General features: G+C 40.5%; 1 protein-coding gene across 3 annotated transcripts; it reads right to left on the bottom strand.

The window, feature by feature from the left end:
- Positions 1-2969: 2969 nt before the first annotated feature.
- HLF (HLF transcription factor, PAR bZIP family member) lies at positions 2970-45986 on the bottom strand. 3 transcript variants are annotated; one of them, XM_043497338.1, is made up of 5 exons: positions 45438-45972; positions 43332-43667; positions 9951-10171; positions 5749-5862; positions 5333-5467 (listed from the first exon to the last, which is right to left on the bottom strand). In XM_043497338.1, exons 1-4 carry the CDS (start codon positions 45541-45543, stop codon positions 5788-5790), a joined length of 738 nt encoding a protein of 245 aa, XP_043353273.1. In that variant the 5' UTR covers positions 45544-45972; the 3' UTR covers positions 5333-5467; positions 5749-5787. The 3 variants fall into 3 exon arrangements, with proteins under 3 accessions (XP_038227966.1, XP_038227967.1, XP_043353273.1); XM_038372038.2 differs by lacking the exon at positions 5749-5862 and having other exon boundaries at positions 2970-5470; positions 45438-45986; XM_038372039.2 differs by lacking the exon at positions 5749-5862 and having other exon boundaries at positions 2970-5467; positions 45438-45961.
- Between the last annotated feature and the right edge of the window lie 7282 nt (positions 45987-53268).

Genomic DNA, 53268 nt, shown 5'->3' on the forward strand with positions numbered 1-53268 from the left:
ATGCTAAGAGTCTCACGTCACCACCATGCAACTGTGGACTCAAAGGTTATGAGGTAAGGGTTTTTTTCCCCCGCCCAAAAAAGTGACCAGTGACTTAGGGGGCACAATTTTCAAACCACACTGCCTGCTGAAAATCAAGCCCTTTTACAGTTGCCAATTTGGAACCCCAAATCCTTACTATCTTTTCAAAATATTGGCTGATAATCTTTTCTTCCTGTGCATTTGCACAGACTTGAAGGGCCTCGTGGTATCTTCACCCGTAATTTTACCCCAGTGTGATGCTGACGGTGTCAGTGGAGATACTCAGCATTTACACCAGCATGACAGGGTGAAAGCAATGCATTTAAACTAGTCTGAAAACCAGTGCAGGTCCCATGTATCTACTGCCAGCTAAAGCGAACCAGCGCTGATGTGACTATGCCATGTTGTCAATAGACAGTAAGTTGCATATCAAGCCCTCTATTGTAAAGGATCAGCACGTGGGTGTGTTAAGTTCTGACCCTAAGCCTCGTGTCTGTTGCTCAATCCATAAGTTACTTGTCATCTGAGAAGCTGTCTCCTTAGGCCCCTATGCCTGCAAGTCTGGGTAATTTGATCACTATTGTAAGAAAGAGCAGAGATACTAAGATAAGGAAGAAAACTAGGTTCCCTTAGCTTTTTCTCAGTCTGTCATGGCAAGAGGGACATTTTTTTATTTGTTGGTTGTAGTATTACTGGAACAGTGGAAAGTATAAACAGTTTGCAGTCTACCACGGCTGCTTGTTTTTCACCGGGGCAGAAGGAAGCAGAAGTTAGGAGCCTACTGAAGAACGCAAAGAGCTTAGGATGTGTAGCTACTTCATTAAAGCGCCCAAGAACTGATAGCTTTATTTAAGTAACTTTCAGTCCCCTGTAAAAATTGGGTGTTTCAGAAAGTAGCTTCATGAGCAAAGGTAGTCTGGCATTACATAGCTGCAGTGGCAAGTGTTTTATGGACAGGGGGCGTATTTTCACATATGATTTAATTGGGGTATGGACCTGAGACTAACTGAAGAGGGACCTTCAAAGATGTGCCATATTATAGGTTGTTTCTTCAGGACCAATGATAACTAATAATAGACCTTCAAGTGTATAGGCTGAAAAAAGACCATCCGACTCTCTGACACACTATGCAGCTGAGAGCAGAAAAATTTAAAAGTTTATTAAACATTAAGAACGACAGACAAAAAAATTTGGGCTGAACAGCATACAGGATGCAATCCAATGCATGACATACATTTAATTTGATCTTATATGTTAAACTTGTATTTAAACAGATGCTGTCTTGTGGTGTTGCCCAAAATACAATGGTTGATCACTTGTAATTTTTAAATATTTTTTCCAAGTTTTACAAAACAAAAAATAAACCACACTTCTCTCACCAATAAACCACACACAGAAATCATTTTTAGAGTGACATTAATGATTGACAAACCCACAAAGGCAAGATGATAATTCAGTCCTCATCCCATTTTGCAGCGGCTTCGATCCAGTGCTTGTGATGTTATGTAGCATATTGACACTGCAATAGATAGGCACAGCAGAATGAGTTAAGTGTGAAATGTCAGCCCAGAATGTTTTCCTTTATCTTTGAATTCCTTGCTTTTGTGGATTTAAATCAGCACTTTCATTCCATGATGCTGATTATTTTAGTGCCAACAGCATCAGAAGACCCCCTAATTCCTAAGGCAATAAAACCTATATAACTAGAATTGAAATTGAAAATGATTTATTTTTTAAACAGTGGGGTTTTTTTAAAAAAAAAAGTTGAAATAATTGACTTAAGGGCTAGCATAATGCAAACATTTCACCAATGCTTATTGTTTACTTATTAGATTTCAGTGGATTATCATGTAAATACATTGTCAGATCCTTTTTAAATGCCATATAATTTGGCAGACCTAAGAACTCCTTTAGAGTCAATAAGGCCCATCAGAATCTTGAGTATACCTGATACAGTGCCCTTATAAGTTGAATACAAGGTAATAAAAATGTTTTAAAAATTGTTATTCTTTTGGGAAAGTGTCCTAGGCTGAGAATTTATATTTCAAGGTTTATCCCAGATGTTTTTTTTTTTTCTTAAAGAGTTAGGTACCCAAATCCCGCTGTAAGAGTGGAGTCCCTATGCCTTTAGGTGCTTCAGACAATCCTAGCCTAAATGCCCTAGTTATAAACCCCTAAAAATGATGCTGAGCTGTAGCTCACGAAAGCTTATGCTTTAATAAATTTGTTAGTCTCCAAGGTGCCACAAGTACTCCTTTTCTTTTTTCTAAAAATGATGGTGTCAATGGTGGCTTTTATGGAAATGTTGACACAACTCTAGATAGCAGCACTCCTGGGTGTTACTTTATTAATTAATTATTATTATTATTAGCTACTGGACTTCCACAGCCCTTCCTAATTATTCTGAGTCTCTCCAAGTCAAACAACATGGTTTCGTTTTGTTGTGCAGGATGCATTTGTCAAATGTTCATACCATGAAAACAGTAGGCATGACCTATAGATATAAGGCACCTGAATAGACTCAGAAGTGTTTGTGATGGTGGATGAGGTAGCTGCGAGAAACCTCTGCTGGCACATGGTGGAAAGCCTACCTTGTTCCTCCTCCCCAACTCACCCCCAATAAATAAGTCTGTGACAGCCAACCTACAAAAACAAATGTGTCTACCCACCCCTTTGCCCCACTAAAAAAAGGACAGAAGTGCTCATTTATAAATGTTCTCAGCTGCCTGTGTATGTTTGGATGAACAATTGTGACAACAATGCAAACTACCAATAATTCCTAGCTGATTTCAGCACCACCATTTCTGCTCTTTCAAACTTCAGTTGCAGTATGTCACAAAAGATGGCATTCCAACAGTGTTGCAAATTTGCCACTTTGCTGCTGTGTGTCCACGTTACTGGCATCTTCTGGAACCCTGCCACTACCAAAGAACTTTTTTTTTAAAAAAAAATCAGTTTGTTTTCTGGTCAGTGGCTATATTAACTTGTATCCAACACTTTCAGGCCAAATACATATTCCACACAGCCCATCTGGTTTAGACTGGACAATAATTGACTTTCTATGCTCTGACCCTTCCTGAAGCTCACAGACATGCAATCCACAGAATTAACTATCCACAGGAAACTACCGAGTATTAAGGGACCCTGTGGATTTTGGGGGAAAAAAATGGAAAAATCTCATTGATGAAAAGATGTGTTTAATGTAGAATAAAATGTTTAGTCCTTTGTAACAACTTCCTTAAGCAAAAATATGATTTACTGGAATGAATACCCTTTTTATTTAAAAAAAAAAGTGACAAAACCCTAGAAAACTGTGAGAGCCAGATATGTAGCACCGTATTTTACTCACATGTAAATAAATGTATGCAATACATATACGTGTATAAATGACCAAGGCTATTTATTAAGAATTTCAGATGGAAACAAATTCTAGCAGCAGCAGATTTGAAATGAGCGTGAGATTTTTTTTGTAGTCTACATTATTTTTCTGCCTTTACAAAATATTGCATTGTCTAATACATATTTGACTAAACTTCATATTGTGCTTTGTCTGTGTCAAACAGATTCTTTATATGTTTTGGATGGAAAATTATAAAGCCTCTTAATATTTTAGTAATATGAAGCACCCTGTCAAGCCACATTACCTTCAGAAAATTTTAATTTAATGCACATCACATGCTGATGTGTCAGTGGTAGGTTTAAAATATTAAAGATCTCAAAAAACCTAAAGCACTTCCTCTCTGTACAATATTGGTGAATATATATCTTTGCTATATATTTTAAACATGGCATAACTTTTTCTTTTTCTTTGCTATATATAATATGTCTTTCAAAATACACTGTCAGTATTTGTATTTGAAAAATACTGTACAAAACACCCCATACTATAATTATTCTCTATAAACTTTATACATTTTATAATATCTATTCTTTTGGTCTATAGTAAACATATAAATTGATTGGATTAACCACAGTATATGACAACACCATTGCCTTCTGAAATTCACCAGTGTTTCTTACATTTGTTTTCAGAAGTCCACTTTGTAACAGAACATATGTTCAAAAGCAGATAGAGAGAAAACAGAATAAAGTTCAGATCAGTTCAAGACATGCTCAAAATAACATCACTAGGAAAAGTGGGGTTTGCAAAACAGTGACTTCTAACTGAATAAAAATTATTTTAAAACAGCAAGATATAATCCTCAGAAAATATATTACAAAAAGTGGAAAAATGAATAGTTAGTTAAATCACAAAATGGGACGCCGAGCAATGCAAAATTAAATGAAAACTAAAACAAAAACTCCTCTAATTTCAACATCAAATCTGATACTTTTTAATTTTGTTCTTATATCAACTAATTGTCCTCTCTCTTTCATACACACATTCTGTTCCAGGGATGCTTTCAGCATGCTTATATCAATAGGTCTTTTATTTATAAGACATTATTAGGTAGGGAAGTCATCCTACGTCCACTAGGAACACCCAGGCAGCATGTGCTAGTGTACAATAGGATTATTGATTTAGGTACAGACAGTGCAAAATACACACTCTGTATTCTATTAATAGTACTCCTGTTTATCTGGCGTTTGTGGAAATAAAAGGAAACTTAGTAGATATAGGTAAGTCATATTGGGATCTATACCAAACAGAGCTAACTCAGTCTAACAGCACTTTAAATCTGAAGACAGCGATCACCAAAACTTAAAATACAACAAAAGCAATCTATAAATTAATATTTCTGTAGTGTGGTACTGAATTATTGTTTGTGCACTTCATTAGCACGTTAACTTTTCAGATTAGACAAAATTAAACAATAGCTTGTTACTCTTGAAAACTGAGATCTACCTTTTTTATTGTTATGGTTTATTTTTACTGGGATCTTTGCAAGTAAATTGTGAGGATGAAACTGTTTAGAACAACATAAAAATCCTAATCAGAAGCAGCATTGACCAAAAAAATGTAAAAGCTTACTATGGCAGTTCTTAATAGTCCAGGTAAAAATGTGTCACCGTTTGAAGAGGGTTTCATTAAAAAGGGAAGTGCTGAAATGTGCACACACACGCATACACAAATGAAAAATAATGTAAGTCAGTTTTGTTTCTGCTTCTGGTAAAGTGCGGATGACAGACAGGTTGGTTTGGGTGTGGTACTATCAAAAAGGAAACACATTGTCCAGCTATTAAAATGCCAACCCACAACAAAAAAGAAGGGGGGGGGGGAAATAGCCATTTACAGAGGCCCGTGCCGAGCTTCATACTTCGCCAGCACGTTCTTGCATTTGCCCAGCTCTTTCCGTAAGTCAGCCACCTCTTGGCGGAGGGCTGAGTTCTCTTTCTCCAGGAAAGAGGCGCGGATGGCAATCTGGTTTTCCTTCAGCCTCCGGGCGTCTCTCGATCGCTTGGCAGCCATATTGTTCTTTCTACGTCTTGCCCAGTATTTGTCATCCTGCTCATTAAGTACATAAAGAAAGAGACAATATATTAGATTTCAGTAAACTAAGAACTCCTTAAGGCACAAGGTTTCACTGTTAACCACACTGCAGTCTCTCAGCTCCAAAGTGACTTTAACTTTGATATTTCACTGGCCATTGCTGCTTTCATTTGCACATCCCACTGAACAATTGCAATATCAGTAATTCTTGGGGCAAATACTAAATCTATGTGTAATAGTCTCTCAAATGGGCATACATGCCTGACTATTTAGCTAAGTGTCTGCACTAAGCTAACCCTCATGGTATCTTGGTTCTGATGACCTCCAAAGAATAATTAACAAGCAGCTGGAGCCTCGCTGGCAGCAGAATACCACTCATCCTGATTACCCCAGTGAGGAGCACAAACAATCTGAAATGGGGATGGTGTATAGGAGTCATTGTCAAATCAAGGGATTAAGGGCCCCAACTCACTTCCACTGAAGTAACTGGGGATTCCACTGGAGCTGAAACAGACCCCTAAGGAACAAAACCTGATCCAATGAATGCAAAGACCAAATCTCCATTGACTTCAATGGAGGAAGATCAGGTCCTAAAGCATATATAAATGTGTGAAGCACATGCCCTGGCCTGGAATGCCCCATCATGGCTGAGCATGCTCTCCCCTGTGATGATTGGCTGCCTGAGCCACAGTCACTTCTACTCAGCCTGACTTCACTTGCTCTCCACCCTTCCCTCCCCAACCTTGCCACTTCTTCCTTCCTTTGCCTTTTGTTTAGCTTATTACCCCCTCCTTTAAAAAAAAAAAAGTAGTCCTGGAACCTTGGCACTCAAATGCGGTTTGCCATCACATTGTTCGCTCTGATGGTATGGTGCATCTCCTTCCCCTACCTTTTGTCTGCCTTGTCTATTCAGACTGTAAGCTCTATAGGGCAGTGACTATCTTTTACTCTGTATATACAGTGCCGAGCACAATGAGACCTGATTATCCATCACTGGCTTCTAAGGCACTATTAAAATTCAAGTAATAATAATAGTCCCCTGGAACGGATGTCCTTGGAGAAGCCACTGTGCTGGGTTTGAGACGGGGGGGGAAATAGGGGTGGACTGCTTTTGCCTCACAGCTGCACATACGCTTTCAGTCAAGTGCCTATGTGGCATGCCCGCCGAGGTTTGTCCCAAAGTGCCCCAGTATGTTTCCTAGGTTAGCGTATGAAAAGTATTAGTCATAAAACTCATGTTGCCTTCCGGAGTTCAGCCTTGTTGGTCACCAAAGGAGACAAATGACTCATTCATTGTACCTGATTTTGCCCCTCACTTAAGAATTAAACAGACTTCAGTGAAATAAGCATTCAGTAGTTTCAGTGTTACTTTGATCTTCCCAAATTGGAAGCACATCTCTGGGTGACTGGCCACATGCTGACAGGGTGGTGCACGTTCCAAAAAGTGAACTTCATCCATTTGCAGCACAAGGCCTGTACGCTAATTAAGCCCCCCTCAGAATACCTCCTGGCAAGAACAGTTTAGTTCAAAATTCTCCTCTCAGATTCATACAGCCCATCTCAGCTCCCATGTTCAGCCTCCCTTCCAAGGGTGGATTCCCCATTGCACACAAATTGGGAGCAGAATAGTGTATCAGTCCTGAGATTTACACGGAGAGGAGAATTCTGTCCTTAGGCTGCATTGAACTTTTCAGGTACCCCTTATGAAATATTTTCTCCCAAATGCCCATGGTTGGAAATAGAGAAGGCAAATATTTTAAACACTGCAACTGCCCTCAGCCATCAGTCAGCACACTAGGCCCACTGTACTGCTGTTCTGCCTTGCGTCACATTTACAATAGAGCAAAGCAAGAGGAAAACACTTCCCGTTTTGGTTTGGTAACATTTTCTTACCCCCATTACATTCAATTTGCACTGGTGCAAGTGACTATACCCAGTGCAGGGCAAGGATGAGTTGGGCCCAGTGTATCAAAATCGCCGTTCACTTGTTCTTAGATGGGACCTCCAAAAAGCCCCTTAAAAAAAAAGCAAAAAGCCATGACCCTAAATCTTGGTTTACAATTTCCCATCTCATTCCTCTCCACAAAAAATCAGCGTTAAGCAATTTATTATTGTGCCATCTAGACCTCATGCATCTTTATTTTAACAAACGGCAATGGCAAATCCCTTAATCCAGCCTGAGAGAGGCCAGACTTGCATTTCAGAATCACATGCAATCCAGAGACAGTTGATTGGACAAATCTGTTTACCCTTCCCTTCCCGACAGCCAATCCTCACACCAGGACAGAGAGTGCTTGGGTCAAGCACGCAGTTAACGGCCAAGAGCAACCAAATGTGATTATCTTAGACGGGAACCAGGACCCTGATTTCCCATTCAATCACACACTGAAAACACAAAGCCTCCATGCATGAAGGATACTATGTTTTCAGTTGTCGATATGAAATACTCCAAGAGCATCTTGGCTGACAATTTTCCTTTCTTCCTCCATATACTGTAAATATAACCTGGCATATAACGATTCTATGGAGAGAACACAATAATTGACACTCTGGGTCAAATTCCCACTTTCCTTACACCTGGTAACCCTTCTGATTTTGAGCACCTTTTATCTCAGCCCAAACATGAGTGATCTCATGGAGCTTTAAGGGTGTCACCACAAGCAGAATCTGGCAGAGTAATCATATGCTATCAGTACATATGTACAAAGGAAGGCTGGGGATAATATGGAGAAAGACAGCAACAAATCATTTGGTTACCACTTGACGTGATTTATTTATTTATTTACCCTTTAACTATGATAACGCCTGCTCCTGATAACACTTTCCTGAGGGATAAAAATAGCAAATGTTGACAGACTTGTTCTCCGCTGCCATCAGCCTATTGTAAACACACACCAGTTCTCTCTCTACATGATCCAAAGCCCACTGCAGTCATTGGAAAGATTCCCATTAATGTCAATTGGCTAAGGATCTGTCTTGTGGGAAACAGCAGCAGCTCAATGCCATGCAATACTGCACGGCGCTATGTTCTCACAGAAGCTGCATTATACAAATAGCGTTTTCCATTATTTAAAAGACAATGTGCCCAGGTCTTCAGTAAAGCATGTCACCTCATTATGCTACTGGGGTCCCTTCTTTCTGGTAATGTGTTTGTGGCTCAGAGATGGGAGGAAGGTGGTAGTGTATGTTTTTTTTCCAGTGTTATCTTTCCCTACATAGAACTACATTTAAAATTCACACTTTTGAAACACTGACAATACGGTTAGTTAATGTGATTATTCTCACCACAGATACTCAATCAGGTTGCATTGCACCATTCCAATCACACACACACGAGACTGTTTTCTGTTTTTAAGAGGGCTGTTGTCAAGTCCTTTTTAAAGTTAGTTTTTAATTTGCTCTGTGATAGTCTTAAACACTTGAAAACACTTCTTTCCCTGCTGATTTTGGCCTCTGACTTATAGCAACCTTCACAAAAAAGAAATGAAATTATCATGTCTAGTCTGTGTGCTTGTGTCATCATCACACCAGACAATAAGTACATAAATATTATGTTAGTGTAGGTCCTACCAAAATAGCCAATTCTAAATAAAAAACCTCAAGCCCATGAAGAGTATTATATATTTCAAACTATTTATTTAAATGTGTGTGTGTGTGTATGTATATATAAAAATCTATATAGCAGCAACAGTGTCCTTAGGCACATTACAGACAACTTCAAGGAGGTCAAATTATGGGCCTGAACTATTTGATTTAGAATCATTGTACTACATTTTACTAGACTTAGTTTAGCTCCTTTCACCTACATTTGTTTGTCCTTTGACTGGCATAGACAGAATTAAGGTAGCCTCAAGACTGGTGCACAGCAGAGAGAGCTTCACTCATCATTTATCAGCCCCAGCTGCTCAGTATTGATTCATTTTGGGTGAATTTCATCCAGGGGCAGGTAGCTTTATGCCCCGCTTAAGGCATTAGTGGGGAATATGTTGTGCCTCTGTCCTGGGATCAATTCCCCCTTATGGGAATAAAGAATAAAGGAGATCCCAATTGAGATCAGGGACCTCACTGGACTAGACACTGTACGGACTTATAGTAAGCAATGGTTTGTGCCTCAAAGAGTTTACAATCTAAGTAGACAAGACAGACAGAGGGAGGGAGAAAGGAAATATCATTAGCTCATTTTATACATGGGAAAATGAGGCTCGGAGAGTGAAAGTGATTTGTCCAAGGCCACATAGGAAGTTTCTGGCAGATCTGGGGAAAGGTATCCTGATCTCCTAAATTTCAGCCTGGGGCCATAACCATAAAGACATCCTTCCCCTCAGACTTGATAGGATCCCAATCTCACACCAATTTTTTCATTTGCATATTTCCACTGGCTTCAGAGGAGTCATTCCTGATTTACATCAGTGTATGAGAATAGATTTAGACTCCAAATCTTGAGAAAATAGCTTCTATGTTTTGCTCCCTAACCGCCTGGTCACCAGTTCCAATTTACCTTCAGATCTTCCGGAATGAAGACTTTACGGGCTTTCTTAATCATCGGCTGTGGTTTGAGCTCTTCCTCAGAGAACTTGCATTTACGAGGGTCGAACATCTCCTGGCCAGGAATGCTGGAGAGAGCAAGATCTGCGGGGTCAGGTTCATAACCCACGGGAACTTGGATTGTCTCAGGGTCAATGGGACTTGGAGTGTTACGATTTGTTGGCAAGATATGACCTATAGCAATAGAAGACGGGTTCAAGATGTGTTATAAAATAAAAAGCAAATAGGTTCTTTGCATTTGGATTTTAGAGGGTCTCAAAATACATTACAAGTAATAATTCATTAAGCATCCAAACATACCTGAGAGGAACTCTGTTTATTAAGCATAAGAATATCCATTTTATAAAGTGTTTATTGCCACAGAGAGGCATCTCAAGTTGGGGACATAAAATGTCTGGACATTGAATATGTTGGCCTATATTACTTAGCCAAGGTCATAGAATTAGGAATAGAACCATAGGTTCTGACTCCCAGTCCTGTGCTCTATGCACTTGACTAAACAGTCTTCCCCACTCTTCTCATAAACACATTTGTTTACATGGAATCAAATCAGCGTATCATGTTTCCAGCAGCACATACAATGACTGATGTAAAAGCTATTGAGCTTTGTTAAAATATCTCATCCATGAGCATGAAATATGGCTGTACAAATTCTACTTCCATCTTGAAATTCTATTAATGATATTCTGAAAGGCACTGCAAGTAACTAGAACTATGGCAACCACTTAAAAATAACCGGCAAAGGAAAAGAACATGGGTGTATGCCCTTTTTTACTGTTTTATAATGTATGAAAAGGGCCTGTACCCAAAAGAGATTTTAACTTTTTGTTTTTATCTTAGTAATAGTGACTCTCATCTTCCCTGTTTTTGATGGCTTCTGTGAGAACCAGATAACTGCTTCTTTGCAGAGGTGGGGGGAATGCCTGAATCTTTAACAGAAAGAGGGTTTTCCTTCCAAGTGTTTTTATGGCGTTTAATAGGTATAAAAAACAAAGAGTTTTAAACAATCTGACTGAAAAACCTTTTCCCATTTCCACTACTCAGGTTTCATTCTCTTCAGTCCTATTTACATTAGGGAAATTTGCACCAATGTAGCCACACCAATGGAACTATACAGGTGTAAACTGCTAATGTGATGCATTTTCATAGAATCATAGGTCTGGAAGGGACCTCGAGAGGTCATCTATCCAGTCCCCTGAACTCGTGGCAGGACTACATATTATCTAGACCATTCCTGACAGCTGTTTGTCTAACCTGTTCTTAAAAATCTCCAATGATGGAGATTCCACAACCTCCCTAGGCAATTTATTCCAGTGCTTAACTACCCTGACAGTTAGGAATTTTTTCCTAATGTCCAACCTAAACCGCCCTTGCTGCAATTTAAACCCATTGCTTCTTGTCCTATCCTCAGAGGTTAACGAGAACAATTTTTCTCCCTCCTCCTTGTAACAATCTTTTATGTACTTGAAAGCTGTTATACCCCTCTCAGTCTTCTCTTCTCCAGACTAAACAAACACAATTTTTTAATCTTCTCTAATAGGTCATGTTTCCTAGACCTTTAATCATTTTTGTTGCTCTTCTCTGGACTTTCTCCAATTTATCCACATCTTTTACTAATATGAAAACTATTACACATGCAAAAATAAATGTTATGGACTTCCGTTCATCCTGGGCCAATCTTAAAGTCACCATCTGGGCACTATTCCTGTTGAAATCTATTTTAATAACATAAGCCAATGTTTCCAAAAATATTTAGGTGCTTAAGGGCAAGATTTTTCACAAGCATCTCAATGACTTAGGAATGCAAGTCGTATTGACTTCAGAATTAGTGGCCTAACTTAAGGGGCTTCTATTTTTGAAAATGTTGGCCAGCATTATTACACTTACTATGTCAGTAAGGTCATTACGACTTTAGTGATAGATGGCTTTCATAATAACTTTACTAACATACTGTTACTTTTCATAACATCTTCATATTTCTATCCACAACTGTAATATTTATTGTGCAAATTAATACCTAAAATCATCACTATATTAAAGGTCATTTGTAACAGCAACTCCAGGGAATTATCTGCAGCATCTTTTTTTATTATTCTATATAAGGAACAACAACATTGCGGGAAAACTGCGTAAGACAAGGTTTTGGTCTCAGAAATCATGGTTTCAGTAATAGCCATTTTAAAATAGCACCAATAACATTAGATTCTAGGAAAGGCTGGGAGGGACACAGGCGAAGAAAAAGGTGGATCAAAGTAATTTTTCCCCCAGAAAATGAAAGCTGAGACAATTCAGTTACTCGTGTTGTACCAACAATGGAGTGTTCTTTCTCTCTCTCTAAGGATGTGGCACACTGCTGCCAAGATCCCATTGTTAAAAACTGGATATTTCCTGTTGTGGTTCATTAACAAAACCAGAAAAAAAATTATTCTAGCACATAATCACATGGTGACAGCAACCCCGCTGACAAATCTACCGGTAATAACTGTAGTTACAGTGTGAAAATCATGAGAGGGTGCACAGAGCATGCATGCTGCTATGGAGAAGTTACCTATTTTGTGTCAAAGCAAAGTAGTTGACTTTCCACTGTGATGCATGATTAGTAGATCTCTTTATTCTTTACATAGCAATGAAAACTCAAGTCAGATATATTTTAGCAAGTGAAGCAAAATGAAGTTGAAAGCTTAATGGAAGAAACATGGCACACTAGTTTTTTGTCTGTTTGAAAGAATTTCATGAAAAAAGATGTTCCGTTCCACACAGGACGTAGTTTGAAACATCTTTGATTAAATCATTTTTTGCCTAACACATTTTGTGTGTTTTTTTAAGGTGGGGGGAAAAAAACCCAGCTTATTAACTCCGTAAACCAAAGGCACTTGTTTATAGCTTTATTGTAAATGGATGGCTAATCTCATTTCAGATATACGGGGTGGGGGCAGAAACAGGCCTATTTAAATGATTAAATGCAGGCACCTTCCTTTGATGTTAGTACATTTGTATCTATCAGAACAGATCAGCCAGATCTTGCAAATTTTATATTAAGGGTAGAAACGAACCAAAACCATAGCTGTGAATACTTTACATATTTATTTTTCGTGGGGAAGAGGGGTGTTCAAAGAACAGAGTGGATTTTGAAAATGGCCTCTCACTTTCTAATGGATCTGAACCAAAAACCTGGTTCTAAATAATTCTGAACTCTGAAATGATCAATATCTGGATTAAAGATTGATATCTATCTATGGTGCTTGTATGGACTCCATTACCATAGCATCTAAGCATCTCCCAGTCTTAAACTCACAGCACTCCAATGCTATTTGTCCCCATTTTACAGATATGGAACCGAGGCACAGAGATTAAATTACTTGACCAAGGTCACACAGGAATCTGTGGCAAAGCAGAGAACTGAAGCTGAATATCCAGAGTCCCAGCATCTGAATCACTGGACCTTCCTTAAACAAATCCCTCAGATACAAAGTGTGTTTCTCTATGTTTATAATGCATATATTTTAAAATAACACACAATTCTAGCAGAGATTTGGAAATGTGTAAATAAAAAAATTAAATTATTTAGGAGTTATTCTAACACACAAGTAATTTTTCCCATCAAAATTGTTTTTCAGCATAAATTTGGGGTTTTGACAACATAAAATATTTTGCAAAAAAAGTCTGGGTTTCACATAAAAATTAGCTTTTTCATCAAAATATTGTGACCAAAAAGTTTGGTTTTCATTCAACGTTTTCAGGTGAAAACTTCATGGGATAAAAAACTTTTGGACCACCTTGAATTAAGCTACTTCCTCTCTGCCCACACACACAATCACTTAAATTGATCCATAGGATCCAAACACCAAGGCCCTGATCCTGCAACTCCACACATGTGTTGATGCACAGCTCATTCATAAAGCTGTCAGATGCCCTGAGATGTGCATAAACCATCTAAGAGCCCACGGGTCACTTGCTTTAGAGCTGTTTACCGCTACATAGGGCCCTGTTCTGCACTCCCTTACCTTTGGTGTAAATTAGTAATTCCACTGAAGTCAATGAAATTCACAGGAACGTGCAAGAGGGAGGAAAATCTATTCTTCTATGTCCAATATTAGGCAACTCCTGGCACTCTGCATCTTTGTATTTATTCTATCTGCTTTTGCCAATAACATTAGTCAGAAAACTGTATTTGTTAGTTGCCGGGCTAATGGCCACTGCATCTACGCAGTGCTGGAACTTGTTGTAACTGAACACGATCGCGTGGGCTGCTTTGGATCCAGTGTAGATCTTACTGTAAAATGTACAGTATGTGGGCTCATATTACCTTCTTTTCTCTGTTTGTACGGCACTTGGGCCTCAGCTCCTTCTGCAGAGTTTGTGCAGGGTGTTATTTTTATGCACTAAATTCCCCCCAATCAGGGGCAGGTCAATAGAGAACAGCAATTGAAAAGTCATGTGCATAGCCACCAACTAATCCCCACATCAGCGAGCTCTGCAGCTGTCACAACATCCAGTGAAAGAGTTGGCCAACAGACCAGAGAGAGGCTGTGGTGCACAAAGGAAGCCCAGGGTACCAGTTGCAAAGGCCAGGCAAACATAAGGCATCTCATTGCTGGACATGAGGAGCCAGAGTCTTTTTTTAAGCACTCAGCACTGGCAATGGGGGCCAAATTTCCAAAAGAACACCAGCTTCCGTTTCGGCATCTCAGTGAAGAAGCCAAGTTCTCAGACATGCTTAGCCTTTGTTGTCAGTGGGAGCTAATAGATGGGGGTGAGGGAGGCTGAGTGTTTTGGAAAATCAAGCAGCTTCACTTAGATGTCTAAATGGGAGCTGATGAGCACTGAATTCTTGGAAATCCAGCCCTAAAGGACTGGGGCTATGACGGAAGCAAGCTGGGTACAGTGGTTAAAGGAAGCCCTTATGCAGCCCAAGCGACGTGCCTCAACCCTGACTGAAAAGGAAAAGAATTATGTCAACTTTCTTCAGAAAGCTTTCCCACTCGTACAGAGCCACACTGAACATGCTAGTGTAGACAGGTCTCTGGCTCCTTGCATTTTAACCATGGCATCTTGCTCTCAAGCAAGTCCACACATGACACGTACCTATAGTGGTCACCAATCCCTTGTCTTCATTAATGCTTCGGATGTTGCCACTCCGGTCGTTAGCAATGGTAGGACATTTTTCAGGGTAGTAGGCTTAGGAGCAGGTGAACAGATCAGCATTGATGAGCTGGTTGGCCCTTAGCCTCTCTGCTATGGTTGCCAGTGGGAAAGCAAATGTGGTGGCAATGCGGATACTTGTACACTGAGAACTGGACTGAGGCCAGCAACTTATGTCACCTAGGTCACTAAACAGGTATTAGAAAGCAACAACTTTTGTACTGCCAACATTAATTAAGCTTCACAAACCCGTCAGAGAGGAGAGTATTTTTATACCCACAGTTTAGAGAGTGGGAAAATGAGGCCCAAAATGATCATGTGCAATGCTCATGGTCATAATGTGACTCAGTAACAAGTGTCCTGAAACCCAGGCCCCTTGTCTAACCACTAGGAAACACTTACTACCGACATTATACACAAGAGGTATAAGTGAAAAGAACCTTTTCAGAGGTGTCTCTTGGTGATGGGTTGGTTTTTTTTTTAATTATTTGTATTGGAATAGAGCCCCAAGGTCCCAATCAGGACCAAGATGCTGAATTATGTTGGTACAGCTGGTCAGAAAATTTTATATCAAATATAAATCCACTCGGTTTCCTAGAAATTCTCTCTCCCCAGCCCCATTTTTCACCCCGGTCTAAAGTTGATTGGAAAATGTATACAAATATGACAGGGAGGGGAGAGGAGAACATTGTCTTGAAATTTTTGTTGTGGTCGATGATCTAGTAGTTTTTGCACATTTGTACATGGGGTTGGATGCAATTGTTAGGAGCCCAGTAGAAACAGATTACGTACTTTCAGTTCATGGACTTTCTTATGCAAACTAAAATATATTTTGGGTTTGTCAATTATAACACAGTCTGTCAGTTAAACTGACATACAATCTTCTCCCAGAGTTGCCCTAGAGAACAACACTGCAGTGTCAATAAGTTTTCCAAGTCTTTCCCTTTGGCAGCTGTCTAGCCATTGGGGGTAGTTCTCTGACCCCGAAACACAGACAGTCCCAGCCTAATCTGTGATCTACTTTTACATTAACTCTTTCATCCCATAGGTAAGCACATCTGCACACAGATCTACAGGACAGCAGTCAGGACAGAGTTTGTAGACTGGCAGAATGTAGGGGGGAGAGTGAAAGGAGCACTTAGGAGATTGGTAATTATTTTAGGGCAATCTCCCACTAACGAATATAACTGCTAGCTAGAAACATGATTATGTTAACAGAAACTAAACTTTATCTTCACATTTACATTATTAGCACTAATAGTGCTTTACTGAAATAGAGACAATTATATGGAGAATAAGAACATAACCTATGCTTACTAAATAGAATAAAAATACACAGTATATAAGATATCAACCTTTATACTTCAGGACAATACCAACCACTAGCTGCCTGGGGTTAGGAAGAAACTTCACCCTAGGGTGTGTTATTGTAAATGATGATGATCGGGATTTTATAGTTTCCTCTGGAGTATCTGATACTAGCAACTGTCATTGACAGGAGACCAGTGTAGCAGGGGAGGGATAGCTCAGTGGTTTAAGCATTGGCCTACTAAACCCAGGGTTGTGAGCTCAATCCTTGAGGGGGCCATTTAGGGATCTGGGGCAAAAATTGGGGATTGATCCTGCTTTGAGCAGGGGGTTGGACTAGATGACCTCGTGAGGTCCCTTCCAACCCTCATATTCTATGATTCTGTGTATCCGGACCATTAGCCTGATTCCATGTTGCTGTTCCTATGTCCCAGTCCTATACAAACTGAATTCTATAATATGCATTTGTGGGCTGATCAGTAAAATTTTCTGAAGGAAGAATATCTTTGAATGACCAATGCAATCACTCTGGCAGACTAACGGCTCCTAAAACATTATGATAAAAGACTGGTGAGTTTAAAAAAAAAAAACAACCACCAAAAACCCCCTTTAAGACAAAAGTGTTGTTTATAAATTGCATTTGAGTTCTAAAAGAATCACCATATAGTATGTTTCATCTCTAGGCATTGTGTGTATTCCTGCTTGGGACCTGTATGAAAATATTGTACAATAATGGACAAGCGCAAGGTTTTGGGGGACTGAATTAAGGCTGCACAGTGTAACCTTCATTTGTGTGTTACCAATTAATAGTTGAAGTATAAGGAATAGACAAATTGAATTCTTTAAGGGTTGAGCCTCCAGAGCACTTACAGATCATGTAATTCATGGGAGGACTGTAAATGACATGCATGATAGAATTAAAGACTATTTAAAATAAAACATAAAATATTAGTTAAAAACAAACAGGCATTATGCCACACACTGCATTTATACTCACATTCCCAGATGAAATGGTGTATTCAGGGGTGATCAGTGCCTGGATGAGAAGAATGGGTATATAATCCTTTCTCTAATGGTACCTTGATGGTGAGTGACACGCTAACCTAAAATTGGCATACTACCCTTTTTATAATCACTTATAATAATACCCTTAATTACTTAAATTTACCTTTTTCCATATCTGTTTTTCTGCTACCATATTTAATCTTCTGGACCCCAAAACCCAAATATCTTTTAATGGCTATTAATGTCAAACATCATTCTAATTATCATTTGCATCAATACAAATTCTGTGATTTTCCAATATTCCAAAACATCCAAAAGTTCCCCTACAATACCTGCTAACACCAGTGAAAACCCAAACATCTTTAACATGTGACCCCAGATGATGCTTTGCTTCACTTCTATTAATACCTCATTCATTCATGCTAACAAACTTAGCTTTAGCTAATACAGAGCTTAAACTTTAGGCCTAAAGGCCTACTCCCTACTTGCAGTTCAGCACATTTTCAATTAGCATAAGCAAACATTACTCTACAGGCTACAACAGGCAACTTAACTTTTGAGTGCTTGACTTTGTAACCTTAATAGTGTTATTTTAACAGTTTGTGTGTAATAGATATACTGTGCCTATACTATACTCCACTGCTTTGCAAAAGAAAATCCCAGGCATATGCACAAGGCATCATTTCATATAGACTATAAGCTTTTGGGGACCGAGACTAGCTAAAATTCTTGAAAATGCCGAGGTGACTTAGCAGCTAAGCCCCACTGGCTTTCTCTTAGACCTAGACTTCTAAATTGCTTTTGAAAAAGGGGATTAGGCACTTTTGAAAATCTTTCATTGTCTTTTTTATTATGTGCATATACAGTACTTGTCTGAATGAGGCCCTGTTCATTGATTGAGGCCTCAAAGTGTATGTTTACACTGCAAAGAAAAACCTGCAGTGCTGAGTTTCAAGGTATGTCTAAACTGCAGTTAGACACCCGTGGCTGCCCTGTGCTTGATTCGAGCTCGCGGGACCTGAGCTGCAGCCAGGGCTGTTTAATTGCGGTGTAAATCTTCCAGCTTGGGCTGCAGCCCCAGCTCTGGGACCCTCCAACCTCGCAGGGTTCTAGAACCCGTACTCCAGCCCGAGCCTGAATGTCTACATGGCAATTAAACAGCCCCACAGCCCGAGCCCCAGGGGCCCAGGTCAGCTGGCACAAACCAGCCACGGGTTTTTAATTGCAGTGCAGTCATAGCCTCAGAGCCTGGGTCAACTGACATGGACTCAGAGATTTGGTGCCAAGAGTTTTTCTTTGCAGTACGTACCCTTAGTGCTACCATAATAAATAATAATATGTTCTAAGGACCCAATCAGAAAATATGCCAAACTTCTCTCTTCCAAAATAAGTGACTGGGACCAAAAACGCAGCAAGATGCCTAAGCTTCTCTGTTCCATCTCCTGTGTCTCCCCTGGTCTTTCACATGAACTAGCTGACTTATGCTGTGTCATCTGAAGAAACTGTGGGGGTTTCACTGCTGTCTGGTGGACACTGTCCAGGATTCTGCTCTTCTTTTAAAATTAGACTTAAACATTGTAACTCCCAGGTTTTTCCCCTGCTGCTTTTTTGGAGTAAAATGATTTCTCCACAGGTATCTGGGATCCACGCAGATTCTCCATGCAGCATCTGAACAGTGTTGGTCTGCTTAAGCCTCCTTGAGTCAATGACAATGCCAGCTTTCTTATTGCTTCCTTCAACTCACTCTATCATGAGCCTTGCTTGAGTTATCCTTAATCAGGAAATCTCCCACCATTGCACCATTTCACCATGGTGAAAAAAAACTACCTATGCTCTGCCTGCACAAGTTGCTCCCTCTAGTGGTACTGCAATGGTTGGAGATTCCACAGAAAAGCCCTGTGTAGACACAGCTTGAGTGTGATCACACCCGATTTACGACTCAATAGGTCATGGAGGCTCATGGGCCAGTGCGTTACAAACAAAGCATGTGGGAGCTGATGGAATATTTAGCTACATGCCAGATGAGCCAACAGTGATGTTCAGTGGAGGATAGGGCAGAAATGGGGAGAGGATATATGGATGATTTTGCATATAATTATTTCATTTTGGTTTACATTTGACTTGGGTGTTTCCCTTTGAGTTGTGGGATGTTCTCTGACCACTTGAACGCTGTACAGTTTGTTGTTGTTGTTGCAAATACTAGTATGCTAGGCAACCTTCAAGTGCAAAGGGGGCAATTTTTCCTTCTTCCCCTTAAGGGAAAGGGCTGGGGCAGCATACGTAGTTTCACTTTGGGGCATCAGAAAGGGTTAAATCCACTCTAAGGAAGTCCTGAAGTCTGCTTTCCATTCCTTCAGAAGCTCTCTCTCCAACTTTAATCAACATAACCCACAAACAACTGACTTTACCTGATCCTTTCTCCTACGATAACAACCTCATACGGTATTCATAAGAATCCCTTAACAGGTACTATGAAATTGAAATCAAAGATACCACCAGGACTCGTGTGGCATTCATGTTACTGACAAAGTGTCCTGTGCTTAGAGCCCAGAGTTCTCTGAGACTCCAGCCTCTGTTCACGTTCCCCTAGTATTGTTCCTTTTATTTAGTCTACTCATGAACACCAGCGTCTGGCATTAACATCCAGGACAGGTGTCTCGCACTGAGCAACACATCTCATGCAAAGCCAGCATAAGCTGCCCCTGCCTCATGTATCTATTCCCTAATTATGATACCCAAGCCCATCTTGTCATCTCACTGGCTGTGTGTTCTCAAAAGTCTGCAGAGTAAGATGTCCAGTGGCATGGAAAAACCCTGCACTGTCACTAGGGTAAACCCAACAAAATGAGTGCATTTTCCACCCTCTTCCCAGAGCCAGTAGTTAATGGTAATTCTTTAAATCACTGAGAGTTGCTAAGAGATGCTGTACAGGCGAGCCCTTTAAGCAAGGGGGAACCACTGTAGAGAGAGTTACAGATCTCTGCAGACCTTTTCCTTCCCTTTTTTGATCTGCACATCTAACGATTAGTAACTCTTCTGGCTTTAGTTTAAGGATTGTTATTCATTAAAACATAGCGCGTTTGTTACATTGCCAAAAACAAATAGATACTTTACACAGGATTATTTGTAAGAAATTATCATCAAATTACAAAAAGGAGTAAATAGTGGTGTTCACATATCTTCCAAATAATGAATAATTTGTGGCTCAGTACATTTCGTTTCCTCCTATTTAAATTAAGGGCTGCTCATGCATAGACAAAAAAAATTATATCTGTAATTGGCCGAATTCTGCCACCAATTACATCCCACAGGATACCTGGAGAGGCAGAATTTGTCCCTATATTCTTATTTTGCACTTTGTAAGCAAAGCATGAGAGAATGTATGTATCTAGTGTCTCTTTTTTTGCCCACAATTTACATAAGCGCATTGATAGCTCAGTAGGCTGAGAGGGGTTTGAGATTAGCTAGAACAATTTATAATGATGTTTAGGGCAAATTCCAAAAGAACAGACTGTTCCAGAAAGAAATTATTCTGCACATGGCTCGCCAATTACCCATCGGATGACGCTGCTTAACGTGGACCTTGATGGTACATCAAATGCAGAAGAAAATGGGCAGCCATACACAGGAAGTCTAAGCAAGAGGAACTACTATGTCACTGAATATAGGACAAGACATTTCCTTTTTCTCCTACTGAGAGAGCCATCTAGCATCAAAAGTGTGAAGAAATACCATGTTTTGGATTAATGGCTTTCAAGAACAGTAACAAGGGCCAATGATTTCTGCTGCACTTAAAAATCATGTTTAGCAGAGCAACACAAATTCTAATTAAAATTTATAATGCAGATAAAGGCACTCGTGATGAAATGTTGTGTTCGTCTCAATTTGAGGCGTCATCTTTAAAAACGCAGAAAAATCCACATGCTTGTGGAGTTATTTCTTGAGAAAATCCCACTATTCATGTTCATTCTCAACCTTTTCCACATTGCGACCTCATAATATACCAGAAGAAAGTTGTGGGACCCTCTTTGTGTCTAACTGAAGAAAAGGAAGATAGTTCCAATCCTCTGAAACCTGTTCACGACCCTATGTTGAGAACCCATGTGTTAGTACATCCATGTTATATAACATACATTATTGAAAGTTGAGATTAAGAAGTCTACTCAGTGGGTAACTCCCCTTCTGTCTATTAGTAAAAGTTGGTTTATCATGATGCCCTCAAGAAGTGTCTCAGTGGATGGGAATTGCTTATGATTATCATTAAACCTTGATTTCTTTAAAAAGTTTTTAAAGAAACTGAAAGGTTTGCAACTCTGAACGAAAGGTTATGATTGTTCTTTCAAAAGTTTACAACTGAGCATTGACTTAATACAGCTTTGAAACTTTACTATGCAGAAGAAGAATGCTGCTTTCCCTTTATTTTTTTTTTAGTTTAAGTTTAAACACAATACTGTACTGTGTTAGCTTTTTTTGGGGTCTCTGCTGCTGCCTGATTGCATACTTCCGGTTCCAAATGAGGTGTGTGGTTGACTGGTTAGTTTGTAACTCTGGTGTTCCTAACTCTGAGGTTCTACTGTACCATAATGATTATCAGGCCAGCTGTAATTAGCAAATGTCTATATCCATTCATTGAGCTTAGGCACTTTAAAACACACATGCCTGCATCGTACAGACGTACACACACACACGTTTGACTTTGTTCGCTGAGAAATAAGGACAATGTTGGTCACCAGCTGGAGGTGTACTTTAAAGTTAAAGTACTTTAAAGTTACTTTTCTCCAAACAATCCGAGCTGGGGATCTCAAAATTAATCACCCAGCCAGATGTTTGAAATGATTTTCAAACAATGACTTGCTCCTGAAACAGCGTGCTAACAGACACCCACATCGAACATATAACATGCATCACCTTTCGGAACACAGTTCAATATATCTACCATACCAATTTTAAACGATTAAAATGTTCTGTGTGGCATATTTTACTCTTTACTTTCCAACATCCAAAACAAGCTAAATGTTGCTCAGATTAGAAAACAATATATTTCCCTAGCCTTGTTAACAGTACAGTTGATCATTGCTATGCAACACCACTGCTTTGGGATCATTAATGAGGCCGAAAAGTGACAATGTATTTTTCATTAACAATTTTATCAATTTCTACAATACAATGATCACCCTCAAACATTTGATCACCCTCAAGCTCATATTTTCTTAGTATGAGCCAGCTCCAAAATCAATGGGAATCTTTCAGTTGACTGTATTGGGCCCTAGTTGCACCTGTCCTTATATATTCTGTAGGGGACACTGTAAATACAGAGATAATGGTATTTAGCTACCTAAGGCAACTGACAAGTTTTTAAGGATGACTACAGCAAATTAAGGCTCTTTGCCTCCTTGTGCACCTGGCTACTGTTCATCTTGGGTTGAACAGGTTCAGCCCCTTTCAGTGCAGGAATTGTGTATGCTTCTAATCAGATATTTGATCCTATAAGTATGGACTCTTATAGACAGGCTTTCCCAGAGTGAAGATTCCATATCTGACCCTGAGGAAACAGGTAAGTGCACTCCCCAAACAGGAGAGGAAACATCTGATGGTTTGGAAAGCCCTGCAGTTGAGGGCAGTGAAAATTCATGTGCTTGGAAAATTATGTGAGTTTTACCTTTTACACTCCTAATCACTGCAATTTTCATGAAGTAGGTGGTGTTGCCACAGCAACTGTCATATCAGATCACTTCTGCAGTCTGACATTAAAGATAATTTTTTTTTGTAAATTCAGGCACATAGATTTTCATGTTTTTAATGTCCTCTGCATTTTGGATAGAAGAAAATATGTGGGAAACGAAGAGGCTTAATTTAAAACGGTGTTTATTTTTTAATGGCTAGGCTTATGCCACATTTTTTCTTAATCTTCATTTTACAAATGAATAAGGAACAATGAAACCTGCACTGAACAGACTTAAGGAATTACAGGGTAATGAGATCTATTAGGAGTCTGTCTCACGATGAGGAAGGTATTCTGTCCCACTGTTTATTTGGGCTTTCCAAAGAATACAATTCAGTGTTCTGGTACACCTTAATCATCTATTTAGTAGTGAAAGAAAGTATGCTTCCTCATACCCAGATCTATTTATGTGCATACACTCCACCTAGACAATATTGCACGTTCACGGTTCACTTTGTTTGTCTGGCATACCTCACTGACCTAACTTGCATTCTAAAAATAAGAGACAATATCTTCACACCTAATTCAAGCATGTTTGTTCTAATGGCTAGAAATGAGGACAGGAAATCTTGGCTTTGCTGCTTACTTGCTGTGTGACCCTGGCAAGTTGGTTTAGTTCTCTGTGCCTCAGTTTTGTGATCTGTAAAATGGGTATAATACTCCTGCTAAAGTCTCATTAAATTGCTGTTTGTAAAACATGGTGATATCTATGAATGAAAGAAAGAAAGAAAGCATGGTTGTTGTTAACACACACAATCAGCTCAGGAGAAAAGAGCAGCACTGACTACCCTTCCATCCGGTTCTTGCACTTAGCCTTTTCCTTGTTCTTTATTTCTTTTTACACACTCTCTCTCTAGTTAGCAAATACACCTCTACCCTGATATAACGCGACCCGATATAACACAAATTCGGATATAATGTAGTAAAGCAGCACTCTGGGGGGGCGGGGTTGCGTGCTCCTGCAGATCAGCGTGTCTGGCTCCTACACGCTGCTCTGAGCGGCGTGTTAAGGGTGCCGGGCAGGGGCCAAGGGGTTGGATAAGGGGCAGAGGGTCTCGGGGGGTGATCAAGGGCAGGGCCTCCCCCTGCCAGGGTCTGGAAGGCAGGTGCTGTGTGGGGGCACTTTTGGGGGCCCTGCAGGCCCAGAGTGGCCTGGGTGATTAGCAGGGGGCTGGGAGCAGCCCGCTCCAGTTCCCTCTCCCCGGCCCCAGCCATGTCGCTGAGGGGAGGAGCCTTGGGGGAAGGGATCTCCCCTCCCGCCGCACTCACCGGCAGCGAGAAGTGGAGCGCCATGGCTGGGAGCTGGTGGAGTGGAGTGGGCTGGGGTCACGTTATTCCGCTTCCCGCCACTGCCGGTGAGTGCCTGTCAGGGGGCGGGGGTGTGGATAGGGGTCAGGGCAGTCAGGAGACAGGGAGCAGGGGGATTGGGTAAGGGGTGGGGTCCTGGGGATGATTAGGGATGGGGGGTCTCTGGAGGGGTGGTCAGGGGACAAGGAGCAGGGGGGCCAAAGCAAGTTCGATATAATGTGGTTTCACCTATAACACGGTAACATTTTTTGGCTCCTGAGGACTGCGTTATACCAGGGTAGAGGTGTAATCAGTAATTCACTTCAGGTTACTCAGGAAACTGGAGAAAGACCTGCCTACCACCAAAGGTGATCTTACAAACAAGTCAGCTGCAGCCAAAGCTCAGATTTACTGCCAGGTCAAGATTGATCATTGCCGCAGCTCAAGCCAAAGGTATGTATCGCTGTTTCTTATGAAGGATTTCCAGTCTCTGCCCAAAACAAGCAACCCTGACACCAGATTACAGTTACCGTACAGCAATGGGGCACTGGGCAGACACCCATGCAGCAGCCAAGGGCTGTACCCCTACAGCCTTACAAAACGTAGTAAAAACAGAGTTTCCTTTCAACTGAAATTTTTGACATTACCTTAAAGTGCCTACAATGCATTTAAGTAACTACATATTGGCTTTTCCCTGCAAAGACAGCGCATCAGTACTGCAGAATCATCTGCTCGCACTGGCAGCAATGAAACGTCTCTTGGATTTTGCAAAAATTTCTTTAAAAGGAAAAAAACTTTGAACAGTACAAAAAATTAGCTGAGGAGCAGGATGAAACTTGTAGGCAAGCCAAGGATGCGAAAACTCAAGCTACACACCTGTGACCCTGCATGCCCTTACTCATGTCACTAGTCTTTACACACGAGTGGTCTCATGGTACCAATTAATAAGTTCGTAAGAGCAACACCTTTCTTACCACCCTCATGTCCCATTGCTGTTTTGTCAATGCGGGCAAATGTACACAATTCCTGAAGGCTGGGGAGGAAGGAGTTAAATTATGCAAAGGAAAAATTTGTCTCAGGAGACACATCATTACTCTTTCTGCTTAACTGGCTAATTGCTTAACAAGAACCTGTCTGGTGAGTTTCAGTGGCTCCAGATTATCATCTGAGGGCACTTTTGAGAAGGGCTGAAGCTTCTAAGTGCCACGGGGCCCACAGCTCTCTAAGATTACTGTTTACAGCTGAGATTTCTCAAAAGGCAACTAAGGAAGTAAGGTGCCTAGATCCTCTTACAATTCAGTGTGCACCTAATTCCTTAAGAAGTCTCAACCTGAAACTTTAAAGTCCTTAAGCACGCGTGTGTGCGCGCACGCGTTTTAAAATCAAAATCACAGTACATAGCCCAGTTTTAATAGGAGTTGTTCCATGTACTTATAATCAGATCAAATGTGATTATTGCCCACCCCATAATGAATCAGTTTGGGGCCAAATCCACCCCAGACCCTTGCACAGGCATGCAAGACCTGAAAAAGCAACTGAATTCTTGAGGGCTTTTTGGAACTAAATTCTCCTCTAGTTTCAATCTATATGAACTCCGCCAAAGTGAATGTAATTAAGTGAAATTTATCATTGGTAGGAACAGGAACACAGTGTAGCCCCTGCAGTGCAAGGAGTGGGTTGTAAAGACACTGAGAAGGAGTGCAGCAAATCAGGCTAGGCTCCAGAGTGTGTCCAGTGGGACTCTGACCACAGATCCTCTGAACAAAACCCTCCCATAGAGGATAACTTGCTGTCTGGAGACTTCAGTGGGTGCTGTGCAGCGGCTCTGCATACTCTCTCAAGGATGGAAATTCCAACTTCCCTAACCCATGCTCCAGAAACTCTTTTACTTGGGCTTGGTGGACCAGAAACAGACGCTTATCAACACATGGGATTGAATAGGATGCGTTATAAAGAGGGAGCGACCCTTTGAAAATTAATTCTTTAAATTTCAAGTTCAGTGAAATTTGACGAGTTTAGAAAGGGCCCAGCCTGACCCTCTCCATCACGGGCCTGATCAAGTCAGTGGGAGGCTTTCCATTGATTTTTGTGGATCAGGCTGTGAAATCCTGATTTTTAAGTAAACACAGCCTGAATGCTTCTAATGACAGTGAATTTGAGGCTTCAAGGCTTTCCCACCATACACTAAACAAACTATAAATCACTAGAAGACCTGGAGACACTACACATTTTAAGTGTCCTGTAGCAACAGAGCTTGACACAGTATTGTAACTGAAGTCTGACCTTACGAAGGTGGCACATTTGCTGAGATTTCTAGAGCTGTAGGGGCTACTTCAGTGTCCTTTTCACTTTATAATCAGGAGCTTTAGAGATAATGGTCCTGCTATTCCCTTAGCGTATATCAGCATAGCTTCACTGATTTTAATGCAGTTTTGCTGATTTACATCAGCTGAGGATCTGGCCCACTATTTCCTTTTTTCAGAACATTTGTGAACTTAGAAGAGTCCAACAGAGGTGATGGTTGCTATATATTCTCAAGACCCCTCTGTATAGCTTTTAGAAAGGCTGCTAAATAGCTATTGTGGGATTAGCTATTTCAGTCTGTTGATCTGTTCAGACACAGCCGATAGTTTCACATAAAGCAATCAAAAAAGTTGTCTAGGAAAACTATTTTTTAGGTATTAAAAAAAAAACCCACATCACAAGAAATAGTCCCTTATAAAATACTACAGTGTTCTCTCATAGCAGCCCTAAATGACAGAGCCATGCTACTAACCCGTGTTTTGGATGGTTGTGGTATTTTTTAGAAGGGCATCATCAGAAATGATGGAGTTTTGACCACAATGCCAACTTTCCAAAACACACACTGGATTTTGAAAAGTCAATTTTTGATTCACTGAGAAATGAATGAGTTTGCATAAAGCCTCTATCCCCCAAGAATCCCAAAGCCTCCTAGACGGCTAAAATCAAATCCAGCTTTATTTTCATGGGTGAGTCAGATTGCATGCAAACAGCTGCAGAGGAAGGCAAATTGGGGGCGGGAGAGAAAGAGACCTTAAGAGGAACACGCATCCATCTCCAGAATCCTAATGGCACCTTCCTATTTTCCCCAAGACATTTACTAATATTTTCACTGAGAAGCTGTAGTTTCCACTTACAGCTGGGGACAAAAACAATAAATTTAAAAAAAAAAGTTTAAAAGATTCGAGACAAGGACAGACTATAGTAGTTTAACAATTCTTGCTATTTTCAGAGCTCCAGGAAAGCTACTTCCTTCCATATTTGGCCTTCAATCCATTCCGGAGAAGCTTTTGATCTCTCAAAGAGTAAGAGCATAACGGTGTCATCGGCACCCTGGCAGTGGGGAGGGTGAGGGCAGAGTTAAGAAGTTTGGTTTTCAAGCTGTAGAATTATAGCCTCATCCTACATACATCCCATGTCATCGCTGTAACATGTTCTGAACATGTATACAGAGTGTGAACATTGAACTGGGACTTGAGTCGACTGGATAAACACTAATGGTGGTATTGTATGACCAGCATGGATGGAAAGAAAGAAGGGAAGAAGGAAAGAAAGATTGATTACTATCCAAATATATCCTAGTGTGGATGTCCTGCCAAACTGCATATGTGTGATTGTGTGCTCCAAACTGAAATAAAAGCTTGGCCAAGAGCCCAGCACTTTGCTGTATTTTGCTCAGCTAGCCACAATCTGGCAGAACAGACTGAACACATTCTAATCCACGTGACAGCGAAGCCGATTTCCTTGTGTTGGTTAAATGTGATCTTCGGACTGTACACAGCAGTGGCTCTGGGAAAACGTGAGAAAGTGGGAAAGAACAAGCCAGAAGCTATGAACTGGCGTGCAGCAGAAAAAGGAGAAGCAACTTCAGAAATTATTTAGGGGTTTGCTTAACTGTTAGCGTTGGCAACACTGTAGATTAAACTAGAGTCCAGTCCTGTGAAGTGTGCCGAGCACCATTCACTCTCATGGATTTAAATGGGAGTTACAGATGATCAGCACCTCTCAGGCTTGGGACCGTCACACCAGCACACAGGCTCCAATCCTGAAAGGGACTGAGAACTGCAAACAGAGGAGGATTCTGAGCACCTCACAGGAGTGCATTGAAACTGGACTCAATCTTGCAAAGTGCTGAGTGCCCTCAAATTCCAAAGTCAACGGGAGCTAAAAGTGCCCATCACCTCTCAGGAGCTGGCCCAGTATAGGAATGATAAAAGTACATATCTGATGATGGGCCACGTGCTCACGGTTCCAATACCTTTACTTAAAGTAGTCCCCAAGTAGTCCCATTGAAATATATGAGACTACTCACAAAGTAAGGGGGGCACAATTTAACCCAAAGTAACATTTTGGGTGCCCTTGGGATAAACGATGCTACAAATGTAAGGTATTATTGTTATGATGATATTAATGGCACTAATGCATTTAACTAATGGACCTAAGTAACGACAAGGGGCAGCCATTGCCAGTAGCAGCGTCAGCATGTGACTGATTCATTCTCTTACACCTGAGAGCGTGTTATAGGTATAACACAACAGGAAAACCTCCAGCACCAGACCGCAGAAAATATATCCCTGCTGCAGAGAAGAATTATGAAGGATGAAACAGAAGCAGGGGTACAGAATGAAAATATATCTGTTTACTTACTACAGAAACGAGATGATAATCAAGACACATGCAGAAGCTCCTGAAATCACAGAAAGGCACAGACAAGTTCTCTCCTTTTATCTGACCGATGATTCCTTTTCACGTGTTTCATTTTCTCTCACTAGTTAATGGAGTGCACAAAACTTTTGGTTTTCTTGTTTCCTTAGATGCAATGCAAGAAATTAAGCCACAATAAGTGGAATCTATCAGCTTTTTCTAACTCATAAAGCTTTACTATAAAAAGATATTTACATTGTGATTGCTGATTTTTAGATCAGAAAACAAAATGCATTGAGCAACCACAGAACCACTGCCAGCTTTAGCCACATGAGTTATCTAATGCAAAATCAGATGCATTTAGACAAGTAGGCATATAACTGTCTGTTAGAAGGTTAAAAACTCTGTTGAAGATGGGACTTTTTTTTTTAAAAGGAGGAATCTTTCCATATTAGTGATCCATTTGCACATTTAATTTTTTTTTTATGATTTCATACATTAAACTACATTGATGACTTGATTTTGCAAACCTTACACAAGCAAACTTCCACTGGGATTTTCCCAACCAGTGTTATGGGTCATAAGTTTGTTTAAAAACCAAAACAAAACTTTTTTGAGACTAGATACCTCCTAGGATCTATCCTGGAAAACTAGCATGGCTTTCTACAACGGGTATTGAAACTGTCTTGGCTCAGTCTATTTAGCAAGCAGACAATTTACTACCCTAATTGATGAGTGGGTGAAGGACCCAAGGATGACATGACTGCCAGAGACTACTAGTCTTGAGAATGGTTTTTAACAATGATTTTTAACAACCTTGTGGCTGACACAACTGAGTGACCAGACAGTTTTCCAAAAGTTTCCTAACACAGCAAAAACTGCAGTAGAGGCCCAATACAATAGAAAGGTCCGCTTTTTCAAAAGTGACCACTGATTTCTAGATGCCCAAATTTGGGGGGTCCCTTAGTTGTGACACCTATGGTCTGGTTTTCAGATGGGCCAAACAACTCCAATTGGAGCCAAGGCCTGAGGTGTTTCAAGCTGGCACCCAAAATACAGGCACCCAACATCAGTGGCCACTTTTGCAAGTTTTCAACTAGACCTTTTCAGAATGTAGGTGCTTGGATTATCTTTAAATGGACTCAATTCTGAGTTCTCTCATTTTAACCTACGGGTTATATAGGTACAAACAGAATGCCTGTTACCATTCACTGAATCTGCGTTGTCCTCAAAGAGAGAACAAATTAAGGAACAACTAAAAAAAAAAAGTCCCATCCTAGCACTTCTTCAGAAAATGTATCATCCAAAGAGCTAGTTCCATATTTCGTTGCGTGGCTGATTAGAGTCAGGAACTATAGCAACAGGGAGCTAAGAAACATGATCTTTTCCTTCCAACTGGCCTAAACCAGAATCAATTATTCCACCTGGATAGGTCTCGCACTCCCTCTTCCCTCTCCATAATGGAGTGCTGCTCTTTCTTTAAGGGTCTGAATAATATTAAATGTGATGATGAACAAGGATATTTAGTCAACCCTTTATTTACATAGAAACGTGAATTTCCCTGAGTACAAGTTCTTCCAACACAGAAACTGAGGAAGACAATCTCCAAAGGACCCACTTGCAAGACCTAGTGTAGGAGGTAAGATTGGGGAGAGAGGGAGCATATTGGGGCTGTGCCTCGGCATATAACGGCTGCAAAGACTTTGGGGGACCAAAGTTTGAGTAGCCCCGAGCTGTCTAGTCTCCAGAGCAGCAGAGAATTGAAAGCTGCCTTAGTGTCATCTCAGCCCCATTTACTCTGGGCTGCAAATTCTGTGCTTCTCCTCTTACACTTGGCGTTCGCACAGATGCAGCTCTCCTGGTACTGCCCAGCAAGGACAGCAATCAGATGGAGGCCAGCGCAGACAAAGAGCTATGCTCAGACACATGCACACAGCTCCCTTTGACTTCAGCGGCAGCTGTGTGAATATATGACCAATATAGAAAACTAATTTGCCATGTTAAGTCATTTCACTGCAAATGTGACAGGGAAAACTTCGGGCACCTATTTTGTTTTTTTTTTTAAATGAGAAAATTTCACTTCAGAGTACATACGCAGGGCGACTTATTTCAAACAGTGGTGAGCCCAGCACCTGAAGTCGTTTTGGGTCTGGATCTAACTCCTACTTTTCCAGTTACCCTTAAGGCAACCTTACTCCTGGGGGGAATTCTGCATCACTGCACGTGCACAAAATTCATGGCCCTTCCAGGTTCTTTGCTTCCCCGCAGTAAAATGAGGTCTGACAGGGAAGCAAAGGGAAGCCACCAGAGCGGTCACACGCCCCCGGCTGCGTTCCCTGTAAGCTGCCTGCCTGAGCGGCCCCGCGCGAAGGAGATGTAAGTGCCGCCCAGCTGATTAGGGAAGCATGTGTTCAGTTGTCCCTCCCCCCCCACGTTGCTTCACCCCCTCCCCCCCCCCAGAGTCCGGGACCCTGCTGCTGGCTGTGCAGAGTGGGGGCAGGGAGAGGAGGGTGCCTGTGTCAGCAGGGTGCATCCCCCCCCCCTGCTCCTGTACCCCATCTCTGCAGCACTCAGGATTCCGAGCTGCTGCGGGGAAGGGGGAATGAGTGAGTGCCTTTCTTAAAGAGACAGTGCACTGTGTCTGAGATTTCCCCAGCAGCCAGCTCACAGAGTCTCTCTCTCCCCCCATAAAGAAAAGGAGGACTTGTGGCACTTTGAGACTAACAAATTTATTAGAGCATAAGCTTTCGTGAGCTACAGCTCACGAAAGCTTGTGCTCTAATAAATTTGCTAGTCTCTAAGGTGCCACAAGTCCTCCTTTTCTTTTTGCGAATACAGACTAACAGGGCTGCTACTCTGAAATCTCTCCCCCCATGAGACCCATCTCTGCAGAGCGGGAGAGGGGAGACAACAGGGCTCAGGCCGGAGCAGGAGAGCTTTCGGGGAGTGTCTTAAAGAGACAGCGCGGGGGGTCTCAGAATCTTTCCCAGCACATACACAGGCACTGTGTCACACAGTCTCTGTGTCTTACTCAGTGGCCTTATAAATGCTTATGGTGCTTTAGCGATTAGAACTGGTCTAAATTTTTGGACAAAATGTGCTCCATGAACTGTTTGCTACTGAGCTTTCTGGAGATGGGCAGTAGCCATTATAAATTGTGAGCTGAGCCCCCAGCCCAAGTTTGCTCGTCAGTTGCCTGTGATGTAACACTGAGCATGTATTTGTTGCCTAAATAACTAGAAGTAAAGGGTCAATACTAGCTACAGTACTATTAGACAGAGGTAGATTTCTTCCAGTGCTCCCCACTCCTATTCTTCATTCATTGTATTGCAGTTTAAATAAATTACCAAAATAATTGAAACCAGCGGGGTTATACTGCGTTATTTTAACAAATAAAATATGCAGAATTTTAAAATACTGTGCACAGAATTTTTAATTCTTTGGTGCAAAATTCCCCTGGGAATAGGCAACGTCTTAAGACACAATTATAACAATAAAAAACATTCACAACATTTCCCAGTAAACTATATCTTTGTGTCCAGGGAACAGTCCCGACTCTCTTTCAAAGCATTACTTTTTATATACCAGTCTTCCTCACTTCACATGCCCTTTTATGATGCCATTACTAGATCCAACGATTTTTTTGTATGTCAGAAGGTGGTCTTCAAGTGACTTGATTGTATGTTGGAAACATAATACACAGTAGATTAACAAGCAAGAGGAAAAAAGGAAAATCTGCCCAGTACTATTCTGATGTACTATATTATTCTGCAAGGCTGATGTGTCATTAAAGCTTTCTACCGACACACCCATATTTACAGCACACAATGTACTGTACAATGCACCATGCCAAGAAACTCAACATATCTAATCTGGCAGAAAAACAGAAAGTCATATCAGGTTAATCCAATTCTTCAATAACACAATTTTTTAAAACCCACAAGAAAACAAATCTCTCTCTCCTCTCTACTTTATCCCACTAATGACCTAGCTTTCCTCAGTCCCTGTTTCTAGCCCACTTCCACCATGTTTCTTATTGATTCCTTAGTGACCCCCTCCATGCCCCAGCCTATGAGTGGAAATTTACACTGATTAAAACATGCTGCATAAGATGGAAAGAGCTGGTAGATGTATATTTTGGAGATTGGATGGCAAGATGTATACACAAGCTCACTTGGACACCTCCCCACAAACATTTTCCCACTACTGATATTGCAGCAGCTGTGATAAGATGAGGCGCTCAAAATCACAGGCACCAAACTGAAATGGGACATGGCTGAGAACAGGGCCATTTCAGCAAGCTGCCCTCAACTACAGAACTGGGGTGGTTCTGCTTCACAAAGTGGGAAACAGGAAGCTAAAAGCCTGTGTGGACAGTCTAAAGCTATCCTCTGTAAGGGTTCCCGCTGCCCAAGTACAGAGGGGAGACAGGACAAGCTGAGGCAGCTGAATTTTACAATACATGGACAATATTACCACACCAAAGCATTATAAACTGTGAGTCAGGCTTCAAGAAGTCATGCAGTTGGCTTAAAAAAAATGACTTTTAAAAATGGGTATTGGGATTTACCTCTTTACCTTTTAGAATTCAGTGTTTTGAAGATTTTCTCCACAGCCACGAGGACTAGAAATTGACATTTTAAAAAGGAAGTCAAGATTTGCATATCATCACAACACTCTAGGAGGGAAAAAAAAAACCCCATATACCAAGAAACTTGTGATAAGATTGCAAGATTTAGCAACACTGTGTACATCAAATGCCCCCCTTGCATTGAGGTACAGCTGCTGTAAAGACGAGACTCCTTGAGACCTCAGTAACAGCTGAAAGAGGGAATATTCCATTTGTCTGATCTCTGAAGAGTCCCTGGAACTAAGCCAGTTAGCATCCCAGCTTTAAAAAGGAACAGGATTTAGCCCTTAAGACATGCCTAGCTCATATGTAGCAAGAATTAGAATTTAATTGCTTGATATTATCGTTGTACTTCTCGACGATGCATCACTCATTTCAGATCCAAATTTACCTCTGTCATACTTCAACCTGGTGTTACCCTTTTGCACATTGTTAGACGTGAGATCTTGAAATTGCACGTTGCAGAATTTAAGATCAAACTATTTCAAGATTCCTCCTCTTTTCCTTTTTTGACTGACTCTCTGTATTAAACATTTTGAAGGCCAGCGCAACATTCTGCTCTTGGAGGATTGAGCACTATGACTATGGTAACTTCATCGGCTACTCCTTCAAATGAGCTACACAGGAGTGTTGTGTTTAGAATCTGTTTCACATCATGTTTGTTTCCTCCATTTGGAAAAAAAAGAAAATGAAAATAAAAAGAGTTACAGTCACTTTTCCCCCTTAGAAAATAATATTATGAAAGCAATCACTACTTAGATTCTGTTTAGACAGCACTTGGTGTTTGGTTTTAATGTTTTCATCTGTACTGCAGTTACAGAGTGATCAGGCTATTTGAAATGTAGTCAGTCATTTTCATGCGCAGGTACTGAACCAGTAGGGGAGCCTCTAAGCACTTTAGAGAGAGTGTGGTCCAATGCTTGCCGTACGAAGTAATGGATTTGCTATGAATTAAGAGACATGTTTATCCATTTGTTTATTAAGTTCAGGAGCACCAACAGTTTTGCAATGAACTACTTAATCTCTGACCTATTGTTCCCAGCCGTGTTCCAGAGTAAAGAATGTATAGCAGACTGAGATCCCTATGGCTAATTGGAAAAGAAGTCATTGTCATCCCTACCACCAAACAATATATTTGTGCCTGTCCATTTATGCATATACATTTTTTAGGACACTTTGTCACAGATGATTTACTGCTGTAGCTCATTCTGGCATCTGTTTATGACAAATGTACACTAATTGAAGGAACATGCTAATTTGTAGGCACCTGGTACATTTTGTTTCAGTAATTGTGTGTGTTCCATCTCCAATTAAGCACTGAAGAACTAAAACAGTTTTCTGTGGGCCTAATAAGATTGGGGTTTTACCATCCTAAACGGGGGGGGGGGGGGGAAGAGAGCAAATGCTACTGCTCTGGCATGCTTGTGAATAATAAATGAAATTTCATCCAAACAGAAGAATATTACCATATTTAAAAGCAAAAGATTAAGACATGGCTACAAACGGAAACCTGAGGCAATGGAATAGGGCTCAGTGTCAAAGCAGCTAAACAATGGGTTCACATGTGATGTAAATCCATGCAGAATTTGGCCCTTCAAATGTTTGGCTCAAATGCAGCCCAGAATAACAGGTGCAACTCCTGTGATGGCTCTGGGCCAGTAACAGTGGTGATGTAAACCAGGGTGTACATTTGGCAGAACACAGGAGTAAGTGGCAAAATATGTAATTTGCACCAATCTGGAATTCAATGGGCATATTGTAAATCCCATGCCAAGGAGGGGCCTACAGTAGGAAAAACAACCAAGAGAAGTAAATTAAAGTGTAATTTGCTCCACTAAACACCACTGAATCTGATGCACTGAATATTTTTCCATTTGTGGTTTTCCAGCTCTTGCACTGTCCAGAACATTTTATATACTAAAGATCATAGCATGTGTGTCTCTGGGTACTGGTTGGCTAAGATACTGCTTTTCTATCCATCTCAGGCTTTTCTGAAACTTGTCTGGAATTCATAACATTTTAACCACTGAGGAAAGTGAGACTGTTTTAATGAAATGCTTATTTTTTAAAACATCATTTTTAGTTACTAATATGCCTGTTAAATAAATCCCTGGCAATGCACCACCAGCCAATGAGAGCTTCTGATTATACAATGCTCCAAAGCACTTTTAACTGATCATGAGAGTGTCTTTTCACACTGTTCTTAGAACATTCAGAAACGACCATTAGCTACCACCTCTCACAGAAAATCCAGGACAGGAGAACCCTTCCAGTCTCCCACATCCCTTAGAGCTGATCGGAAACAAACAAAGTGCTAGTTTGCGCAACCCCTTTCTCCTGCTGAGCAGCACCCCAGGGCTAGTCTACACTTAAAACTTAGATTGCAATAGCGACAGCACTCAAAGGTATGAAAAAACCACACCCATACATGCCATAGTCATGCTGAACTCAACTCCAGTGTGTACACAGCTAGGTCGATGGAAGAATGTTTCTGTCGCCCACTGCTCAATGAGGTGGTGTTCCTACCGTGATGGAAAATACCCCTTCTGTCACTGTAGGCTACACCTACCCTACGAGGTTATGCCGGCACAGATACAGTGCCATGGCTATGTCACTATACAAGGCCTCATCAAAATCAATGGGAATACTTGAGGAGTAAACTCCTCATCAGTGTGATGAACTGGGCAGAATCTGGCCATAGCTATCTCCCACTTTGCTAGTCTACTGCCAAATAAATAAATATTGAACAATTTAATGTTTACTCCGAGCTACTTCTAATCAGATAACATCCATGTCTTCTTCGCATATACCTGATGATGTCCCCTCTCTTAACCATATCATGAAACAATATGCAAAGCCTTCACGATACCCTGGCTTCTTAAAAATTCAAATAACTGAACTAGTCAAACACTGCACCACATTTAGAGATGTGAAACAAGGCTCTTAGAAATTCACCTTACTCTGATGATCATGACACATACAGGTTGCTCTCAGACACCCCTGAAACGTCTCTCTAGAAATAAATCATGCTTGTTGCCCATTGGGCAATCCTTACTTACCTTGAGTCGCACTTACTCAAACAAGTAGTCTCATTCATTTGGTAAAAGCTACTCCATGTGAGGTTTGCAAACTCAGGCCCTGAATATTTCCAAATTATCACACAAAAAGGAGAACATCCTTCCTGTTTACTTTTTAACCCCTAAATATGTTAGATTGCTTGATCACATAAAAAAGAATCTATTAAACAATCATTACAATTTAACAGCAAATATTACACAAAGTGCTTGCTTCCAGCATTAGCTAGGCTTGTGCATTCAGATTTTTTTTTCTTGTAATGCAAGAGTCTATTTTTATACTGGCCAAAATGTACTCTGTATCTTTTTTCTGTGATCCAAAACCGTTTGTTGAGGATCTTCTGCCTATTACATTTCTCTGGCACACAAGGCCCATGCAGTTCATAGAATCATAGAATCATAGAATATCAGGGTTGGAAGGGACCCCAGAAGGTCATCTAGTCCAACCCCCTGCTCAAAGCAGGACCAAGTCCCAGTTAAATCATCCTAGCCAGGGCTTTGTCAAGCCTGACCTTAAAAACCTCTAAGGAAGGAGATTCTACCACCTCCCTAGGTAACGCATTCCAGTGTTTCACCACCCTCTTAGTGAAAACCTTAGTTAAACCTTTCCATTTTGCTGTCATTTCACTATCAGCTGATCGTGGCAGGAACAAACAGCCCAACCTGGGATTGCTGCTATTCTAGCAAAAGTCATGCTGAGCAGGCTACACAGGGCAGTGCCACGTGCCTAAAACACATGGTCATGCAGGAAACAGCCACTCAGAGGAGCTTTCATGGGAGAGTCAATGTGAAGAAGCAGCACTCAGTACAGGGCTTGCTTGGTGGCTCTGCTGGTCACTTCCACGTGGCTATCCAAGGTTCAAGAAATTCATAGGGCGGTGGTGTCCTCAGCCTCTCAGTAAGGGGGCTCATGGCATGGACCATGCACCTAGTCATTGCATTACATTTTAGGAGGAGGTTGCGTGCATATCTGGCTGCTGGGACTATAAATCCTTGGATTGTGAAAATTGCTCTGGAAGAGGAGGGAATATTAAGATATATGGGAGGGAAAAGGCAAACCAGAATTAAGGGGTGTTAAAACACACCCCTCCTTGGACTAGGCCACCGATTAAGTCACTCTGTACATGGTGTTGAGAGGCTAGATGGATCAAGCGAAAGGCCATACCTATTTTTGCCTGGTGTCCCTAGTACTGGAACCGGACAGTTAAGAGGAAGAACTGGAAACTTCCCAACGGTAATTCATTTTTGTCATTTTGGTTCAATATTTATCTGGCAAATAAAGGGGAAGAACTATGTCATGCATTGTGCATGACAGCACTTCATTCCTGCTGTATTCATACACCGAATAAGCAAAAATGTAAGGAAATTCTTCCTACTCCAGCTTCAACTGAGCCCCCTGTGGACCTACCCACTCTCTACAGACCGTTCATGACAGCTGCACTATCCATTTAAATTACAAAGATGACATATAAAAAGCCAGATGTTAAACAAATGCATGTGATCTCCAACTAGGTATCATCTGATGACAGCAAAGTATTACATTCAACGTTCTTCACACAAAAACAGCAAAGTGCAGTTAAACATTCTTTAAACAGCTCCATAGCCAAATCCAGGTCTGCGTTCCTACTACAAAACAGACAAAGACAACACAAGGTCCTCAAAGATGGAAAACACGTAATAAGGAGCATCAACAAAATGCGTTCATAGTGAACAAGTTAATTTAAAAAACGAACTTTGTAGAACATTTTCCTTAAGATGACTATTGATTTAAACCAACTAATCAGAGGTAAGTGCTCCTTATAGCAGAGAGAAAATATTTCCAAGTCCATCTACACATTAGCGTAGGATGTAACATTGCACTGGTGAGTTGAACAGTCACTATGCCTCATTATTAAACAAAATCACAACCAGAATCTAATCTTGCAGCACTCGCTGTACTGGATAGCTCTTGATCCAAATAAAAGCTATATCCTTTATATCCAGCCTCCACTTACTCTACTGGGTTGTATTATTATTTTATTCATTCTTCACTCAGAAAGCACATGATAAATTGATGAACCTATCTTTTTGTCAACCACAATGTAAAGATACACAGTCCACTACAAAAAAAGAAGCATTTTTTTCCTAAGGAAAACTAATCCATTATAATTCTGTAATGTCATATATACAGTTACGGTCAGATTAGCTTTGTGTCATTCAAACAATGGATAAATTTCAGTACACATACATGTGATATGTAACATCATAATTTCAACAATGCATTTTATGTTGCTTGTATATGAATGTTGTATACATACACGCCTCTCAGCCTCTGCTCCACTGCACAAACATGTATTATACACACACACACACACAGTACTCACACATGTATGCATGTACATATTTTAGCACCAACGTATCACATACTATGGGCCAAATTCTGCTTGTCTTACTCATGGGAGCAGATCCATTTAAACCAATAGCCCATCTGATGGGAGGTGAGCAAGATTTGGCCCTATATATATATATTAACTGCCACACTGCAAGACAGGCAGCACTAATAACATTACACAAGATGAAACTCAGAGGATGCATGCTGAACACAAAAGAATATAAACATTTTATTATAATTGCGGTAGAGTTATCACCCTGGCATCTTAGTTTTGCCAACACCAATAAGACCGTATGAATTGCATTTTTATTGGTTTTGTAATACTTTTTTGAATTCTAATTGGTCCAGTGCCTCGTCATAATAAAATAAATCATGACAACAAAGCAGAAGTGCTTTTGGTAATTAAAAAAAGGAAAATTTTTCTAGAGAAAAATAAACTACATGATTGTTCGGCAGGTAGAAGGTGAAATGAAATTTTAAGAACTGCCATCTCAGCTATTTCCCTCCATCTACCCACCCACCTGCCTGAGATCTGGATTTCTTTTACAACAGGAAAAAAAAAAAGTATCTATAACTGCATTTGTGAAAAAAGTTTATGAGCCCCAAGAATGTTGCAAACAGCTTGGGGAAAAAACACTAAAAATCAATGGGCTGCAAAAACCATGCAAACAGCTGATCCATAATTCAGATTACAAATACAATCTGGCAGGTGATCATTAAAAGGCTGGCTCACTTTCAGGAGCTTCTGAAAAAAGAATGGCAAGGGGTAATCACTTCTTAATTTTGTGTGTGCGCATGTGTGAGATAGAGAGAGAGAAAACACACATTGTATGCAAAATGGCTTGTTACAAATATCTCAAGAAAAGTAGGGGTGTTTTTTCTTCTTGCCAACTCTAAGTGTTATTTACTCTGGGAGAATGGCATCAATTACTGTTAACTCTAAACTCTGAGGCCCCTTAAAACTGAGGGAAAAAAACAGTTTCACAAGAACTAGCCAGTGTCAAGGCGAGTAAATGAAAATCACAGAATAACTTCTCAGCTTGGGCCCAAAACACTGTTCACAGCTTTATATTTTTTTAAATAAGAAATAAATGTTGCCAATTCCTGTGATTTTTGTACATTATTTTTCCTCCCTAACAATTGTAATTCTATTTATTTACTTTGCTTCTTTATCAGGTGATTCTGACAAAGGCACTGCATGCTGCGCATGGCAAGTGATCAACCAGAGGGGAGAGGACAGGTTTCCTGCTCCCTGCAGCAAAGTTTACTTTCTCAAATGTTGTATGAGTGTAGGGTCACAATCAAAGTTTAGTAAGAATATGCCACTTTATTTGAAAACATAAGGCTTCTTACTGCTCAATTTCCACCAAACCGTTGATATTTTGCACCAGGTTCTCATCTCTGACACTGGTATAACTCCTTTAGAGATACTAAGGGTCTGATTTAAAGTCCCCTGAACTCAGTGAAAAATTCCCATTGACATCAAATGGTTTTGAATTAGGCTCTATGATCAAAATCCAGCCTTAAGATGTTTCCTTCTCTGCCTATTGCTTAGAGCAGAATTAGATAAGTTCATGGCGGATAGGTCCATCAATGACTATTAGCCAGGATGGGCAGGGATGCAACACTGCTGTGAGTGTCCCTAGTCTCTTTTTGCCAGAAGCTGGGAGTGGATGACAGGGGATGGATCACTCGGTGATTGCCTGTTCTGTTCATTCCCTCTGAAGCACCTGGCATTGGCCAGGGTCGGAAGACAGGATTCTGTAGGTTTGTCTCATGTAACTCAACTGAAGTCAATAATTACACTCTGGATTTACACTAGTGTAACTGATCAGAACCTGATCAAAATATTTGTGATTTATTTCTTGCCTGATGTTTAACTATTACTCCTCCATATTTTATTGTGTGTGCTTTTTGCCTGGCATATTACAGGAATATAGGACATACAATGATATGGCCAACATTACAAACAAGAACCTTCCTCCCTAATATTACCACTGAAATGACAGCTGAATTTTCTTCTGTCTTAATGAATATGGTCCTGTTGACTGTACGAATTCTCTTTCGCTCTTTCTCCCTTTTTCTTCCCCTGTTCATTTTACATTGTGGCATCTGTGTATTACTATTTTTACTTCTGTTTGTATTTTTAGCCTGTTAATAGCTAGGTTACCAGTAAGAAATAGATGACAAGCAATTTTCCATGGAATTCCCACAGATTCTTGACAAAATTTAAGCAAAAATTTCTGCGGAGCTGGTTAGCATTTCTCAAAATTATTATTAGGGCTGTCGATTAATCGCAGTTAACTCACACGATTAACTCAAACAAATTAATCATGATTAAAAAAATTAAATTGCAATTAATCACAATTTTAATCACACTGTTAAACAAAATAGAATACCAATTGAAATTTATTACATATTTTGGATGTTTTTCTACATTTTCATATATATTGTATTCTGTGTTGTAATTGAAATCAAAGTGTACATTACTTTTGATTACAAATATTTGCACTGTAAAAATGATAAACAAAGAAATAGTGTTTTTCAATTCACCTCATACAAGCACTGTAGTGCAATCTCTATCATGAAAGTGTAACTTACAAATATAGATTTTTTTGTGTTACATAACTGCACTCATAAAGTAAACAATGTAAAACTTCAGCACCTACAAGTCCACTCAGTCCTACTTCTCGTGCAGCCAATCACTAAGACAAACAAGTTTGTTTACATTTAAAGGAGATAATGCTGCCCTCTTCTTATTTACAATGTCAACAGAAAGTGAGAACAGGCATTTGCATGGCACTTTTGTAGCTGGCATTGCAAGGTATTTACTTGCCAGATATGCTAAACATGTGCATGCCCTTAATGCTTTGGCCACCATTCCAGAGGACATGCTTCCATGCTGATGATGCTCATTAAAAAAATAATGTGTCAATTATATTTGTGACTGAACTTCTTGGAGGAGAATGGTATATCCCCTGCTCTATTTTACCTGCATTCTGCCATATATTTCATTTTATAGCAGTCTCGGATGTTGACCCAGCACATGTTGTTCATTTTAAGAACACTTTCACTGCAGATCTGACAAAACGCAAAGAAGGTACCAATGTGAGATTTCTAAAGATAGCTACAGCAATCGACCCAAGGTTTAAGAATCTGAAGTGCCTTCCAAAATCTGAGAGGGACGAGGTGTGGAGCATGTTTTCCGAAGTCTTAAAAGAGCAACTTTTTTCCGCAAGATGTGGAAACTACAGAACCCAAACCACTAATAAAGAAAAATCAACCTTTTGCTGGTGGCATTTGACTCAGATAATGAAAACCAACATCCGTCGGTCCGCACTGCTTTGGATTGTTATTGAGCAGAACCTGTCATCAGCATGGACGCACATCCCCTGGACTGGTGGTTGAAGCAAAAAGGGACATATGAATCTTTAGCACATCTGGCACCTAAATATCTTGCGATGCCGGCTACAACAGTGCCATGAGAACACCTGTTCTCACTTTCAGGTGACATTGTAAACAAGAAGCAGGCAGCATTATCTCCTCCAAATGTAAACAAACTTGTTTGAGTGATTGGCTGAACAAGAAGTAGGACTGAGTGGACTTGCAGGCTCTAAAATTGTACATTGTTTTATTTTTGAATGCAGGTTTGTTTGTTTTTACGTAGTTCTGCATTTGTAAGTTCAACTTTCATCATAAAGAGATTGCACAACAGTACTTGTATTAGGTGAATTGAAAAATACAATTTCTTTTGTTTTTTTACAGTACAAATACTTGTAATAAAAAAATATAAAGTGGGCACTGTACACTTTGTATTCTGTGTTGTAATTGAAATCAAAATATTTGAAAATGTAGAAAACATCCAAAAATATTTAAATGGTATTCTATTATTGTTTAGCAGTGCAATTAATCACGTGAATAATCTTTTAATTGTGCAATTAATCATGATTAATTTTTTTAATCACTTGACAGCCCTCATTATCATTATTATTGGCCCTGCCAATGACTTGCTTCATTTTGGACTTCTCTATGTTGCCAGTGTCAATCATGTGGTCAGAAATAATTTTTTTTTTCCATTTGTTTGCATGGCTCATTTAAGAGCCTCTAGGGAAGGTCTTATGGCTGATTACCTGGTCTGACTGGGCTCTGCATGCAATTTTGAGACACCATGCCTGGATGGACTGATGTAGATGCCCTGCTGCTGAGGTCCATGACGGAGGGTGCTGCTGAGGTAGCTTGCTGGAGATTTGGCTGGTGTGGACTGTGGTCATGTTGGGCTGGGCTGGGTGGAATTCCATTTTCTGAGAGGAATTCTTCCAGGTCCATGTATTCCAACTGGAAAGTGTCTCCATCGTATGGCAGCGTCTTGTCCCATAACGTTGGCCCCAAGAAAGCTGACTGTGGGACTGAGGCGCTGGTGCTGTCATCATCTAGCTTCTTTTCTTTGTCTTTTTCTTTACCAAATGCTTATAAAAAATACAATAAAGATGTAAGTGCTGAGTAGTTAATTATTATTTTCAAGAAGATATTTTCCACTATCTCCTATTTTAAGAACCTAACATCTCATCACATACACAAGTCCTTTGATTCTTTTCATCTTGCACAGAATTAAAAGGTCGAACCAAACGACCATGAACTGAATGTAGGCATATTTTCATCAGTTCGGTCTATTTTTAGTTTACAATTCAGCAGCATTCAGTGTGAGCTTTAAATAAATGCTCATAGATTTCTTGAGAGTGTCTGTACTAATCCACAAAGCAAGTTACAGGGATGTTGCCAGGTATTTTATTGTGTTTGAAAGGAACAGTTTTCATCTAAAACCCCAAAATATCTTAACATTATTAAATAAAAGGGCCCGATCCTGCAGTCCTTAAACAACAAATCAGCCATTGAGCTGGAGTCTTGCTTGATTTGAGGTTGCAGAATCGGGCCCATAATAAGTCTGTAGAATTCAAAATAATGTTAAGCTACTTCACTTTCTGCTGTATTTGTTTACAATAATGATTAAAATATGTTGGGATAAATACACTCGAGAGATGTAAAAACAGGTAAATAAATTAAGAAAAATCCTAGACTGAAATACTAAGAATCCACTAATTGTAAAACAACATAACAAAGTGTTCTTATTCACTCTTACTTAGGAAAATGCTTTAAACTCCTACTAAAAATTAACAAGACGCTATTATACCATACATTTTAAGAAGATTTAGCCCCTTGATTTGCTAGAGTCTAAATTATTATAGTTTTTTTTCCTAGTTATATTTTCTTTAGTAACAGAATCCATAGATGTTGCAGGAAGTATGTATGTTTTCTAAGTAACACACACTTTTGTAATAAAAACACACTTGATAAAATCCTATTATGATTGCATTATTTTATCATCCCCCAAAAGTGCAAGTTGCAACTTTTCAGCTTTAAAATTCTTATTAGTTACTATTCACCCAGATACGTTTTACACACGTTCATTAAAAAGAGGGCGCAAAGTCAGGAAATAAAATTGTCACAACCCCCCCCCCCCCCCCCCCCCAAAAAAAAATGCTCAAACTTCAGTCACCCAGAATATATACTCATTTCCGGAAGGACATTTTGAAGATGTGCTGTCTACGCCGTCCTAATAAGTCCGTCTTCATTCAGTACAGATGGAATTTATTTTATTTATTTTCTGAAGACATACAGGTTAGTGCCCGTAGCCTAGCTAGAAAGAGATTGCTATGTATTGATTCAAAAGAAAGACAGGTTTCAGAGTAGCAGCCGTGTTAGTCTGTATTCGCAAAAAGAAAAGGAGGACTTGTGGCACCTTAGAGACTAACAAATTTATTTGAGCGTAAGCTTTCGTGAGCTACAGCTCACTTCATCGGATGCATTCTTTCATCAGCTGTCTTTCAGTACTTATTGGTCATGCTTACCATTCGTATCATACTGTCTTTATCTAAAGAATATAAGTATTCGAATCTCCTTGCAAAAGCTAATTTTTGCTGGGGTTCATAGCTGAACGGTAGGCAGGTTTCTTCCTATTTATATCTGCTTTTCTAACTCTGCAGAACTCTCAAGGGGAAATGTATTGAGCAGATGAAACAGTGGAATTCCGCACTGGAAATGCAGACGCTTGGCACTATCAGCCTGACCTGCGTGCACTCGGGACTAACGAGTTACAATATTACGTTGCATTGAACATTCCTGCGACTCGCCCCCCCCCCCTAAAAAAAATTATATACAAGCAACTTTCTGCGCCTCACCGTCTTCGTGATTCAGCGGCAGCTTGAGCGGGTTCTCCAGCAGGGATTTCAGCACCCCATAAGTCGGAGGTAGGAAAGTCGGGTTCAAAGGGAGAGGTCGAGACATTTTCTCTGTCGCTTTTAAAAGAAGACTAAAAATCTCGAAGCTGTAGCTCACGAAAGCTGATGCTCAAATAAACTTGTTCGTCTCGAAGGCGCCACGAGCCCTCCTGTTCTTTTTGCGGATACAGACTAACACGGCTGCTCCTCTGAAACAGAAATCCTCAGTGACGCTGGAGCTGGGGGTGTGGGGCGGGGAGGGCAGAAGTTACAGCTGGTTGGAGCAGGCCTGGCCAGCGCTACCCCAGCCTCTTCTGCTCTTGCCCCCTTTCCCACACACCAACCCAACACCACCACCACAGGCAGCTGCGTCCTCCGCCCAGACACACACCGCTCAGCTCATTCGCCCAGCCATGTGCAGACAGACACTGCCAAGAATGACGTCAAAGCCCAGCCCAGCACCACTCCGGGGAGAGCTGGCAGCTCCTCCCCCCCGCCGGCCTAGGTCCCCACGGCTACAGTTACAATGAAATTGCGTTTCCTGTCACCACCTTAATGCATTTTCCACCTGTGTGCGCGTGCGCGGGCGCCGTGATTTCCTTTTTTTTAGGTTCCAGAGTAGCGGCCGTGTTAGTCTGTATTCGTAAAAAGAAAAGGAGGACTCGGGGCACCTTAGAGACTAACAAATTTATTAGAGCATAAGCTTTCGTGAGCTACAGCTCACTTCATCGGATGCATGCAGTGGAAAATACAGTGGGGAGATTTTTATATACACAGGTTTCAGAGTAGCAGCCGTGTTAGTCTGTATTCGTAAAAAGAAAAGGAGGACTCGGGGCACCTTAGAGACTAACAAATTTATTAGAGCATAAGCTTTCGTGAGCTACAGCTCACTTCATCGGATGCATTTCCGATGAAGTGAGCTGTAGCTCACGAAAGCTTATGCTCTAATAAATTTGTTAGTCTCTAAGGTGCCACAAGTCCTCCTTTTCTTTATATACACAGAGAACATGAAACAATGGGTGTTACCCTACACACTGTAACAAGAGCGATCAGGTAAGGTGAGCCATTACCAGCAGGAGAGAAAAAAACCCTTTTGTAGTGATAATCAAGGTGGGCCATTTCCAGCAGCTGACAAGAACGTGTGAGGAACAGTAGGGGGGGGGAAAATAAACATGGGGAAAGAGACTGCTGAATTGGAATTAATATGCAAACAGGACACCATTAAATTAGGCTTGAATAAAGACTGGGAATGGATGTGTCATTACACAAAGTAAAACTATTTCCCCATGTTTATTCCCCCCTTCCCTCCCTCCCCCCCACTTTTCCTCACACGTTCTTGTCAACTGCTGGAAATGGCCCACCTTGATTATTACTACAAAAGGTTGTGTTTTTTTTCTCTCCTGCTGGTAATAGCTCACCTTACCTGATCACTCTCATTACAGTGTGTATGGTAACACCCATTGCTTCATGTTCTCTGTGTATATAAAATCCCCCTACTGTATTTTCCACTGCATGCATCCGATGAAGTGAGCTGTAGCTCACAAAAGCTTATGCTCAAATAAATATGTTAGTCTCTAAGGTGCCCTGAGTATTCCTTTACTTTTTTTTAAACGAGTCATCAAGCCCAATTCTGCCCTCGGTTACCCTAGGGGAGTCAATTCCCCACTTGCTACTGCTGCAGAAGGGAGCGCACCCTTGGGCAGCAATAATGTTGCCTACATATCACCATCCATTTACTACTTTTGACTTTCTCTCTCTCTCTCTCCCCCCATTGATCCCCAGCTTGCATTGGAGGGTTCCAAGCGGTGTTCAATTAGTTTCCACAGTAACCAGGAGGAATGTGAATGAGTTTGAATGTTTGACCTATTCCGATGCATCAGAGCAGGAGAACATGCCCAGAGCGCACCTGGAACAAAAAAAACCTCACACGCACACAGCAGCTTAAATGCAAATATCAACATTGCAGTGGGACTCTTCAGACAAGGGTGAGAGGATTATTTAGGTGCCTGTCCGACCCTCCTTCCCCAAGCTTCCACTGCATTTGAAGAGGAAAATATATACTGTAGTATTGTCAACCCCAAGCACCCAAAAATCGTGAGTCAGGCCACCAAAAATACCCAAAAAAAAACAGCTGGCTTAATGTTTATGAGCTTAAAAAATACATTTTGGATTCTCTTTATTTGTCTTTAGGTTTTTGAGCCTTTAGGGTCCATTTTTTTCAAGCTTTCTCTACAATACTAAAGGAAAAACAGCAAACATTGCAGGACTCAGGAGACAACTGTAAGAGCTACTCTGAAACCTGAAAGAGCTGGAAACACTGAAAAGATAAGTGAAAGCGGCTGGAGCAGTTGCAAATAAAATCAGCTCATAGCTAGGACAGAACAGAATGCTGCTGATTTGGAAGCAGGTGATTCCTTTTGTCGTTAATTATTCCTACCTGAGAACATTCCTGTACCTGTTGGTTCACACTCCAACCAGGGCTTCACTCCCTGTTGCGGAATTTGAAGGACCAAGTATATCTAGCTCTTGGCAGTTGCCAATAGAACAGCACTTTCAAACTCTGCCTCTGCAGCTAAGCGGGTCCCTCCCTCCACCCCAAAGTCAGTAACAAACATAAAAATTCTTGTTTGTAACAGAGTTTAGTTCAATGGACTGAGAGACATTTTTACAGTGAACACCCAAAAAAAAAACCCCAATATTTTTTGCACCGGGGTCTCATTTTGATGACACATGAGAATGCTAGATGAGGTGTGGGTTAAGTGACACTATATTTATCTAATCTATTTATGAAGCACCCAAATCATTCTGGTATGTAGGTACTAACCATGGTATCTAGCTTCACAATTTCACACAACAGCTTTTTTATTTTGTAGCTTTCATGTAATTAGAGATGAAAGAGCCCTAACAGATCTTTTAGTTCATCTTGTTTCCAGTAAAGGATTGCTCCTTCCAGCACACACCATGGAAGACTATTCCACAGATTTCACCATTAGGAAGGTTTCTTGATATCCTATCTATATTTCCCTGAGGGGCTTTTCCAGCTTTAATTTCTGTGACGCTACTGTCAGTTACAGCCCCCCTTTTTTTTGTCCACATAGGTTTTCACCCCTCATCACTGGATCAGAGCACTTACTATGTTTGCCATTTTTAAAACAGTTCTACTCCACCCTTGGTGTTTATACTCTTCAAATACCTGTAATCGCTTATCTTTTACTTCTCCTCCTGGTTGCTTATCATTTAGCCAAGTTGTACTTTCCCTTATTTAGGCCTATTAAACTTTCCTCAGACTCAGTTCCTTAATTATTTCACATTTGTTACATACCTAAAAAAAGAAAAATTATATTCTCCCTGATCTATTAATTTCTTTACAAAGATTTACACATTAGATTTTCATAACCTCTTTGCTTTTCAATGGTCATTACTGAAAAAACATATTAAAAGGGTGTCTGTCTATTATTCTAGGCACTTTGATGAGTATTTATACAAACAGTCCCACTAAAATTAGCAATAACCCACAAGCTCTCAATAAATCTCAACCTTGAACTAAGAGAGTATGAGAGTGTTGGCCTAGACAAAATCTAGGGATTTAAAGTGATCATCTGGTGTTTCAGAGAAAGTGTAGCATTAATATAATTAAGAAAAACAATTAAAAAGAGGATATGAAAGAACCATGACATGCACAGAGCCATGGTTTGAGATTATAGATGTTTTAAGGAGTAACATGATAATAGCAGCACAGCATATTACAAGCCACACAATGAGAAAGAATGACTGGATTATTAAATGATTGCACACATGGCAATAGTGCGTAAAATGGCCAAATTGCTAGTTACTGGAGACTTTAATTACATAACTACAGAGTAAACGACATTAAGAGGAGGAAAATGATTGGCAGTGTTGCTTGCATATCTGGTACAGGAATGATTTTCTATTCAATATGTGCATATATAAGAAAGGGAACCTTTATAAGATTTGGTATTAAGCAACAATGAGGATGAACAAAAATATAGGATGCAAAGGTAATGGAGAATCTGGGAACCACCAATAACAAACAATATTCATTTGGAATTAGAATATAAAAGCTCAAGAAGGAAGAGAAAAACAATTGAACTTTGTTATGGTTATTATCCACCTAATGCAAAATATACTCAGTAAAATCTGATGAAATAGGATATTGAATTAAGTATAATAAGACCCAAGCTTGTCTCTTTCATTATTTGACACCATGAAGCGTGAAAAACTCCTAGGAACAAATTGTGTCTAGACCTGCATAAGTGGAGGACAGAGAGTAGCAACAAAACGGTCCAGGGGCCATGTATAATCCCAGTCTTTGATTTCCCAGCATGCAGGGACTGGAAATTAACTCAAAGGGAAAAGTCATTCCCTCCCATCTATGGACCAGCCAGCAGAGCTGGACCAGCATCCAGGGAAAACATGCTGCACAAGTATGTAGCACTTAGTTCTGTGCTCCCAGATACATAATCTTCTCCCCCTTCTTAGGATATGTCTACACTCCAAGCAAGGGGCGCGATTCCGAGCTCACATAAATATACTTGTGCTAGCTCTCACCTGAGCTAGCAGGCTGTAAATAGTAGTGAAGCCACAGTACACAGGCAGCCGTGGCACGGGCTAGCCGCTCCAAATATATACCCATGCGGTTCAGGTGGGTTTGTACTGGGGGTGGCTAACCCAGGCTGTCGCTGTCTGTGTTATTATTTTTAGTATGCTAGCTCAGATGAGAGCTAGTGAGAATATGTCCACACGAGCCGGGAATCACAGCCCTAGCTCATAGTGTAGATGTAGCGTAACAAAGGTAATAAGTTAAAGCAACAGTTCTGCCACACAGGTTATTTATATCACACAGACAGCCCCCTTACACGGGCAAATCACCGAGATGCTTTTCAGAATTATCCGGTACGGGTCATAGGTACTCAGAAGTTGCCACATGCTCACTGGCTATAGTTCATCTCTAGTCAGACCATATCCTGTTTCCAACAGTGGTTGTTGCCAGATGCTGCATAGGAAGCTCTAAAACTAATTATGCAATAATCTAGCTGGATTCTACATACAGTTCTGCATATAGTCAAAAGGCAGTTTGTTTTGAATATTTATTCCTACTAGATTCACCAAGAGAAAAAACTTAATTGTACAGAATGACAGAAGACCAGAGCAGATCACTATTTTTCCATGAAGAAAACTTTTTGTTTGCTTCCCAGGTAAAAATTAACTCAGTGAATGTTTATGTTCCTTTTCCAGGTGTTTTCAATCACAAAACCCTGGGCAAGCATAGAAGTGTTCAAGGATGCTATTTTTCAAACTGAGTCCAGCCAAGTTAGTATAAATCCATATTTTTTGAGGCCCTGCTTTCTGATAACTCTTTCCCTTCTCTCATCTAGGTGATTTGAAAAATTAAACACATGAAGCTTTCCACTTCTTCCGAAGAGCCCATCTATACTACAAGTCTAACCATCCCAGTTCACACCTAAGACACGGCCTTTTAACCTAAGGTTTTCTTTTGCATTTAGGTGGGACAACATAGCTATAGTCCTGTGTTGAGGACTAATGACCTAAGTTATAACACAGTCCTATAACTCCCAATCACAATACCAACATATCAGAACACAGATTATTTTATCTGTGCTAGACAAGGTCCTGTACAAGTGTTAGTGTAAATGGGCTCTAATAAATCTGTAGCCGTTTTAAAATCTTGCAAACCACATTATCCACTTTACGTGGACTAAAGGCTGCAGTATCAACAGGATTTTACATGTAGATATTTCCAGTTCCACAGTTTCTGGTCCAAAGTTTGATTCCGTTCACCTTTCTCCCCATATTCCTCATGATGGAAATGCCCTCTGTTATTTCCTCTTCCTGCCGTATCTGTCTGCTGGCTCTGTCACCATTAATTCATGGTACGAATAGGAGCAATCAGAAACAGGCGTTAGTCTCCTCAGCTTCTACTACAAGGGATATAGCTGTGGTGCAAAGAACAGCATATGTGAAGATATTACTGAAGCATTGAGCATTATGCTCGACCATATTAGGACTGGTAATGGGCCTTACTTTTATTATCATCAGAGACAAATCCTAAAGGGATGTAGCCTCTTTGCAGGTCAAATGCCACCCGGATCAATCTCTAGCTAGGTCCTTAATCTGAACAGTAAGACCATCTTATGTCTGTCATTGCCAATCTTATTGTGCCACCAACATTTTTCATGACGATGTGCTCGCTGGCCATTGAGCAGTATTCCTTTGTAAATGCACTTTCAGATTTGTTAGTCTTCCATATTAATAACATATCCATTCTCTGAGAGCTGCCAAGCCTGGAGGCAGTCGTTGGGGTCAGCTAAGAAAACCCTCATTGCTGATCTTGTCCTGCCACTTAATACAGAGTTGTTGATACAGACAAGGAGAATTGAAAATGTCAATATGTGGCTCATCAGCCTGTCTCAGTGCCTGTGTTTCATTGCCATACAATGAATATGAGACAATTGCTATGGTTCTGCTCGGCTGGTATTTGTTTTTCTTCCTGACAAACTGTCCAACGATGTTGAACAATGTCTTTGTGTCATTCTATGCTGCTGAGGGTCTGTGCATCCGTTGCCATTTCGTCTATACATTTTCATTTGTCTTTCCGAGCACTTTGGGGGGCCTCTTTGTTCTTTACAGCATTTTCCCTCCTGGAGTCACTGTGTCTGTGTTCTTGTTCTTGCTTGATTTACTTTCAGTTTAACTTTGCATCTTTCATCTATTTTCTGCCATGTAGCCTCAGATAACCATTCCTTATGGTGTTTTTTCCTGAATCCCAGCAAGTTTCAGTGAGAGCTTCCTTTACCTGTTCCCATTTGCCTTCACTACTGTTCCATCAGTTTAATCTTTAGTGCCTGATATCTGTTTGCTTGCGCAATTCTAAACTCTTGTCGTACTGTCATCTGTTTTAGCTTGGTGATGTTATAAGATCTGTTGTTCAGATCTCTTTTTTGTTCTTATTTTTATTCTAAATTTCGTTCTCGCTAGTGTGGTCCATTCCCATATCTGCCCTGTTCCTGTTACATATATCTTCTAAAGTTCTTCTACATTTGTGCTGAATTGTAATGTGATCAATTTGGTTCTCAGTTCTGTGATCTGATCACCTCCAGGTTATCTTATAATTAGTATGTTGAGGGAAGATATTTCCTCCAATGCCCAGATCATTCCACAAAAATCAGCAACCAGTCCACCATTTTTGTTAATTTCACCATGGCCTTGTTTCCCCATAATTACTTCCTTGCCAGTGTAGTAGCTCCTAACTTTAGCATTCATGCCTTCAGTTACTAGGAGGACTTCTATGAGCAGCTACAGAGTATAGTAGATGACATCCTGAAAAAAAGAGAAGTTTTCTTTTCCCTTTTGGCTACCGTGATTTGTTCGAGCATAACATTGAATAATGCATACTTTCTGGAAGAAAAACAAATACCAAATGACCAGTCCAAGACAAGAAGGGCAACTTCACAACAAAGACATTAGAACAATTAAATGTATGGAGGGAATATTTTAGTCAACTATTGAATGGCGACCCAGCACAGACACAGAAGAAGGAGAAGATCTGGATATCACCCTAAGATTCATCCCCAGAGTAGAAGTAGAGAGGGCAGTGGAAAGGCACAAGGTCCAGATAACATCCCAGTGGAGGTTCTCAAGGCAGACTTGAAGAAAACAATAGATAGTTTGATAGGCTTCTTACAAAAGATATGGGAAAAGAAAAGAAAATACCAAATGAGTGGGAAAAGGGTCATATAGTGAATCTGCCAAA

Source organism: Dermochelys coriacea, chromosome 14 (assembly GCF_009764565.3).
Source record: "Dermochelys coriacea isolate rDerCor1 chromosome 14, rDerCor1.pri.v4, whole genome shotgun sequence".
NCBI classification, from domain to species: Eukaryota; Metazoa; Chordata; order Testudines; family Dermochelyidae; genus Dermochelys; species Dermochelys coriacea.

Bases quoted from the DNA above. Each gene is read 5' to 3' on its own strand.
- HLF (XM_038372038.2), bottom strand. From the start codon at position 45,543: ATGTCTCGACCTCTCCCTTTGAACCCGACTTTCCTACCTCCGACTTAT. The intron at 43,668-45,437 runs GTGAGGCGCAGA...ATTTTTTATAAG, and splicing joins GCCGCTGAATCACGAAGACG to CATTTGGTAAAGAAAAAGAC. The intron at 5,471-9,950 runs GTAAATTGGAAC...GTACTTAATGAG, and splicing joins TCATTCCGGAAGATCTGAAG to CAGGATGACAAATACTGGGC.